At 31.4% G+C, this 71,760-nt stretch overlaps 6 protein-coding genes and 1 pseudogene across 9 annotated transcripts in view; 2 read left to right on the top strand and 5 right to left on the bottom strand.

Moving 5' to 3' along the window:
• The window catches only part of LOC114407165 (serine/threonine-protein kinase CTR1-like), a 12,947-nt gene extending 4,621 nt beyond the window's left edge, over positions 1-8,326 (bottom strand). For both annotated transcript variants that reach the window (XR_003665612.1, XM_028370167.1), the window contains exons 1-8: positions 7,506-8,326; positions 5,225-5,526; positions 5,004-5,148; positions 4,730-4,833; positions 4,335-4,543; positions 3,072-3,407; positions 1,377-1,417; positions 5-73 (exon numbers count right to left, since the gene is read on the bottom strand). Coding sequence is in view for 1 of the 2 variants with exons in the window: in XM_028370167.1 (XP_028225968.1) it covers positions 5-73; positions 1,377-1,417; positions 3,072-3,407; positions 4,335-4,543; positions 4,730-4,833; positions 5,004-5,148; positions 5,225-5,526; positions 7,506-8,042 (1,743 nt within the window). In the remaining variant the exon portion in view is untranslated. The remainder of the gene's footprint in view (positions 1-4; positions 74-1,376; positions 1,418-3,071; positions 3,408-4,334; positions 4,544-4,729; positions 4,834-5,003; positions 5,149-5,224; positions 5,527-7,505) is intronic.
• A 4,894-nt stretch (positions 8,327-13,220) lies between these two features.
• Positions 13,221-19,851, bottom strand: LOC114407163 (bystin-like). 2 transcript variants are annotated; one of them, XM_028370163.1, is made up of 11 exons: positions 19,348-19,851; positions 18,446-18,572; positions 18,257-18,308; positions 17,787-18,114; positions 16,946-17,025; positions 16,431-16,478; positions 16,127-16,273; positions 14,560-14,632; positions 14,405-14,480; positions 13,786-13,874; positions 13,221-13,588 (listed from the first exon to the last, which is right to left on the bottom strand). In XM_028370163.1, the coding sequence occupies exons 1-10, from the start codon at positions 19,663-19,665 to the stop codon at positions 13,795-13,797; spliced, it is 1,329 nt and encodes a 442-aa protein (XP_028225964.1). In that variant the 5' UTR covers positions 19,666-19,851; the 3' UTR covers positions 13,221-13,588; positions 13,786-13,794. The 2 variants fall into 2 exon arrangements, with proteins under 2 accessions (XP_028225964.1, XP_028225963.1); XM_028370162.1 differs by having other exon boundaries at positions 13,221-13,577.
• Positions 19,852-27,934: 8,083 nt separating this feature from the next.
• Positions 27,935-39,595, bottom strand: LOC114407162 (protein ROS1A-like). Of its 2 annotated transcripts, none has more exons than XM_028370160.1 (21): positions 39,193-39,595; positions 38,389-39,078; positions 36,173-37,600; positions 35,661-36,065; positions 35,021-35,111; positions 34,001-34,935; positions 33,633-33,931; positions 33,462-33,541; positions 33,188-33,272; positions 33,025-33,116; positions 32,873-32,941; positions 32,534-32,570; positions 32,357-32,439; positions 31,514-31,984; positions 31,148-31,184; positions 31,010-31,067; positions 30,668-30,807; positions 30,454-30,519; positions 30,239-30,353; positions 30,126-30,164; positions 27,935-28,469 (listed from the first exon to the last, which is right to left on the bottom strand). In XM_028370160.1, exons 2-21 carry the CDS (start codon positions 38,876-38,878, stop codon positions 28,261-28,263), a joined length of 5,229 nt encoding a protein of 1,742 aa, XP_028225961.1. In that variant the 5' UTR covers positions 38,879-39,078; positions 39,193-39,595; the 3' UTR covers positions 27,935-28,260. The 2 variants fall into 2 exon arrangements, with proteins under 2 accessions (XP_028225961.1, XP_028225962.1); XM_028370161.1 differs by having other exon boundaries at positions 36,173-37,597.
• An 11,216-nt stretch (positions 39,596-50,811) lies between these two features.
• LOC114407161 (histone deacetylase HDT1-like) lies at positions 50,812-55,750 on the top strand. The gene is made up of 10 exons (XM_028370159.1): positions 50,812-50,932; positions 51,794-51,864; positions 51,969-52,186; positions 52,318-52,340; positions 52,422-52,457; positions 52,533-52,663; positions 53,608-53,706; positions 53,782-53,872; positions 55,151-55,274; positions 55,384-55,750. The coding sequence occupies exons 1-10, from the start codon at positions 50,920-50,922 to the stop codon at positions 55,442-55,444; spliced, it is 867 nt and encodes a 288-aa protein (XP_028225960.1). The 5' UTR covers positions 50,812-50,919; the 3' UTR covers positions 55,445-55,750.
• An 819-nt stretch (positions 55,751-56,569) lies between these two features.
• On the bottom strand, positions 56,570-59,206 carry LOC114407160 (splicing factor U2af small subunit B-like). The gene is made up of 4 exons (XM_028370157.1): positions 58,806-59,206; positions 58,624-58,705; positions 57,346-57,472; positions 56,570-57,249 (listed from the first exon to the last, which is right to left on the bottom strand). The coding sequence occupies exons 1-4, from the start codon at positions 59,139-59,141 to the stop codon at positions 56,850-56,852; spliced, it is 945 nt and encodes a 314-aa protein (XP_028225958.1). The 5' UTR covers positions 59,142-59,206; the 3' UTR covers positions 56,570-56,849.
• A 2,401-nt stretch (positions 59,207-61,607) lies between these two features.
• LOC114407159 (enolase-like) lies at positions 61,608-66,130 on the bottom strand. The gene is made up of 17 exons (XM_028370156.1): positions 65,970-66,130; positions 65,681-65,744; positions 65,281-65,345; positions 65,137-65,184; positions 64,925-65,011; positions 64,764-64,844; positions 64,263-64,364; positions 64,083-64,163; positions 63,712-63,786; positions 63,556-63,618; positions 63,381-63,458; positions 62,763-62,957; positions 62,607-62,657; positions 62,418-62,506; positions 62,242-62,293; positions 62,099-62,155; positions 61,608-62,013 (listed from the first exon to the last, which is right to left on the bottom strand). Exons 1-17 carry the CDS (start codon positions 66,033-66,035, stop codon positions 61,933-61,935), a joined length of 1,335 nt encoding a protein of 444 aa, XP_028225957.1. The 5' UTR covers positions 66,036-66,130; the 3' UTR covers positions 61,608-61,932.
• A 4,880-nt stretch (positions 66,131-71,010) lies between these two features.
• LOC114407158 overlaps positions 71,011-71,760 on the top strand; it is a 938-nt pseudogene continuing 188 nt past the window's right edge.

Genomic DNA, 71,760 nt, shown 5'->3' with positions numbered 1-71,760 from the left:
ATACCTCCCTCAGGAATTCCTTGAAGCGTTCACCTTTGAAGTCTTGTTCCATCAGAATTTTAACAGCAACCTCCTGCAGTGCTTAACATTTTGAAAGATGTAAATACAACTCAAATATTAAGCACTACTTCGGCATCAAAAATAAATACACACTTCACACTTGTATACACCTCCCAAAAATTAAAAAGAAAAATTGCATTCTAAATCATAACACTAATAGTAGGGGGAAAAATAGAAACATAGAGATTCAAAAGTACAAGGACAGAAGTCTTCCAGTTGAAAGCAAAAAAGAGCATTAATAAAATATGCCACCTTGCAACAATAAGGCTTCATTTATTTACTAATAAATGAGGCCTTAGGGTTGATAAATTGACTGCACCATAAATAAAACAATGTTTGGATGCCACAAGCATTTCATTATTGCAACGTAGCAAAAGAGGGGAAATATAGCTCAATGGAAAACTCTTAGAATGTGGGTTTAGGCCTAACTCAACCCCAAAAGCTAGATCATAGGGTAAGGGTTGCCTCCCACTTATGTACTCTATCTTGGCCTTATCTCTAGCCAATGTAGGACTTGGGTTTTTCCCAATAAAAACATTTATTCTCGTGGACAATGAATTTATTTATTTTTAATAAGCTGTGCCCTAAGGTTATGTGCAACTCAATTTGAAAATCTCTGTAACAAGGTAGGGTTGTAGTGTGGCAATGAGTTATTCAAAAGAAGATTGGCAAATGGGATGCCAATCGGCTACGAAGTACAAATAACAACAGGTTATGGACTGATTTCTGCTGATAGAGCACACAACCTTTGAATGATAAGTCCTATTTTAAGAGTACAATTGTAGCTTATAACAAGATCAATCATTAGACCCAGCAAGTATTTTCAAAAACTGCCCTCAATGATTTTATCATACCTTTATGTATATATAATCTATAAGCACCGAATGCTTTTGAAACAATATCCTAGAGTGTGGGTTTTGGACCTAAATCAACCTTACAAAACTGGCTTGTAAAGTGAGGATTGCCCCCTATTTATATACTCTATTTTGGCCATTTCTAGTCGATGTGGGACTAAACCACCACGCCCGATGTGGGACTAAGGCAGGCTAGGGATTCTGCAATTAAGGTGGCTTTTCCAGCACAATCTTTCACAAATATTGAATAGAAACCACTTTTAAAATTTGTGACTATTGTACAGATATAGAGATGGAAAGTTCATTCACATATCAATATACTAATTACACATGATTCAGTTGAATTCGCAAATGACAGATGCTGAAAACACAATCAATATAGACAACCCATGGAAAAACAAACAACCATGAGTTAATCTTATTTTATACAGCACCAATGAAAGAAAAAGAAGAGGGGCTTACCGAGCCATTCCACTCTGCATGATGTACAGTTCCAAAAGAACCTGAAAACATATCAGACCAAATTTAATTAATGACTATTGATACCAATTGCATATCATGCCAAAGGAAACATGTAATGCTAGTAACTCATTAAATACGGTGTGCTTAACATAGGCTAAGTTTTTATTGGTTTACTTCAGAGCATTTTGTAGGACCATGGGAAATTCTTGTGGTGATGTGATATTTTTCCTCTTCTATAGTGTATTTTATAGGGAAACAATGCCTCACATTTTCTTTGGCATATTGTTATTTGATAGTAAGTTAGTAACTGGTATTAATGAAATGGGAAAGACTCAAGGAGGAGACATCTGTTACAGGGGAAAAAAATACTGCTCAATAAATAGCAACACAGATACTGGACAGATGCAGAAAATGCAACAATAAGGGATAAAAAAACTGATACAGGGACTCTACCTTCCCAGGCCTATGCCACCGATTCACTCCCACAATTCTTTTATACCTCTCCAGTCTTCTCTACCCCCTACCCCCTAATTCATGTTTCCTTTTTTGTCTCCCATCATTGCACAATGGATTTGGAACATCTCTTGTACTTGAGGAGAATTCATGGAGATGGAGTTGATTTCTGTGACTGTGTTAAATCGGTTTTTAAATCCCCTTAAGCAGTCAAGGGGCAGCTCACCAAAGGAAATTGGATAGGCCGCCATACGAATCGCAGTGTGCTCTAGTTTTTACAGTTTCCATTATCGCAGGAGAAAGTGGCAGCCTCTGTCTCTCCAGTAAATGCACCAAAAGGGGGTCAGAAAGAGGATAAGATCCTGTTGGAGAAAGATACAAGACAAGGTCCACCATGATTGATTATAACCCACTAATTATATTTTTCTTCTTGTGTCATTCTCTATCAAACAGGACCATATCCTGTCATTTACGAACAGGAGGGGATCCAAAATCCTTGCTTCTCCTCTCCAAATCCTTGTGTGTACATTTTATTACACTCTCCCACCAATGTTTCCTCCTTACTCATAGCAGCATGCCTACTTCTCTCATTAAAAAGTATAATTTTCCTTTGCCCAACACCCTCTACTCCATTTTCCTTTTTTCTTCTCTTACACGTGTTAGAGGCCCATGGTTATCCTACTGTTATTATGTGATAGAATAGTCAAAATGACTTTTCTTTGGTTCTGTGAACCATGACATTGTTACAGAACCTCCCTCAGATAAGAAGAGGGATTGGAGTGTTTTATTGTATTAATTAGTTTACTTTTTCTTATTTTCTTCTTTTCTTATTTCACTGCTAAAGCAAGGACGCTACCAAGTCAAAAGCCCATCATTAGTATCCTACTGCTGTTATGCAATCAGATACTTGAAACAAGTCAAATGACTTTTCTTTAATACTCTGAACCATGACTTCTTTTAACAGATGTTTTCCCAGTCAGATATGCAGAGGGATTGGAGAGCTTTATTGCATGGATAAGCTCACTGTGTTATTTTCTTCTTCTTTTCTATTTTCATTGACACTACCACTACCTTATCTTCCTTTTTATACCTTGATTATGCTCTCTCTCTCTCTCTCTCTCTCTCTCTCTCTCTCTCTCTTTCAATGTTTCTCTTCTAAATGCCTACCTCACCCCACCCAAATCAACTAAAAAAAAGGGAAAGACTTTAAATAATATGCAATTTATAGAAAAGCATAAATACCTGATCCTATTCTCCCTTTTAAATCAAGATCAGTCCACGGTATGTCCAAATCCTCCATATCAAGGGAAAACTCTCTAGTTGGTTTGCTAGGAATCAGTAGTCGGGTCTTTGTATCTCTATGACCAGGACGGTTATGCTTTAAAGGCAATGAATCCCGGCTTGTCATTGTCGGCTCTACAGCATTCTGAGCAGGGTTACCTGATTTAAATGTTTCAGAGCCTCGATCATGTGCACTTGAACAATAAGGTTGTGAATGCAGAGGAACGAGAGAACTTTTGTTGTTATCATTTGGAATTGGCCCAGGGTTCCTGCCCATGTACTGCCTTTCATACTGTTCTAGAATGGAGAATCCAAAATCTTTTCAATAACACTGTAATATAAAAAATTCAGAGTATCCTATACTTGCATCCAGTTATAAAAGTTATTAAGACATACACAGGTAACTTTTGGCATGTGGACAAAACAGAATAGAATGTTAAACTACAACTAATATAAAACTTCCTACATTAACTCATACAAGGTTCATGCTTTTTGGAATTATTCTAGACATTGACTAGCTCACATTTCACTAATTGTTTTAACATCAAATTGATCAAATGTTGTATGTATTTAAAGAAAAATACTTCAATATGTCATTATTCAAATTCATTGTGTGAACTGCAAAGAGAATAATTGACATGTTTAGCCCCTCTCTTCATAAAACTAAACAGGAATTGGTAATGGCATTCAATACGCTTGACCAAGTCACTTGAATTGTTCTTCCAATTCCACGATTGAGAAATCAAGTTAAGTATCCACAATAATGAACATGGAACATCATTCAATTTCAACATCGGCAGAACCAAACTCCTTTTTATGTTTTACTTAGGCAATCAAATGCTTGGGACATCTAAGATTGAAAAGAAGAGGAATTTGTAACATAATTACAGTCAACAAAAATAGCAATGGGTGCTATCTAATCACTTAGTAAACAAAATTTAGAAAAAAAAAAACTGATAAAAACAGCAAAGGGACACAATTCAAGAAAACTGTAGCACATTATTTAAGTCCATACTTAATTAGGAGGTTTGACAAGTTGAATACAGAGAGTTAGCATAGAAATGATTCCATTCATTAAAATAGAAATATATAAATAAAAAGGACAAGTTGATTTAAATTTTAAACAGTGCAACAATAAGCATTTAGACCAAGACACATGATAACAATAATATCACCAGATCAGATTCAGAGTATCAAACATTGAATAGGAAACATGAATATCACCTGCAGAACTACTATCAAAGACAAGCTCAGCAGACATACAATCTGAGAAATATTGTTTGGCCAGTGACCTGAAATCAATGGTAGGCTCAGCAGGTTTATGTCTAGGAAAGCGCAAGGGTGAAGAAAATGAAATGGAGGATGGACCATTGATCAAGGAATCAGGCTCGCATAAGCAACCCGGCTTCCCAATAAGATCAACCATGTATTCCCTGTAATTATATGGTTTCAGACAGATGTCAGTTTACAGAATGTTAACTGCAAGACTACAACATATTCATAATTTTACACTTCATCATTTCATGGTCACAGTTCACAGCCCATGGGAAAACAACTCTTTAAATTGCAGTCCTACTTGTAAACAGAATAGCAGATGTGCTAAGCAACAAAACAAATACCTGTCAAGTCCAAATCGAACAAGACATGAGGAGGCATCATCTCTTGAACAATATTTACAGCCCTTAGCAATTCGACAAGGCAAATCAATGGTGTCAGCTAGTACCTGAATATATCATGAATAAAGCATGTCATCACAAAAACAACACAAAGACCTTATCTTGTATTAAACCACTGAAATTCCTCCACCACCACCACTCCCATTAAAAAGATAATAATAATATAGTCAAAATGCATAATCACAGCCTTGACCATCACATAGAATTCAAGTATTACTTTGAATAATACAGCACGATGCCTGCAAAGTCCAGTAGATAGACTGCCAATTGGTACAACAACAGATCCTAAGCAATCTCTTAGATCATTAATGCGCTCCCTCCATATAGGAAAAAGATCATCTTCCCATACAGAAGCTGAACCCCTTGTTACAACAATAAAACATAGTTAGACTGGTGCAAGCTAAATAGTTCAAAGCCAATAATGCCAAGGAGACTCACCCCATACAATTGCAAACCAGCTTCGCAAGCTGGTCTACAACATCAGTTGTTTCTATGCAGCAACAAGAAATGTCTTGTACTCTGTTTTGCAGTTCTCTTAAGCTAGGATCGCTACGTCTATCCACAAAAACTACTTCAAGTGAAGAGTCAGAAGAAGGATTTATAGATTTTAGTGTCTCAAGTGGAGGAATTCGGTCATTTTCCTGCAGATTGGTGCACACAGTCCATACATATGGATCCATCCCATGAATTAGATAAAAGCCATCAGGAATTTTGTCGAAGTATAATAGGCATCCATTCACCTGGTGCATGTTATTAACAAAACAACATATTAATTGCATGCCTACCAATGAGTGACACAAGTATATCAAGATGGAGATAATTCCAGTTTACTCCCTGAATTTTACATAAAATTAGAGCAATTCTTTTGGGGGGGGACATAATTAAGAGAGGAAGGGTTTTTTCACCTCTTCAACTTTAACTCACACATCAACTTAACAACCATATTTTAACTTCTTCCCCCCAAAAATTATACCCTCTGACAGCAATTTCCTCTTACTGGACAAAGCACATTCAGTCACCCACAATATTGCCAAAATATTTAACACACATTTTCACAAGTTATCCAAATCCTTAAAATAATACATTTTCCAGTAAATAAGTATACAATTATACATCACCCACAATAACACCAAAATATAGAAAATACATTTTCAAGATTTACCCGACTCCTTAAAACAGTACATTTTCCAATTAATAAGTAGCAACAGGAACATAGTAAGTATTCAGAACAAGCAATGCAAGCTTTGAGAAACACCATTTAAGGAACATAGTAACAGGATAATCTGCTCATCTGGGTAGAATCACACAAAAGTAGTACAAATTTACAGTGAAAAGCCACAATTCAAGAAGTTAGTTTTCTGTTGTCAATGAAAAAATGAGACTAGTACTAGTTGGTAACAAGCATATTACGTCATCCTCAATATTGCAAAAATATTCATCACATATTTTCAAGATTGGCTCAACTCCTTAAGTAATACTAGTTTCAAGAAGCATCACATGTGGAACATAATAATGGGACAATCAGTACACAGTGCCAGACCCAGAATCATGATTCACGACAAACTTGGAACAGACTAAGAGTGAAATGCCAGAATTCCAGGAGGCAATGTTTCAACTGTCAGTGCCACAACAAGTGGGAGTAGTTGATATTTTTTTCCAAGCATACCAAAAGGAAAAAATCTGGCATCCTTGTTTATCCTAGCAGACTTGCACATTGTAATTCAAGATCCAACTCCACCCTTAGCAACTAATGAACACAACTTCAAATAGGAATTTTTACTAAAGCAGTTCCATTCCCATCCAGTCAAGTCAAATACCCAGAATCACTCGTTCATGAACTTCAAATTCTCCACAAAATTTACCATCGTCAAAAATATTGCATACCTGTATCGATACAACCTAGAAAATCCAGACAAACCTATATAGACCTATAAAAACTCTCTCATCTGACTTCTCCAAAAGCTAAAGTGAATAAGTTAGGGGGTGTTCGGTTTGACTGTTTTCTGTTTTCATTTTCATTGGAAACAGAAAATGGTGATGAAAATGCATTTGGTTGGATTTTTGAAAACATTTTCGATGAAAATATTTTCTCAAACGAACCAAAAACTGAAAACAATAAAATCTCGCTTTTCAGTTGAAACCAGAAACCTCATTTTGGGTAAAATGAAAATGCCATAGCAAGGAATGTAATTTTAAACAAATCTAAAAATATATTTCCTTTTTAAAACGCATTTTCAGTGTTTTTATTTCTTGAAAGCAAAAAACAAGAAGTCAAACCAAACATGTTTTCAGAATTCTAATCTTTTGAAAATGAAAACAATTTTCGAAAAATGAAAACAAGAAATGAAGTGAAAATGCAAACCAAACACACCCTTAATCTCTCAATTTATTTTACCTTCTCGTTTTCTACTCCCCTATAATTGCTTATTTGAAGAAGATTATCCAAACAGAGTTTTAAAGTAATAAATATTCTCAAGCTGCAGTCACCAGAACCAAAGTCCAGAACCATATTATTATTATGACAACGTCCATTCACAAGTCGTTGTTGTTTTTCCATTGGTTACTGACCGAGTTGATTAATAACCTAAAACGCACAGTCTCAAGCTCACAAGTTCTTAACTATCACCGAAACTTGGCAACCAACCAACCACAATTGGAATAGCAATAACAATGAACAAAAGGCTTTAAAGGCATAACTAAGTAACTAACAATAACATACCCAAAACCTATGCGACACTGCCTCTGCGGAAAACGACGAAGACGAAGGCCTCAACGCGGATTCATCGGGCACGGGATCCAGAAAATTGGGATCATCAGCACACGTGGCCTCCGATGAAAGCCGAAGAGCCAATGCCAGCTGTAACTGATAACTCTCCTCCGTCTGCTGCGCCCAGCTCTTGCCAGAGGAACCTCCGCTCCTCATTGCCGAATTTCCCGGAAACCTGCCTCTGAATCCGTCGATCTCATTCGCCGCGACGGTCGACAGAATAGGCGCGTAAAACTCGCCGGAGAGCGAGCTCTCGCCGAAACTGCTCTCGCTGGACTGCCGCTGCATCCCAAACGAGGAGTGCAAATTCCCGATCCGATTCCCCTGGCGGTGATCGACGCCGGAGTCCCAATCGGAGACTCTCTCGAACTTGCTGTTGTTGATTTTAGCGTCGCCGGAGGAGGAACCGAACAACGGCGGCGTTAATTTGTCGTCGGGAGTTTGGCTGAGGAGGGAGTAGTTGATGGATCTTCTGGCAGGCATTTCCATGGAGGCTCTGTGCTCAGTGCTCACAAAACCCTAAAACCCGCCATTGCAGAAACGGTTACTCACTTTCTGACTGGGTCTCTAGAATTTGATTGTTGTCGGGGAGGGCGAGGTGGCGCAGTTGTGACTTGTGATGGTTCCGTTTTATTTTTGAGCCGTTTGGTAACTTTTTTCGAAGCGTGGCGCAATCACACGTTGGATTATCAGCACAGCAGGTCCCGCGGCATTTCCCCGCCGGCCTAGTACCATTTTAATTCTCTCCTCTTTCTCAAAAGTACCAATGTTTGACTTTAAAAATAAATCATTAAATAAAAACTAGTGTACAGTGCACACTGCTTCTTTCATACATGCTCCAGTCTGAATTTGAATAAAAAATATATATACATCAATACATGAACATTAATTAATATGTTTGGTTGATATTTTTATTTTTTGTTTTATTTTTTAAAAATTGTTTTTATTTTTAAAATATTAGAATTTTAAAAATATGTTTGGTTTTACTTCTTATTTTTTGCTTTCAAGAAATAAAAATACTGAAAATGTATTTTTAGATTTGTTTAAAATTACATTCCTTCATACGGCGTTTTTATTTTACTCAAAATGAGATTTCTGGTTTCAACTGAAAAACGAGATTGTATTGTTTTCAGTTTTTTGTTCGTTTGAGAAAATATTTTCACCGAAAATGTTTTCAAAAATCCAACCAAATGCATTTTCATCACCATCTTCTATTTTCAATGAAAATGAAAACAAAAAACAGTCAAACCGAACATCTCCTAAACAATTCATTCAATCGTTTCGGAGAGATAAAAAAATAATTTAATTACTTAATTAAAATAAGTGTAAAAATTATATCATGTATAATTTAAGGATAAATTATTCTATAAATTTCATGACTTGATGACAAAATAGTCTCATAAAACTTAACTCAGATATAATCGTTACATTTTTTACACATTTGTTAACTAAATCAAATTTTTCGTTCTTTTATAAAATAAATTATTACCAATTTATATATTTAAAAAACAAAAAATAACATTTACTCATAAAAATATAAACTTGTTTATTAATTGTTATTTTTTGTTATACTCTTTATGTATAATTTATTTGTAGGACAATCACTTACTTACATGTGGATATTATAATAACTAAACAAGTCACATTCATTAATAAGAAAAATGATCTCTTGAATTAATGATAGGGTCATAAATATAATTAGTGCTTGAAGTATTTAGTACTATGTTTTTTTAAAAATACACTTATGATATTTATCTATCTATCTATATTGTATATATAAATTTCACTTTAAATTTTTATAGTCATCGGATCAAAACATCAACTCTACGTTGATTTGATTTTGTCACTTTAATCATTTAGAATCATTGGATAAAAAATTTGAACTTTACAATAATTGTTTATTTAATTTTATCTTTACTTAAACATTTTAAGTCATCATATCAAAAAATAAGACTTTAATCATTAATCAAATTTTACTTTTACCCCAATATTTTGAGTCGTTATATCAAAATATTTTTGGCAATTCCAAGTTTAGATAAAACAAATAAAATAAATACATTGATTGTTGTATTGAGAATAATCTTCATTACTTTCAAATATATGTAATCAATTTATTTTTGTAAATTCAGACCATAAACAATAATAAATTCCCATTAGTGCATATAAATAGGAACAAATCATACATGTGGATATTATACTAACTAAACAAGTCACATTCATTAATAAGAAAAATGATCTGTTGAATTAATAATAAGGTCATAAATATAATTAGTGCTTGAAGTGTTTAGCATTATGATTTTTTTTTAAATACACTTATGATATCTATCTATTTATATTATATATGTAAATTTCATTTGAAATTTTTATAGCCATTGGATCGAAACATCAACTTAAAAATAACTTGTTGATTTGATTTTGTCACTTTAATCACTTAAAACTGTTATCTGATTTTGTCACTTTAATCACTTAAAACTGTTATCAAGACTTGAAATTTACATTAGTTGTTAATTTGAATTTTTCTTCATTTAAACATTTTAGGTCATCAAATTGAAAAATAAGACTTTAACTTTATAAAAATCGTTCGTTAAATTTTACTTTCACTTTAACATTTTGAGTTGTTGATCAAAATATTTTTAACAATTTCAAATTTAGATAAAACAAATAAAATAAATGCCTTGATTGTTGTATTGGGAATAATTTCCATTACTTTCAAATATATGTAACCAATTTATTTTTGTAAATTCAGACCATAAAGAATAATAAATTCCCATTAATACTTATAAATAGGACCAAATCATATTTGTAGTCTATTATAAATTTATCTACTTTTAAGGAAATAACTAAAAAAATCTTTTTTTAAATTGTTATTATTCATAAAATCTATTATAAATCAAACAATATATAGAAAAAATATGAACATGATCATTAATGAGATATTTAATAATATTAATGGTTTACTTAAAATAAAACTTATTATTGAATAAAAATAATTATTCCTAAATTTAATAAATTTAACTAATTATCTAAAAAATCATTTTTAATCATTATTGTTCATTAAGCATATTACAAACTAACGAAATTAAAAATAAAATGAACCAATGTAATATATTATATTTTTAATATCCAACAATCTATCAATAATTATTATTTAGAATAAATTATTAAAATTTAAATACGTATGTATTAAATTTTTATTTTCTATTTTTATTAATAAGAAAATTTTCACGCAATCAATTCAAAAAATTAAAATAAATTTGAGCATAAATAGTAATATAATATTTATCTTTATTTATGGAAAAGAGATATTTTTTGCCTAAACTAACAATATATTAGTCAACTTTTAGTCTTGTCTAATTTAACATTGTAATTATTCAGATTTCGTTATTATTTTTTCCTTCCAATTTATTTTTAGGTTCAATTTGATCCCTTTTAATATAAAATTACACTAAATATTTTAAAAATGATAATTTTATTTATAAATATATTTTTTAAAAATATATAATTTTATAAAGAAAAATCCCTACAACACAATTTTAAAATATAGTATCTATGTAAAGTACATTTGAACTGTTGAGGGTCATCGATCAAATGTTTATTTTTATAATAATTGTTAATTTGATTCAACTTTATGTAAATTTTACTTAAACATTTTGTAACCGTGGGTCGAAACTTTAACTTTATAATAGTGATTGATTTTATTCAACCTAATCTATCTTTAATACTCTTTATTTTAAAATTTATGCTCATATTTAAAACCTCTATTTATAAATGTATTAACATATATTATTAATCTTCCATTACACGGGTTTAATGAATTTTAAATAATAATAATTATAATACACATTTAGTTTTGAAACTGAGAAAATTAGGTTCCCATCCTTCTTTATAATTTAGTGAAAGATTTCATTTTCTTTTGCTTATGATTATTTTTCTTTTGCTTATGTTTAATTGTTTAGTTTTAATTTCTTATGATTAATTTTTAAAATGACTATTATTTTTTAAAATATAGAGTAAAACTTCCTTTATTATAAAAATATACATATATCAAATCTAAGACTATTGACTACATAAATTATGCACAGATTTAAATTATTTTATAAAATAAAATTCAAACATTTTAAAATATTTATGCACACAATAATTATATTTACGCACCTTCAATAAAAAAATTTATATTTTGAGAAATTAATTATCTTTATTATATAATTTATGCACGTATTTAAAATATTTATTATTACTATCTTCTTTTATACGATTGAATGAATTTTAATATGATAATAATAATATAGTTTTGAAACTGAGAAAAAATAACATTATTATAAATATAAATGTATTAGGTCTCCCCTTTTATATATATATATAACAGGAATCCAAAAAATTAATTTAACAAAATATTTTTTAAGATGTCACTATGTTTATTAAATACAATAAGAAACAATAAGTAACATTATTGTTAACTCTTATTTTTAGGATGATTATTGTTAACTGAATTAAAAGATTATTAAAATTACTACACATATGTTAGTAACATTAAAATTTTATTTTTTTACTTTTACTTATGCTTAATTTTTAAAACGTGGTATAAAATTTTATTAATAGCTCATATTAACAGTATTTTATTTTATAACTTATGCGAAAATTTATTAATTTAAAAATACAATTGAAACCTTTTTAACACAAATTTTTAAATTTCATTTTATTTAAATCTTAAATATTGTTATAGATATAAGTATATAAATATTATAATAATAACATTTGATATTATATTAATATTTATTCTCAACTTTATTAAAACTAGTTACTTTAAATTATATTTTATGAAATATAAAAATTAAAAGTACTAACATTTGATATATATATATATATATAATTGAATTACTTTTTACAATATATTTTATAAATAATTGTAATTACAAATAAGGAGTTTATAGATATTGAATTAATTTTAAAGTAATAGATAAATTGTCATAAACTTCATTTTTTACCGCATATATTAAAAATATAATTAATTATCTTTCTCAATTTTAATATAATTTTATTTAATATACTACTAAATATTTTAAAATTTAATTTAATTAAAATACTTATATTTTTATATAAATACTAAATATCAATATAAAAATATAAAATTTAATTGAACCCGTGCATCGCAAGGATTTAAATTTAAAATCTAGCACATCAAGACTTCAAAAGTCATGCATTACCACAAGAAGTTGCAAAACAAAAATGATAGAACATCAAAGCCCAAGAACAAAAAATATTGAAATAAAAAGAGACGACCACCTATTACAGTATATCAAATTCAAAAATGATTAGTGACAATTATTTTGCTTCCAAGTTTAGATACGATAGGATGCGAAAGACGAAACACATGATTCCACTTAACTTGTCAACATCCTTTCTCCTTTGCTGAAATCAGCAGTTCAAAATTCACAGCTGATGGGAAAACATCACTCTGACCAATCATCATATGTAATGACCAAAACAATTATGCCAACATTTATGAACCAAAATGGAGGTTTTTCTAAGGTACAATCTATTTTGGTTATATTACTGATTGTAGTCCATCAATCGCGGACAGCAGTGAGCGACCAATCCCATAACCGATATAGTGGGATAGCAGATATATGCTCAAAAATAAAAATTGCCCAAATTTAAAGACATAAATAATTGAAAGTTAAGCCAAACAAGAGTCAGTAATATAAAAGATCTCTTTGACGTGAACATAATACAGACCATACAACAGTGTGCCAGAGTGACAAAGGTTATAGCCTGTGAGTTGGCCAGAAATACACCCAAGTCTGTGTCAGATGGTTTGCAACAGAGAGCCCAAAGAGAACAGGGCATTTAGCATGCCCAACAGGGTTTCATACATATCGAACAAAAAAGGGAGACATTATGAAATTATCCCTAAAAAATTGGATGGACAACTTTCGTTCAGGGACAAAGAAGTTTTATTTAGTCCCCGTGTAGCCAATTGTTACTGCTACTGCCTCTAACAGAAAACACTCCACAATGTAAAACCTGCAGTAGCACTATTGGGCATTGTTAACTATGCTACCAACCATTCAGATTCATTCAACAATCATCCACAACGGTCAATCACTATCAACTTTACAGGGTAACACAAATACTCCATAAAAATGAATTTGTAACAGTAAATGCATCAAACCTAGAAAAGGATTTCTATTTAAAAAATAAATAAAAATCTAGAGGCAGATCAGAACCATACCACAATAAATTAATCCTCCTCCATTGGTACATCTGGAATGTCAAATCTATCTTCTTCAATAGTCTTGTTTATCACATATACTGGACTGGGTATTGGGTTGTCAAGGAAAGAGTATGGAACAGAAATATTTATCACAATCATAACTCAGCTGGTTCCAAGTTAGAATTAGATTAGGGTTGCCAAGGAAAGAGTATTTAAAAAAAGATGCATGCCACTTCCAGTAACAAATTAACAATTTCTTACTATTACATTAGGGTTTCATAGAAATTTAAATGAAAAAATAAAAGGAGGTGATCATTTGTCATCAAGGTATTTTGGGCCTTTGTGTCAATTACTGCAGTATCACTATATTTCTTCCAGAATTTCTGCTGAATGAAATGTTGTCCAGAATGTGTTACCAGGGCTGAATTGTTTACACACACAAAAATCATGACATCATTAAAAATCAGCAGAGGATCCCGAGTTTCTTACTACAAAATTGCATGCTAGGCTTGCTCTCAGAAAAATTCAAAAGAATCTTCATATTATTAATTAGTTATATTATCTGACTTTTAATTTCTTGCAATCTCAATACATGAGGATAAGTAGGGTAAAGAAAGGTGGAGGATGGAAAGGATATAAATTGACATAAGATCTTCCTCCTTTTCACCTCGGTTGCAGCTATGGTCTAGCTCTCTACTAATTTCAGGTGTAACCTGCAGTATGGAAAAAAAATATCAATCACAACCAGAAATTTGAAACAGAAGAAAAGCAACTCATATTTAGTGTTCTCACCAATTTATGCTTTTGCTTTTCCAGTAGATTCCTTAATCTATCCTTATCTTCCTTCTGCAGCTCATTTTTGTACCTGAAATATCATTACAAGAACAGCTTAAAATTAAAAAAGCTGACAGGAAAATTAATCATTGCTATATATCATTATATGCTCATTTAATACTTTGTTAGATACATCCATTGATGATCATAGGAAATATACTAGGATTCACTAATGTGAGGTTTTTGATAAGAACCTTGGGAGAGCCCAAAGCCTTATAAACCCCACACCAGAATCCCATATTTCATGTGGGACTCAAGTCCCATACCTTGCAAATGGATCCAATTATCCTAACATCTCACCAGAATCCCATATTAATATTGGAAGGTACAGGCCTGAATCAGTAGGATAACAGATCATGGAATCCAAATTACAGCAATAAATTGCAGAAGGAAAGATAAGCTCTATACAATTTGAGAGTGCCTAGTCTCTCCCACTAGTCATAACTAATTTCCAGATACCCTTACTGCCTCCCTCTATCATTATGATCAGGCATGATGCTGTCCTATTGATATTATCATCTTTTATACCAGCATCACAAATATCTTGACATGCATGCCTTCGATTATGTTTGTTTGTCCACTTCCCATACCACAAATGCAACAAACTATCTCCTCAACAAAGGATGAAAAGGGAGACAAGTTAGGAGGGAGGGAGCCTAAGAAGTGGGAGAATGGGTTTTCCTAACATTATGATCACACTGACAACAATGAGGCCAAAAGAATTAATTCAAAGTTGGAAAAGGTACCATGGCCCAATTATGGTGTAACAAAGGATTAAGGATGTTGCATATAAATCAAACTTAACAGCTTAAGCACACTATTGGCAGCCAAAGACCTTGAGCGGATTTGACTGCAGGGTTTGAGGTGGATTTCAGTGACCTTACTGAACCCAAAGCAGTATTGGCAGTGAAATAAATTCAGAAAGAGTGTCTGTTTAGCAGTGGTTAATTCATTGGAGTAACAAGCTTCTAGAAGTTACAAAGGGATATATGAAGGCAATCAATGGATTAACCAGCTTCTAGAAGTGGTCCTAGTCTTTGACAACAAGGTTTTTTCTGATGGGGATGGCATTGTTAGAGACCTTGAACCAATGGTCCACATAGGGAAAAAATCAGCTTTACCTAAGGATAAAGAGCCCACAAGTTTTAAGGGTATGCAAGGGGTCCAAAAGGTACCAGGTACAGGAATGTCAGTAATGAATAAATGGGCTATGTTGGAAACTTATTATGACAAACGGCTTATGACCTGGGGCAAGGGGAGAAGGGGATCCAAATTGTTTCATCCTAGTCTGTTACTTGGACAGGACTTTTGTGCATCTGTGGGAAGGGCATTGCCTCTAGGGAAGAGGACCCTTCTAAGAAATCCTTATTCTCCATATCCATTTATTTCTTTTTTATTATTTAATTCAATAATACATTCTTTTCTAATCCAATAACACATACAACTTCATCATCCGAGTTTCCTTTTCCTGGTTCTGTCAAGACTAGGACCATTAAAAAATCAAGACAAATGGTGAATCACTGACCTCTGCACAAAAGCAAGAAGTGACTGGTGCCATATAACAGGCATTATCCTGGTTTCATTGAAAAATCTCATAAAATGAGCAACAACTGCATCAACCACACGATATGGCAAGGCATATTTTTTCTCCAGAAGAAGCTTTATGAAATAGCTGCAATTATACAGTAAGTTATCTATCAAATATTGAGGGGGGGAAATAAAGGAAGTTTCACCAAAACAATTTATTGTTCTCTATTGCTGTAATCAACTGAACTCATTAATTGTTTTCATAAACTGTATTTTCACAATAAATGCTGCAACATTAATACCTAGTGGTGCCACAATATTCCATTCCAGAAAGCTTCAATAGCGCAACACTGTATACAAATGGTTGAGTGCATCAGTATCCACCTCTAACAGTAACATTTGAACTTTGAGCAACAAAAAATGCAAACCAAAATACTTGCAATTATATTAGCAAATATTAAGAGAATTGAAAAAAAAATGAACTTTGCTTTCTTAATTCTTATAACTTATGCAAAATAATTCAAGGAAATTCTTTTTCTTTCCATTAGTAGTGCCATGGGGGATAAGCCTGAAAATCCAAGCAAGCACCTAAGGAATTTTATTAGGTAACGGTAACATGGAGATATGTTCAAATAGACTATTAAGGGAAACTCATCCCTATATCCTTTCTCCAAAATACTACAGTTAAAATAAGGTCCGAGAAACCAACTCTCAACCACTATGGCACACATCTCAGTGAATTTTGGATAGAAAGACCTAATGCTTGCCATGTATCCAATTTTCAATGTTTCAATTGTGATTTGCCAGGTTAACATACCTTGAATGAAGTGGAGGAATAGAAACTTTTTCTATAATGCTTCCAATAATGACTGCTTCCCTAAGAGTGCAAGTACGTGACTGTACATGAAGAATATTGTCAAACATTGCAACAAAACTGAACGAACAATTGAATTAGTAGGTTTTGTTGAGACTATTTAGTGTAAACTGGAAAAAAAAGATAGATTCCATTTTCATTCAGTGAATAAATTCAAATTATGAAAATCATCAAAGAGGAAGTCCTCTTGTAGTTTCTTAAATAAATAAAAGGAACTTGTTTTTCACTCTACGAAACATGAGAGGAGCCGAGGAGGTGGGTGTCATTTACTCAAATAATATCAGAGCTAATAATTTCGCTGATTTGTAAGTAATTTTGAGGTAATTTGTAAAAGCAACTAAACAAAAATGGAAATTGGAAAATCAGAAAATACACTACATATGTGCAAACTAAAATTTAAAGATTCTGTATTCCTCAGAATCAAAGAAACACTTTCTATCTGTCAAGTTTCCCATGAAAACACAAACAAATCATTCACAATGCATCATAAACAGAACTGGTCACTTTCTCATGTCCATTTACCATTCCACATGCATGTTATTCCATATTTTCCATTTTCCAAATCAGGGTTCATACTTAATTTTTCCCCTCTATATTCCAGTAATTATAATAAAAAATATTAGATGCATGTCACCCTAAAGGACACGTGAAATGTAATTAGATGAAAAGGAAAAAGTCTATACCATAATAAGAATTAATAGAATGCCACAAATAGAACCTAAGAAAATATCCACCAATGATTAATTCAGAACATCAAAAACCAACATAGAAACAAGCAAAATACCTCACATAGCGGAAACAGTATGCCCTTAAAGAATGCAGCAGGTTTGTACAAAGCCTTTTTCAGAGTTTGATATAAGGCAAAATGCAGCCGTTTATTCTTCCTTATATCTTCTCTCACTCTTGGAAGCAACACAAGCTTGTAGAAGCGTTCTGCCTTTTTTGCACCAAAATTAGAAGCAAAAATCCTAGTGGCTTGATAAAGAGCATTTGGAGACCAATTCTCAGGTTCGGTTATATACAAGACCTCCTCCCAAAGTTGCATAGAGGGGATGTGTTTGAATGCCTTGGGTATTTTGCCTATTGTATATCTGCTGAGATGAGTCCCAACCCTGCCAGATGAAAAATGGCAAAGCAATAAGGTTGAGGCAAGAGATGAAAACAACATTTAATGGGCGAAATAACTAAACAGAAAGGAATTTAATAATATAATTCATGTATTTGTAATAGAATTGAATTGGAAGTTATACATACCCCTTGTATATGTCAATTATGGATTTATCCAATTTTGGAACAGGTCGATTTTCTGCACACAAAAATATCACAAACACAAGAGTGAGAATAAAACCTCCAACCAGGCTGAACAACATGCTAAAAACACTCAAAACACCAAAATTAAAAATAACGAAACCAAGAGGAAAATAAAACGCAGTCAAATATTGCCTGAAGCAATAGAAGCATCCTTTTCTTTTATTCTTTGGACAATGAGGTCTGCGAGTGTTTTCTGCTGACCGGGCTCCTTCGAAATGAATGCTTCCATTAGTCTCTCATCCTCCTCATTAATCTCCTCCTGAATTTCAAAGAATGAACACAGAATAACAAAGATCACTATCACACTAATAACAATAATAATAATAATAATAGTAATAATAATAATAATAGATAAAAAAGGATTCAAGGATAAAAAAAATGTCCTGCTCTCATTTTCAGTTTCACACTTACAAATTGTCACCTTACTTTTTTTTCTGTCTATAAATCTTTTAAATCAAGAAGCAAAGTAAAAACAAAATTGACAGTTTTTCGTAATTATTATTCCTATAAATAAGGAACAACTTTTTCCCAAACAGACTCTAAAAGTACCAACTTCACATCTGCGAAGAACCACAATAAAAGGTTAGTCCTGAATTAACATCTAAGGCCAGTTGGATAAATTTCCAATAATTATAAGTACTTACAGGAAAAGAAAATAAGAAGATAAAAAAATAAATTGATTTTTGTTTCACAAGCTAAAATCAATTTATGTACTACTAAACTTTTTATTTCATCTAACTTCTCCAACAAAAGCTTACAAGAGAAGTTGAATTCATTATACCCTTTTATTTTCTTTTAAGATCATCCAATCAGGACCTAACTTTTTCCAAATTCTAATTCAGTACCTAATTTTGCCCCAAACTGCGGCGAAGACAAAGTGAAATCAATTTCGCAGAACCAGTGATTAAACAAGGCCTCAGAAAAAGCTCCAGACTAAAACGACGACGTTTACAGTTTTCATTACTTCAATCAAACAAAAACACATTAAAAGAATGAGAGAGCGAACTGCGAAGGTGAGAGAGTTGTTAACTCACATCATATCCGGCAAACTGGCTCTGCGTTTCGGAGAACCCGGCGAAGTCGTCGATGTCGTCACCGCCGTCTTCCTCGAAGTTCGGAACCTCTTCGAATAAATTCGCGGCGGCGTTGTTCTCGTGCGTTTCCTCCTTCTCTTCCTCCTTCTGCTGGATCAGCGCCTGCTTCATGATCTTGGAGCTGAGTTTGGGAGCAATGAACTGCTCTTCCTGCTGGTGCCGCTTCGGCGCCTTCGAACGCTTCTTCGTCTTCGCGGGGTCGGCGCCGTACGGATCGAATGGCTCCGGGTTCTGAATCCGCTCCTTCCTCTTCGCCATTCTTCGCTGCAATTACGAAAAGAAGTACGAAAATTGATAGGGTAGGGTCGCGGAGTAGCGGCGAACTCTGCTTCCTGTTGCAGTGGCTCTGCCGTATACGGTGAGGGAGGGACGAGGATTTTTGTGGGGTTTAGTTTCTCAGATGCTGCACTGCCTCCAAGGAGAATAACAATAAACCCTACGTTGTGATTACTAGATTTTATAAATTTGTTTTGTTTTATTGATCATTTTTAATATATATATATATATATATATATATATATATATATATATATATATATATATAATTACTAATTCTTAAAATATTTAATAAAATTATAAATATAATTACATTAAGAAGAAAATTAATTATATTTTAATTAAACAAATCTTATCTTAAAAATTTAAGTCTATTGAAATTTATTATGATTTTTTCTCAAATAATGATAGCAATACAATGCCCATGAAAATTATAATTGTTTAAAAATATAAATATAATAGATAGGAATGTATAATATATAATTAATCAACTATTAACTATCAATCATCAATATGAACATTTTAGTATTAATTTACAACATTTTTTATCCAATAAGTTAGATTCCTTTCTTTATTTAATCATTTGTTTCTTATTAAAGATAGTATCACCCATGTACCTTTATCTCAGTCAAACAAAATTTAGATGTTTATCTATTATTTTCATCTTTCATCAAATTAACTAAAATATCAAATAGGATAAATATTTTTATATAATGAATATTATAATAAATTAATATTTTAAAATATATAATTAGATTATAATTAAAAATATAGATATAAGATTATTTTACAATTGAAATTAATAGAAAGTTAAGAGACATATAATATATATATATATATACGTATAAAAGATAAAAGAGATTCAGGAAAGGTATTTTTTATTTTTTTTTTGCAAATGCCAATTTTTAGACTAAAAGAATAAATACTTTTATTGGAATATGTAAAATCATGTTATTTATATTTTTTATGCTCTTCTTTAATTTTTATAATAAATATTTTTTGTGCTCTTCTAGAAATTCTATAATAAATATTTTTTCTTTTAATTTCTAAAACAATGGCTTAAGAGCACTTGATTAGCAAGGTTTTTTTTTAAAAAAGATTGTAATAGTAATGTGTGAAATGTACGTCAGCCAGATATATGAGATCGTTGAAATTCTAGTTGAGTTGGTGAAGATTTCAAATTGAGAATTTTAGTTTATATAACATGTAACACTTGATCACTTTTAGGATCCTTATAAATGAATTTTTCTTTTTCATGATTATCATTAGTCTTCACTCACTTTTCTTAGAAATTATCATGAGTTCATATATCTTAAAACTATTTTAAAGGTAAGTATCATATGTATGAAATTTAAAATTTTAGTTCACGATATAAATAGAATAAATTATGATGTAAGTAAAAACATATACAAAAACATATCTTTTGTAGTTATTATTGTCAAACTCTATATCATATACTTTCTCGACAGTAAGAATATAGAATACATCAGCATTTATAAAAAGAGATCTTATAGTATTTATTTTTTTTAAAGTTGGTAATCAATGAAATATCACATACTATTTATAGGGAAAATCAAGGATCCTTCCACCTTATTAACAAACCATAACAATCCTTGATAGTTGTTCCATTACCAACAATAAAATGCTTATTATGGCTATTGTAACAACTGTTTTATTATTCTATAACAATTCTTCGTTATCAAGCAATTAACTATAATAATAGGTGATCAAATCAATTCATAATATATGAGCCACAAAATATTTTCGAGCATGATAAACTATAGAATTATTAAATATTGAACTTAAAAAAAAGTTTGTGTATTTTATTGGTTCATGTAATAATCAAAGAGTTTAATGACTATGTCCTTACAGTATTATCCAATAAAAAATCATCATTTCAATTACTTAAAAATATTTATTTTAAAAATCAACAAATTTATTATACATAATAAATTGTGATTAGATGACTATGTAAATCTTTTTACATAATATCAGTATATAATCCTTTTTCTCATAATCAAATCCCTTTAAGTTATATTCAATTGTAAATTCTCAAACATGCATATTTTTTTCATTTCAATGTATAGTCAATCCATTCATGTATCTTTTTTTGCAAAAGTATACTAAGATATACTTTTTATTTGTACTTGTGTTTTTTTTTCAATGATAATCACTCCTCACTTGGCCGGAACATTACAATACAATGGTATATTATCTACTAGCTATAGTGATATATAAGATACCAAGTTGTTAAAATTTCAATAAAACATTGAGAATCATTAAATAAATAAAACTTAAAATTAAATATAAAAAATTGCATATTTTGCTACTTGGCTTGATTTTAATTCTTGTTGTAAAACCAAATAGACCTAAAACACATATATTCATCTTACTTAATGAAGGTTTAGTATTATGTAGTATTTTTTAAACTTTTATTAGCATTAGTACGTGATCTGTCATGTAGTGTTTTTCTTTTTTTTTAAAGTTTGCAATGTGTAATTTTTGTTGTTCTAGTGGTGATAGGTGTTGAAGTATATTTTTTACCTATAATCCAATATACATATAGTTTACTTCTGTATACTTACCCATAGGGTGTAGGAATACGGTTAAATAATAATAATAATAATAATTATTATTATTATTATTGGTGCATAGTTTGCTTTATGTTAAAAAAATGTCAATGTTATTAAAAGTTAGTTTTAAATAATAGTCACAATTTTTTTTTTCATCAAATATTTGCAAACAATTTTTTACAAAAAAAGGAAAATTTATTTGTTTTTCTAAAATAATATAACGTAACCGTTATTTAATTATAAGCACAAGATTCTACATTCTATTGATAATATGACAAAAAAAGTCTAACACAACCAAACCAGATTACAATAAATCACCAAATTGAATTGGAAACACCCTTACAAGTATTTTAATTGTGCAATCTTTTGTTTATCTATCATATTTTTAATAAATATTTAATAGAAATTGTTGATATGACATTAAAGGATGACGCTTTGATATCTATCATATCAACAATATAATTTGTTTCCTATACATACATTGATGTTATTTAATTACATTTATGTCCCTTTGATATTACGATCGTGTGGAAAAAAATGTGTAACTAAATAATTTTTACAAATAAACAAATGAAATAATTTTTTAATGTCTTAGTTATAAGAAGAGTGATATTATTTGTTATGAATCTAAACATGTACATATTGCATGAAAAGTTAAATGAACGATGGTGATTTTCTCAAGTAAATGTGAAGTAAAAAGAAAAAATGGAAGACATAGTTTGATGAGAATCACTTGTGTGTGATTTTGACAAATACTACATCTGTAACAAATAGCATTTTGGTTATACAAGAAACATAGAATCACTTTAAATGTCTTAGTTCCTATTTTGTTTTTACACACCTAATTTACTGGGGAGTCAATTAATGATATATACCATCATTTTCCATGCAAGCCAAAACAATCACACATATTGATTAAAAATTATCTTTTGAATTATAAGTCGTATGATTAAATATAACTAACATTTGAATCATTTAATTTTAAATGTATTTTTAGAATAAAATTTAAATTTATGATATTTTTATTAAAATAAATTAACTTAGTTATTTTTGTTTGTCTTAATAGATTAAGTATTAATTTTTTATATATAAGACTGAAGATAAGATTTTATTTATTATTGTTAATTTTTATTTTATAAAATGTATAATTGCACTCATATTAATTTATTTTTGAAGATAAATCTTATAATTTTATATTATATCATTACTTTTTGTACAGGTATTATTCCTTTAGTTAAAATATTATATAATAATAAAAAGTATATATACTTTTACACAATACAATAAATATTTAGTTACCTATCTTGTAAAGGGTTCCGGAAGAAACTTGGAAAAAAGAAGATGAGCTTCTTACGAAGTACTAGAAAAGTAAAACGAAAATCAAATGGGGATGGAGCTGAAGAGATGGTGGAGATGAACGATGACGATGGAAAGGAGGATGAAGGGAATAAGGTTTGGTATAAGGAAAAGCTACTGGTCCATGAAGGTGCTATTCCTTTTTCACCTTTCGCCCTGATAAGGAGATACCTCCTCCTCCTATTTCTAAGAATGGGAGTGTCAAGGATCAGAAAAAAAGAGACCAATGCCAAAACGTTAGATCTCATGCTGAGTTCCAGAAGTTTGTTAGAACTCAGTGGAACCACTTAATTCCTTGGAAGGAGCTTATGGTGAAAATCCAGAACGACCTACAAAGATGGAATAAGGAGGTGTTCGGAAATATTTTTGTGAAGAATAAGAGGTTGATGTGTAAACTAGATCAACTAAATAGAAGGATGAGTTTTGATCATTCCAATTACCTAGTTGATAAGATGCAGGAGGTGTGGAGTAAATATGAGGAGGTTTTGATTCAAGAAGAGGTGTTTTGGTTCCAGAAAGCTCGTTCTAAATGGCTAGCTTTTAGGGACACAAATTCTAGTTATTTCCATGGGACAACTGTAATCAGGAGAAGAAGTAGAGTTGATATAATCCAGGATGAGGACGATGTATGGATTTCTGACCCAGAACAACTAAAAAATCTGGCGACTGGATTCTATAAAAGTTTATTTGCAGAAAGTGATGATTATGTGCCTTATGTTGTATCAGGTATGTTTCCCACTCTAAATAGTCATTCTCTGTCTGCTCTCGGTGCTCCTGTCACTTTTCAGGAAGTATATAATACTGTCAGAAGCATGGGAGCATTCAAAGCTCCCGTTCCGGATGGATTTCAGGCAGTATTCTATCAAAGCCAATGGGAGGTGGTGGGAGAAACTTTGTGGAAAATGGTCCAAATGATGTTTTTAAACCACCAACAAATTGGTGAGATAAATGAAACTCTTATCACTCTTATACCAAAAGTCGATAATGTTGTGAAGATGAAACAACTTAGACCAATAAGCCTTTGTAATGTGTCATATAAAGTCATTACAAAGCTCCTTGCGCATAGATTGAGACCTTTGATGGGGAAATTGGTGAGCCTTTGTCAGTGTAGCTTTATTCCTAATCGTCAAAGTCGGGATAATATTGTTATTGCCCAAGAAGTCTTTCATTCAATGTGTAACAAGAAAGGCTCCAAGGGGTGGATGGCTATAAAGATCGACTTAGAAAAAGCCTATGATAGGTTGAGTTGGAAATTTGTTTATTGGTTGCCCAGAAAATTTCTCTGATATTGTTTGGCAGTGTTTGTCTTCTCCCACCATGCGTTTGCTATGGATTGGTGAGGCATTGGAAGAGTTCAAACCAATGAAAGGAGTTCGGCAAGGAGATCCCATTTCTCCTTATCTCTTTATTCTTTGCATTGAGAGGTTGTTTCAACTAATCCTAATTACAGTTGATAACAAATTATGGAAGCCGATTCAGATTGCTAGAGAAGCTCTGAAACTCTCTCATCTTGCTTTTGCAGATGATTTATTAATCTTTGTGGGCGCATCAGAAGACCGGGCTGAGGTGATTTCTAATGTGCTGAATATGTTTTGTAAGAGCTCAGGGCAGAAAGTTATTAATGACAAATCCTGGATTTTCTTTTCTAAGAATGTTGGGTGGCAAAAAAGGGATGATATTAGTCAGAGATTGGGTTTTAGTCGTACTAAAAGTGGGAAAATACTTAGGTGTCCCAATCTTCCACAAGAGGGTTACTAAAAGTACTTTCCAGTTTATTATAAATAAGGTTGATCAGAGGTTGTCTGCTTGGAAAACATGTCATCTTTCATATGCTGGTCGTGTTACTCTAGCTAAATCAGTTCTGCAAGCAATGCCTTCTTATGTGATGCAGTTCACTTGTATTCCTAGAGCTGTTTGTGATGAGATAGATAAGAGATGTAGAAGCTTTATCTGGGGAGATTCTGAAAATCACAACAAAATTCACACTGTGGCTTGGAATAATCTGTCAAGCCTAAGAATGAAGGTGGTTTGGGGTTTAGATCTTCCAGGCACGTGAACACAACTTACATGATGAAAATAGATAGGCTGGTCCCTTTGTACTAAAAGGGATGACCTCTGGGTCTGGATTATGAGAGCAAAATACAGATGTGGGGATGATCTGGTACCATCATTGATGATAATAGAAAAGGTTTAAACCTTTGGAAGGGCCTATGCAGAAACTGGAAGCATGTTAATCAGAATCTTTCATGGAATATTGGGGATGGAACTAAAGTAGAATTCTGGAAGGATAGATGGACTCCTGGAGGAGGTAAATTACTGGAGGCCTCCACTCATTCTGTCCCGGATCATCTCAGTTCTGATTTAGCTTGTCAATATGTGGATGATAATGGATGTTGGAATATGAATATGTTCCAGCCGTATCTCAGTTTTAATAGTATTGATCTTATCCGTGCTATTCCACTGCCAAGTAGCACAAAAAGAAATGATCAACTGCCTTGGAATGGATCTGCGAATGGTGATTTCAGTTTAAGGAGTGCTTATGGATTTTATAACTGATCACAACCAGCTTCAACATAATAGGTTGTATAGTGTAGCATGGAATTGGCAATGACCCCAGAGAATATGTGTTTTTATTTGGAAGATATTAGCCAATGCTTTATTATCAAATGAAGCTAGAGTTCGAAGGCACCTAACTCATGATGCTTCTTGTGAGAGATGTGGTGCAGATATTGAAAACCTTGACCATATCTTTCGAACATGTGCTGAATCGAGAGTCATTTGGTATATGATTCTGCCTTATTCTTTGCATGCTACTTTCTTTACTCAAGATTTCGATTCTTGGATGAATACCAACTTGCAGAATGAAGATAATGTGAATGGGAGAAAATGGTCCCGTGTTTTTGCTGTTACTTTGGACAATATATGGCTGTATAGAAACAAAACTATCTTTGAGAGTTTCCAATTCCAGCCGCATGGTATAGTTTAAAAAATATGGTGCCAAGTAGATGCAGTGGCAGCCAACATTCAGTTTCAGAATGCCTTAAAATTGAAGTCTCACAAGACGATTGAAGATAAATCTATTTAATGGATTCACACTCCAATTGGGAGCTACAAACTAAATTATGATGGGGCAGTCAATGGTGACTTAAAGAAAGCTGCAATTGGAGGAGTTTTCAGGAATTCCTTGGGTCATGTTATTGCTTGGAGAAAATAACATGACCCAAGGAATTCCTGAAAACTCCTCCAATTGCAGCCATTAAAATTGGTGTGCAGATTGCTTGGAGTCGTGGTTTCCAACAGTTTCAAGTAGAATCAGACTCGCAAGTAGCCATTACACTGCTCACTAATGGATGCCCTACTCACCATCCATGCTTTAGTTTAAGTCAAGAAATACTGAAGTTCTAGAGCTTGGAGGTAGCATTTCGTGGCATCATGCCTTAAGAGAAGGAAATCAAGTGGCTGATTGTTTAGTTAAGTTTGGTTTGTCCTTAGATAGACAGCTACAAATTTTTGAGATTGTTCCTCAATTTTTATCAACTGTAGTTTTGGTAGATGTATCCTCTACCACGTTTCCTCGTGGTTTTTAATGGATAGTTCTTAGGGGTCTCCCCCTTCCATTCACAAAAAAAAAAAAAGTATAAACTTGATTATTACTATCAATTCAATCACTGTTGATTGCATTAGTTTTTTTTCTTTACGAAGATTGCATGAGTTGTTGTAACTCCCAACGTCTATATTTGATAACTATGGATAAAAAAACATGTTAAAGTAGAATTAAATCAATTAATTCACCCAACTGACCCCCACCCCACACACACACACCAAAGACAGAGTTACCCCTTGCCCGAGACGCAAACAAAATCAACAAATATAAATAAAAAGGGAGGGAAATGCATATGAAAGTGGCGGTAAGGCGGCAAAAAGGAGAAATATATATACTATACTGCACATTTCGTTAACTCTTTACACTCGTTCGCACTTCGCATCTACCTCGCTCTTCTCATTCTCAGCAAATCAGCTTTCCAGTTTTTGGTTCTGAGTGTCAAGACTTAACAAAAGGTACTCTTCTTGATCTGAAAAAACTATATACTTTCAGTTTTCCGTTCCTCGTTGCAAGACTTCAAATTGATATCTGTATTACGTTATGATTGATTTGAGTTATCTGTTCATCTTTTTGGTGATACTTACGAATTACTATACTACTAACTATGGTTAACAATTATCATTACAATTTGAACTTGCCGATGAGTGACCTTAGTTTGTTGCTAGTAGTTCTAGAATTTGGAGGAATTATAAATTATTTGGTAAATAGTAATGAAATCTTTCTGCAACTAAGAAACTGAATCGCGAGTTGAAAATCTGATAATTTCTACAAGCGGAACTAGTCTTTTGAAAGACATAAAAATCTAGAAGAATACTGATGAGTGTATGTGTATCTATACTGAGCTCCTGCGCAAATAGCCTCATATCTCACCTAGCTCACATTCCTCTTCAATCTTCATGGAGCTAAAAAGCTACTTTGTTACCATTTTACTGTCTTGGTCCTAGTCCTAGTCTGGGAAAACTGCTCAGTATCTGAGCATGACAATGACTTTGTCGTTATTATACACAGAGTACAGGATGAATATTAAATGACAATTATTTGCCTTCAGGATCCTCCGGTCTGCCGAATGTTGGAAAGCAATTCTGGCTGTTCTGGATTTTGTTTAAAATTCAATCCTTGTGAGTTTGCCGATGCGGACTCTTGTTGGGTCTTATCCCTATTCTTAGGCAACCTGCTAACCGGGAAGTGTAGTCTAGCCAACAGAGGACGGGGTGCTCGCTTTTCCCGGTCAAATCCACGCACGCAGACATATCCTGCAAAACATTTTTCACTACTTGTTTAGATGTGTTAGGTTATATGGTCACTTGCTTTTCTTGTAGAGGTGTTCCTCCTATTAGGAAAGAGTGCCTTTTCATCATTGTTTTAGAAATAAACTCTAACTAAAACAATAGCAAGAAATGAAAAATTGTTTGTAGAAGCACTTAAAAGTAGTATGCCATATTAGTCCAAAAAAATAGAAAGGAATCATGATTGTCAGATATACAAATTGGTATGAAAATAAGATGATCGAGATAGATATAAAACAGATATGGCAAACATTCTAATATGTACATGCGAATATTCCAATGTGAGAAGAGCATATGGAAGACCAAGTATGAAATGACTGAATTGATGAGGAGAAACGTGGTTGCTTGCCAAATTATTAAAAAAAGTCCTTGGTCAGAGTTCTTTGGCAAAAGGGAATTCCTACCAAGGAGAGTTTCAATCAAGTATCAACTATGGTTTCAGGCTTTTAGTTCGTTCTGATTAAGGAGTGTTGTTGCTGGAATTAAACTACACGGTTGGCTTTACTAGTAAGTAGAACTAGAAGTTGCCATATAAACTTGACTGGGTCAAAAGTTTTCAAATGCCTCATCACTTGCGAAGGAAGTCATGTTTCTAATTGATTGGAACTGTGATGTTTCTGTCCTTGTTTGTATACAGTTATTTAATTATTGGTTTAATTACTCATTTGGTCCCTATAGTTTTATCATTTAATCTTTTAGTCCTTATAGTTTTAAAGTGATTTTTTTAGTCCTATAATTTACATTTTAATTATCTTTTAGTCACTGTAGTTTGAAAGTGATTTTTTTAATCCTTATAATTTATATTTTAATTCCTTTTTAGTCCCTATAATTTTAAAGTGGTTTTTTTAGTCCCTATACTTTATAATTTAATTCCCTTTTAGTTCTTACCATCAAAATATGAGTAATATCATTCATTACAATTAATTACAAAAATATTAGCAAATAATTTGTAACTAATTTATCGCAGAATAATTTGCAATAAAAAAATAGTTAAAAATTTATAACTAATTTGCAGCTAATTATTTTTATATATTTTTTTTTGTAATAAGAACTAAAAGGTAATTAAAATACAAATTATATGGACTAAAAAGATTATTTTCAAATTATAGGAACTAAAAGAAAATTAAAATACAAACTATAAGGACTAAAAAGATCACTTTTAAAGTATAGGAACTAAAAGAAAATTAAAATATAAACGATAGGAACTAAAAAAATCATTTTCAAACTATATGAACTAAAAAAGTATGAATCGTGAAATTATAAGGACAAAATGGGTAATTTAACCTTAATTATTTAATGTGCTACAGATTCAAACTTAAGTAGCATTTATAAAAGTGGAAGTGTAGCACATATTGTGAAATGACTACACACTCCACTGTCCTTCTATAGATGAATTAGATGTTTTAACCCAAGAGCGACAGATAGCTGGTGACACATGGTGGTGCCATTCATCATGTGACGAGTGAATCAAATTGTACAAGTGTGTTAGGTTTTATTCCTTTGACCTCTTAGTGTGTCTAAAAAGTCTGCAAACAAATGAATGCTATTGCACCGATAAAAATAAGCTGAACTAGGATATCCAATTACAATAAACAGGATTACATTCTAGGAACTAAATCTTACCTCTCCAAAAGCATTGTTGAATTTCTCGTGTTGATAAACCTGGTTGGCAAAAAGCTTACAGTCAATTTATTTGTTTGATATCTGTTATAATAGGTTAACTTTTAAGAGTTTACCTTTGAATATAGATGGTATGGAGGTTCCAAAATACACTGTTCGCCTATCAAGGTTCCAGATCCAACTTCGGGGAACACTAATTGGGTTAAGACTTGAGTCATTGTCTGCAAAGACCTGCTTCAAATGACATGTTTTTAGTACTTCTTAAATTACAAAAACATATATATTTATTTAAGGGAAAAAGATTTGATAATGAGATTCCACGCTATTTTACCTCGTTGACTTGAAAATAGGTGCCATTTAGCGGAAAGCTCCCTCTCATAGCTGTTCGACATGGTATCTATTCATGAATATATCTGGTCAGCTTATTATAATACTTGCATTCATAAGAAAATTACTCCTACCCAGCTTAGTTTTTCCACTATAATGTTATAATGCATAAAAATTAATAAACAATGTATGTTGAAATTTGAATTAAGCATTCAGACCAGGAGTGTCCCTCGAACTATCTGTGAACTTGCTTCACGGAAACTGTTGCATGAAAAACATTCATTCTCATTACAGAGCCGGCCACATTCCTGAGAGCTGCATTTGCTTTCTGGTGGCTGTATAGAATCTGCTGTCTCCCCTGTTAAACACATTGTATTTGGTAAAATGAATTGTAAAACACCAGAAAACCAAAAGCAATCATATACTGTAAAATGTCCCAACTTTTTTTTTTTGAGAATAAAAATGTCCCTACATAGAATGCTGTAGAATGCCAACAAAAACTTTACAATCAATCCAATTTAATTTAGAAAGGGCATGGTGGTAAAGTTATTTTTGTCCACCTGGAGTCCATATAGCTAGAAGGTATTTGCCTGGATCATCAGGTTCTCGCTTGTTCCACTGTAGTTCACAACAAATTAATAAAATTAGGCATATAGCATAAAATACAACTATGGTTAATGGATGTAGTAATAACTAACCCCATTCAGAAGGGGATGTGAATCAGGGAGTTCATAACTGCATGAAGGGAACAGAATATCAGTATAAATTGTAAGAACTTTTCATTAATATAGAATGATGGATATGATGCCCATTAGAACTAAGTACTAGAGTGTATTGAAGTGAGATTCTGATCATTTTTTTTTCTTGAGGTCAACTCTTCATCTTTGCATGTCTCAAGGTTAATGAAATTCTGGACAAAAGCAAATCATATATCATGTATTGCTGTTCTTGCTTTTGCAGGGCTTATTAATTTAGTCTCTCATTCCATTAGTTAGCGTGTTTTTTGGTATTAAAATTGTGCATTCCAATTTATTAGTCCGACATGATTTAGTTTTAGCACTTACACATAATGCTCTGTTCGCAACCGGCTCACATTCTTCAGCTTGGGTGTAGGAATGCATGCAGCACCTGGATGTAGAGCAACCAAGGCCTTTGACATTTCACCTTCTTGAAGTTCCATGTTTTCTTGCATATAGTTTTGTAAGTTCAAAGTGAACTCTTCTATGTCTAGTTTGATGGTGGGAATTTCACATGATTCCTCATTGAAGGTATCCTCTATATCATTTTCGGATACTTGGGAGCATTCTGGCTCTGGAGTTGCTGGCTCTTCAATAATAGGTTGGCTGATGTTGATTTCAGATTTTGCTTCTAGTTGCCTGATCACTTCTGTTTGTTGAAGTTCTGCTTGGTTTATATTTTCAGGGAGAAGCAAGGGCAGCTGATTGATGACTAGTGATGGGTTCTGCTCAGTTGCATTGTTTCCAGTTGTGATAACTATACTCTTCTGCTCTGATCCTGGCAGGGCGAGCCTTGCACTGCAATATTTATTATTTAACATTTTGCAAATTGGTCTATCATAATTCATAATTGCAATACATGCATATTAGTTAATCTCTAAAGTGGTACTGACATCATTTTCGTAAGTTTGTTTTCTAAGTTTACTGTTGATTATAAAATACAATTAGAGTGCTGTCAATATAATGAGCTATTGAGCATATTGATACTGGTTATGAACTTCATATAATTTTGTCTTCCAACTCTCCTCTATTTTTCTGACAATAATATTTGCAGTATTTTCTAGTGTGTGTGAAAAGATTCCGGGTGATGGTGCATTGCATAACAATGTTTTTTTCCCCTTTATTGCATGCATAATAGGTTCAAAGAATCTCAATTTATCAAAGACATACCTTGCAAAAGCACTTGCAAAGTGTCTGCATTCCCCTCTCATTGGGCAAGCATTGCAATTTGGCTTGCTTTTAGTACAGAAGACCTGCATGAATTGATTTTAGTTTGCGTTCCAATCACAACAGGGTTTCACTTAAGTAGGCTCAGTCTCTCTATTGTATGAGAAAAATGTAGTTTACCTTTCCAAATGTAATCAGCTGGTAATGCAGCTCATACCTTTAATAAATAGCAACAAAACAAGAAAAATAATCAATAAATATAGAGTTTAATTTTTTATTCACTGTTAATAGAGAACTTTTGAACACTATCATAAGTATTTCCAGATAATTAAAAGAGTACATCATTTCAGATAGTTGTTATCTTACTCAAACTCTTTGAATGATGTGGCTTTGCATGATCTCATGATATTGTATAAATGTTTTAAATTGGCCATAGATAAAAGTTATATTTATAGATAAATTATAAGAAGAAAATTGTATCATTTAATCTATAACTTTAAATTGAAAATAAATCATTACAATGTTCTTTGGTCTAGCTTGCAGAGCCGGGGCCAGAGATATTTTTGTATGGACTCCAACACTGGGTACCTACACAGTCCAATGATGTTAGGTTAGCTCTTATTTTCTAATTGAATAACTTGCCTTATACCATTTATTTTTGAAGTACTCACAATTCTAGAAGATGCAACTGTAGTGACTCTGGCAGTGGCTGGAGAGGCACCCATCCCAATCTTACTGCTATACGTCCAACATTTGTGTCCACCTAATGTGTAGCAATAAACTATTCAAATATGTTCATATTCATCCAATTTCATACTTCAGTTTTCAACTTACCGGAAAGGCAAGATGGTGTAGTGTTAAGAGTCGTACACACTCCACACTTTTCAATCCCAATCCCCTTATGCTGAGCAAGAATTCTCTGGATGTATAAGTTGAATTAACATTATGCATTTTTTCTGATAGCATGAATAAGCTCTAACTGCTTGTGTGAGTGTGCATATCTATTTGTGTTACTAGTGAATTGAGAGCTCAAGATGTTGGGTTTGAAAACTATACCAACATGGAAATATGATTTCAATGAAGTAGTTTAACTAATCTCTTGACTTACTTTGCTTGATCAGGTGGAACATCTCTCAGCCACTCAAGATCGATGCCCCCATGCTTGTCAACCAATAGATTCAGGAAACTCTGCATAGTAAATCATTGACATATTCTATGTTGAAAGCTTTTATTTCTAATTAATGCAGATAAATAATATTTCTTGGATTTTAGATTCTACCTGAATACGTTCAGCAAGCATGTTGTTCATGCCCCTTTCTTTGATTGCATTGGCAATTTCACTGACATCTGCGCGTCTAACAGCATCCCAGTCCAAGGAGTCCATGGTGTTCTCTGTCTTTTCTCTTTTCCCTGCCTTAGCTTCTGCTTGTATTCTTAAACTATCCCAATCAAAGTTATTCTTTTTCTCTTTTCCATGCTCCCTGCTCCTTAATTTTACAGGGGAAGAATCTATCTTACTGCTTTCATTCCTACCAAAATCTAGTCCCCTTGCTTTCTGCATTGGATCTTCAGTTTGTCCTGAAATGTGGAAAACGTTATGCTGCTCATGATTACTTTGTTGCTGAGGATGGGATTGAGATAGCATACCTTGAGAATGGACAATTGCAGCCTGGCAGTCAGACTCTGTTGGGAAACTAGATCTATTGTCATTCTCATCTTTACCCTTTGAGGAGCCACTTGATGGGACTTCTATTTTGAGAGGATCATAACAGTTAACCTCAAGTACTCCTGAGTTTGGGGTTATTTTAAAAGTATATCCATTGGTGATGGGTGCTTCTGCGGAGCCTTGAGTAACATCCGATTTTTCCAAGTTTTCTGCCAGGTTGTCATGCTTCATGTCTATAGACTGATCACATGTATCTCCTAAGTTCTCAGTTGATTTGCTTCTTTGACTGTTAACTTCATGCAACATGGTTGAACTTGCCATTTCTAAAAGCTCACTGAAAGAAATTCTATTATAATAACTATTGTACTTGGCAGCGCTAGACAGGTCTTCTATTTCTGAGTTGCTATCTGAGAATGATCCTATCTTTTCAGGATTTTGATCAATTGAAAAACCTCCTGATATTTGAGATGTAATGGCAGAGCATTGGGATGAAAATACGCCATTTAACTCTTTCCCAAGACTCCCATGACATAAATTTTTTGGCCCTTCCCCAGTCACAGCACTAATTGCTCCACTCTCCACTGGACTATGTTCACTGTTATGTCTTTGAGCTGATTCCAGCAATTTGCTGTTTGATTCATCTGCTACACCAATTAAGCCGCCATTAGTTCTGCAGGAATTGTTCCTGTCAACAACTTCTCTTTCTTCAGAATGCTCAATGATGTCTATTGTCATAGAATTCAATTCACAAACAGATTGATCCGATATTTTCTCATCCAGTTTTTCATTTTCTTCTGGCTCCACAATGATCACTTGTGGCTCATTGATTACCAAACTTGTGCTTTCCTCGGGGCATGTTTTGTAGTTACTACTTGACCTTAGAGGAAATCGAGCAGCCAGGGACATGAATGCAGAACTGCCAACAAAAAAGGGAAAAAAGTCAAATGTATTGTTTCTTTTAAATGTACGTTTCTGAGTAACAATGCTTGCATAATTTCTACCTGGAAAGATGGTCCGAGACATTTTGAGTGAGGAAAACTCCAATAACAGAATCCACAACTGATCCTTTCCATGGAGAAAAGCGTCTGTCTCCTGTTGAATGTATGTTACATCATTAGTACGTGAACTGTGAAACTGAGTGATGCAGAATGGATAAGCATATTTAGGTTAATTTGTGATTATTCCTTTTGATAATTTAGTTTACTTTATCTTCAGATAATATTTTTAGTTTCTGTATTTAGTCTAATGTATTTTATGTTAGATTTCAACTTAAAACCAATTGACACTAAGTGAAGTTGCCTAACAAATATATAAGTTGCACCTCAAGAATTGAGGCAGGCAATGTGGGACTTCCTAATATTTTAGTTTTAGAATTTGATTAGGATTTTCCTACTGGTCTATTGTAAAGATTATTTTATATTTCATGTGAATTTCTTCAGTGTTCCTCGTCTCTTGGTTTTCCGTAAGTGGGATTTACAGCTGATTTTTGTAAGGCAGGAAAACAGATATTGTTAAATTTATTGGTATGTTCCTAATGGATAGTGTTCTCACTTCTTCCTCCTTAAGCACAACTAGGTGAGTATTTATTTGTCAGGTGTATGTGAATAGTGCATAGACATTCTTGAAAGATATCATAGATACCTTGTACAAGATGCATCCGTGCAATAAATGATTCTGCTCGTCCACGGAACACATTTCGTTCATCTTCCCACCATTTGGCCTTGTCTTCATCTGTTCCATTGATCCCATGACTGTTTATATCCAACATTAGAAGCTTCCACACTCTATTAGTCTCCTCATCAAGGTCAACTTTAGGTCGTGGGCGCTGTTTTCTTATGGGATCAAATGGGCCCTCGAACGGAATGATGGTGCCGTATTCATGGACAAGACGCTTGTTCTTCTGATTTTGCTGGTTATAAGGGACAAGCATATTTTGCCCATGCAACACAATCTCTCTGGCTTCTCTGTATATGTTTAGACGTTCAAATTGCTCGGTTAAAGTGTCCACAGTATGTATGTTTTTCCATATGTCTTCACAAGCAACACCTGCATCAATCACCTAAAGTATTAAGACAAACAGTTTGGTAGAATTGTTTGTTCTATAGCAACAATAATGTTATTGACCCAAAAAAAAAAAAATTCAGTTGAGTTACCTAATGCGTTGTGTGAGTGTGATATGCTATGATTTTCCAACACAACTTTATGGTGCTGTTGCATTTCATTTGTGCAGGAATATTTTGAATTGACAGGAATACTTCTCTTCCTAGTTCGTTTCTTTTTTGTGAGTGATCCTCGCATCTCTGCAACTAAAGCATCAATGCATGTCTGTGGTCTTTTTGCATCCCCAGATGTTTGTCTGTCAGAACTGCATGTTTCTTTTGCAGTAAGTGCTAGTTTGGTATCAGAGTTTCTGGTTATGGTCAGTAAAGAACAATCATGAATTCTAGTAGGGACTCTTGATCTTCTTTTGGTTGGCCTCCTCTGCCCTAAAGATAAGTTGTACTCTAATGATTGAGGTTTATCATGAATAGCTCTTTCTGTATCTGTAATTACAGAGACCCCAGCTGCATTATATTCAGAAGAAGCCCAGCAGTTGAGACTTGATGCATAAGAATGTGATCTAGCATCTTCTTGTGGGCATGTTGCCAGTCGTACATCTTTTGTGGCAGTCATGGAAGATTTATGGGATGCCTTTGAAATTCTCCCCTTTTCACTTCTCCTTTTCTTCTGAACATTTGGAAATTGAACCGAATACTTTTGGCAGTATGCCTGCACAGCATTGTATTGTGCTCCAATCTGGTTAATGCTGCTATTATCTACCTGTTCAATACCAGATTGTTTTCTTTTGGAACCAACTATATGTAATCCTGACCCTGTGCTGTTCAAGTCATTTGGACTTGATTGTGCTACTGATTTTGATAGTGTTTTTGCACTCTTTTCATGTCCATTGTGGGCAATCATCCAAGCCCGTGTTTCTTCAATCACCACACTGGTGTCTCTGCCAAAGTGCATAGTTTCTCCATATGCAGAATTGTCATCTCTTGGTTCTCCAATGTCAAAATTCAAAGACCTTCTACATGTCTTTTTGGCAGATTCAGGCATCAATGGTTTTGTCCATTCTCCTGTCATTTCTGTTTGAGGAGTAGAAGTTGTGTTCAATCCTTTCCTCCTTGCCTTTCTCTTGTCAGTTAGCTTTTCTTTTGACAGAACCTCTGCATTGACTTGCTTGCTAGTTCTTTTGGATTTGCCTTCTTTTATGACCTTGGGGCGGTGCTTTCTTCTTCTTGGTTTTGGTTGAGGTGTTTTATTCAGATCAAAATCATGGCTTATTTCCTTGTGGTTGTGATTCTCCTTGTGTGGTGTAGATACAGCAGCAATTTCTGTAACAGGGTCATAGAGTTTGCTGTGTGGATTATTGCACTTTGCTGCTGGGACATTTTTCTCTTCTCCCTCTCGGTTCCTTTCTTCTATAGTCATCTGTGTCATTGCATCTTGTCTGGTTTCTGCTGCAATGGCATTATCTAAATGTGGGGCAATTTGGGGAAATGCCTTGCTACAGTAAGAAAAGTATGACGTGCCTGCTACAAGACATTACATAAATGTGAATTAGAGTCTGATTATTATAAGGAACAGAAAAAAAATGTGTGTCTGCTACAGGACATTACATAAATGTGAATTAGAGTCTGATTATTATAAGGAACATAAAAAAATGTTGAAAGTGTGGAAAATGTTCAAAATTGGCCTACTGATTCAAAATTCATTAATGATGGATAATAAGATAGGAGAAAAATATTACCCTTGTGATATGGAGAGGGAAAAAATTATCAACAGGTGTAGTCAAGCATAAAAATACATTATTGATGTTCACAAAAGTCGGACAAATAACAGAACTCAATAAGATAGAATTTGCAAGCCAGTAGAAGCTGCCTATGCTATTCAATGACTAGTTAAAATTTATCTTGTTTTTCCCACTGCAGTTGCTTCTCACGATCTTGGATTCTCTTCTGAGGTGTTTTTGTCCAGCTAATATGTAGGAAGGATCTTAGTCATTGTACAATTAGAGAGGGAAGAGAATGTTATGCAAGATGAAGATTTTGGCGGTAAAGGCAGGAGAGGATCCAAGTTCGTTTCTCACAGCGGTTATATGCCAAACACTACTTCTATCGCACCACCCTTAAACATCATATTCAATGTTACATTTCAATTTTGTAAGTATGGGTTTTACTTTCTTCAGCTGGTGCACATCGCTGGTAATTGACACCCGCAAAGTGCCAGTGCTGGCTGTGTGCCAGATGGTTCTCAAATGAAGAAGTTTTAATACAATGCTACAAAACAATGCAAAGCATAAACAAAAATTTATTGACCTTACCCTGAAGATCTTGGAACTGATCATGGACAGTGTTGACAAAAGGTTCCTCACGAGAGAGATGATATTGATGGCTAAGTAATGCATAGGTCGGGTGGGGGTTGAACTGTGCATTAAACGCATGAGCAAATTGGTTAAAAAACCCAGCATGTGTTGCATTTGAATATGCGGATGGAGCATCTCCCTGAGTTAAAAGTTCAGCAATGCCGTTACTTGAACTGGGAATTTCATCAAAGGATATTGGTACTCGAGTTTTGGCATTGCCATAGGCTAAAACCACAGGTTCTGACCGGGGGTGAGACCAGTTGTTTATCTCTGCGCAACAGGAGGGTTCAAAACATGCTGTTAACCCATTGGAATGAGAGTATAGGTGGTTTCCCTCCATAGGAGTCCAGATCGGCCCTGGTTTTGGAAGAATGGGCATCAAAGGGGTGGTGGGGACCCAAGGAACCTGCCCTTGAAGCTTGTTTCTCTCTGTTTCTCCAACCTCCATTTAGTTGCTTTAGACCTCTCAGTTAGAACTGAGAAAAATCCTTGTTGAGCAAAAGGGTTCAACAAAAGTATTTGGCAAACAAAATAGCAGCGTGAAACTGTTTCAGGAGTGATCAATTTTCCGTTGAAGAGCACACTTTATCCAGTCATCTTCTGTTTTCAGAGAGATGGCAATTTTAAGGTCTATTTTCGGGGACAAACCTGCCAAAGAAAAATAAATGTGTTTTGGGGAAACAAACATCAATAAATAAGATAAATTAAATACAGAACAAGATGCGGTTTCTCAACATTAATCGAGGTAGGTTTCTGAATTACCTCTGAAAGCAACCGGTGACTGACAAAGCTGATGCTAGTCAAGATAGTAATTACAGATAATTAAAAGGATTTAATTAAAGTAAAAATTGCAAAAGTTTGTCGACCATGTGTGTGGAAAAGAAGGCAACACAGCATAAACAATATTGGCTGATTCTAGTTGAAACCTCCGTTTTTTGCTCGCGGTGAATAGGAACTTCCATGCGACCAAAACCGAAGCTGAAGCAGAAAATCGGAGAAATTCATGCGAATATTGTTACTGTAGATTTATCGAGTCAATGCCGGAGATCTGATTTCATATATCTATATGCGGCAAATTATGCGAAAAATAAATCATTTTCCCTGAATGTGAGAGAAGAAGAAAATAGAACTTTCACAAAATTCTATGAGCTTGCATATGCATCCTCAGCTAGTTTAATTTACTTTATAACTTCTATTCCCTTTCAAGAAATGTATTTAGTATCGATTAAAAGTCTTAGGTTAGGTTACATTTAATTATTTAGTATGGGAAAACCTAGTGCATCCGAAGAGTAATGATACATGCACACGATAAACACGTGAATGTTTTGCATGTGCATGTATATCTTTTTCACGTAAAGGTTCGATCACGTCAAATCGACGTCATCGAAACTTTACGTGAAACGCGTTAATTAGTGTTTAGATCTTTTGTTGCCGTCCTCTCCTGTAACAAAATATGTACGGTCAGATTTGTATTTAAGGTTAAAGAATGTTTTTACAAATAGTTATAAAAGATAGATTATCTGTTGCAGAGTAGGAGAGTTGCAAACAATCTAAATTAGATCAAAGAGAGATTTATTAAATATAATATAAAATTAACAAAATTTTGTATCAATAAGTATTTTAAAAGTGTCACCTAAAAAAAAGTGTTTTATAAAGTATGTTTTGTTAGTAAAAAGAATGATATGTTTATAACATTTCGCTTATTGTGTCTCATTTATAATTTGTAACTTTAGTTAATAATAAAAATGTGTTAAGTTTTAGTATGTTGATAATATTTCTCAAATTAAAATACGAATAAAAATAATTATTAAGATGAAAAATAAATGATTTAAATTTTTTAAGATAGTATTTTTCATATGACTTCATGTATTCTATTTAAATTCTTTACAATTGACTGATCCTAATGGTTCAAATGAGAAATTTATTACTAAGCATTTTATACAAAGTACAGAATTACAAAAGATAAAAATATCTAATATGCTACAATAAAAAAAATAATTTTTAATTAATGAAAAGTATTTATGACATTATTAAATGTTCTTGAAACAGTATTCTTGAAAAGTTAATCTAGCTCAATTTTAAAATTAAAAAACATTAAAACTAATGAACAATAGTACTTTGATTTAAAAATATTTCTTTAAAATAATTAATAGGAATTAATTATCAACAGTAATTTTTTATTAATATTTTAAATAAATTATTGGCATGACTTAATATTTAATTTTAAAAAAATAAACACAAGTATCTTTTTTTTAAGTCATTTTCTATCTTTTCTTTTAAAAAAAGAGTAAAAACAACCAACAAAAACATGATATAATCTATGGATAACTTTATTCGTTAAATATGTGGTCATGAATTTAATTTCTAATCCATATGTATGAAAATATATTTAATGAGAAATGTTAATTTCTTAAATAAATCTAAGTACTTCAAAAAATTAATCCTTGACTTTTGCTCAAGGATTACCCGGTTTTAAAAAAAAAAGTAAAAAAATGTTATATTAAATAATATATTATTAATTAGTGATATTTAATATTTTTTTAATCATTTGCCAATATCAGTTTACAAATGTTAATGGCTAATTGATCCTCTTAATTACTTATTTTATTCTATATTAATGATTAATTTCAAATAAATGCAATAAAAATAATTGATTTAATTTGTAAAAACATCGAGTAGAAATGAAAATGTGAGAATTTTACATAAAACAAAAACATTGGAAGATCAAATTTACAAAACTTTTTTTAAAAAAGGAATTCAATTGACTTAAAAATTTAGAACAAAATTTTACACAATTCAAATAAGAAGGATAAAAAATATAACAAAACCCATGAATAATAATAAAAAATGAATAAAGATAATTTAAATAATTAAGTATAAGTAATAAAAAATTAGGATTCAATATGCCAATGTAGGGTTTTAGTATTTTTAAGATTTTTATTTTTTTAATGAAAAGTAGTACTCTTAAGACCTATCTATCTATTCGTGTATCTATCTTCATGGAGTTATTTAAGAAAAATTACTTGGTTGAACAACGAACATAGCTAATTGGATTTTTTAAACAATAAAAAATAAATACAAATATATGTAATTTTTTAAATGGTTATAATACTTTTAAATAATTATTAATATTAATTATTGATACATAATTACTGTCTATATTTATATTTTTATATTCTTTATATTTTTTATGCGTGTGTTCAGTTCAACCAAGAACTTTAAACAAAAAAGTCAATCACTAAACTAAATTTAATAATTTTAATATATACATATGTTCATATTCTCATAGTCTAACATTTTGGGGTTCTGGAACTAGCTGTGTTGCCTTTATTCCTTTTATTATTATTTTAAAACATTTAGTTAACTGACTTGATTGTTAGAATAATTTCAAATTTCTACTCTGTACGCACGTCAGGTGAATGTCATTTTTAATTTTGTAAGATTGAAATTTGATCTATATTTTATTTTAGTTAGGAGTAAAAATATATCAAACCGTCAGATAAAAGGGTTTTGTCTACACTAAGCTTTGGCCAAACCATGTTTTATGAAATATAATAAATCAAAGTTTTTATTAAAATCTATTTGGTTAAAAAATTAAACTTTATGACAATTAAAAAACCTTCTAAAGATAATAAGTTGAATTTAAACATAAATTATATGTTATAATCTATTAAAATTATATATTGTTTTACTTTTAAAATGTTCAGCATATTGACCCACGTAAGTAAGTCAAGCCTATATGCTTATTGAAGGGAAAGTTTAAGCTTTATTTGGAGGCTTTGTAAAATAGAATTTTAAACATGTTACCATGAAGGTCATATTAAACCTTCAAAATAGGTTTATACATATAAACAAGTTAGACTTAATTTGTATAAAATTTATTGGGTTTATTTTCCTTTTATTTCTCGTGCTTTGATAATAATGGTTTTAATTTTAATAGTTTATAGTATGTTTACGTAAGAGTTTTATTTTTTTTTCCCTTTGGCCTATTCAAATCAGATAAGTTAAATTTATATAAAAAAAAACTTTATAACGTAGCGGACATTAAAATAGGTTAATTACTCAAACTTTATAGTTTTTTAATAGGCTTTAGGTTTAATTTTTAAAAAATAAGTAAAATCACATCTATTTAATTAAAGTCTTATTTGGTCTAACTTATTTATACCTTAAGTTTCATTGTTCAAATGAACAATTTCGTATTATTTGAATTATAATTTTTTTTATCTTAATACTCCGATTTATTAAAAAAAGTTCATCCTAACTAATTTAAAATTCAATCTTAAAGTAAATAAATTATTATCAATAATTATTTTGAAATATCAACACGTACACGTGAGAGAGAGTTTAATAAAAAAAGTATTTTTTTACATAAAAGTTAGAAAAGTAAATTTGAATATACATATTTATACATAAATAATTAAAACCAAAGATTAATAAAAGTCACATGATTAATTAAAAAGTAACGTGATTTTTAAAAATATTATTTTATGTTTTAATTTTGAGTAAAATATGTTTGAGGTCCCTAAAAATTAAAAAAATGTTAATTTTATTCTCATAAAATTTTACATATTAATTTAGTTATTATAAATTAAACGATTTTTTGACATAGTTAATAAACTTAATTATTTTTTCAAAACAATGGAAAGATACAAAAACTCAAAAACTCACTGTTGTTTTACCTTTTTTATAATCTCATCAAAAAGTGTGATGAAATAAAAAATTATAATTTTTCAAAAAAAATTAGCCATTAGAAATTATTTAATTTATTTTAGAAGATTTCAGCTTGTACAATTTGTTTAATTCATTTATAATTAGATTATACGTGTAATTTGTTAATCATGCCAAATTACTATTTAATAGAATTATTAAAGATCAGTAAAAATATGTTTTATTTTTGAATATATCAAATTAATATAAAAAATTATGAAAACAAAATTAATAATTTTTAAATTTTATAGGGACTTCAAACATATTTTATCCTTTCATTTTAATAATTTATGATAAAAAAATATATTTAAAAAAAGTAATGAAGGATTAATAACTATTTTTTATTAAAAAAATAAATTAGTTTTCGAGGATAAAAAAATTACATTAGTTATATACTAGAAAATCAAGATAAAAAATATTAGTAATACTTTTCACAATTTTTTAAATTTTTATCTTAAAATCCCTATTTTGTGTTATTACAAATCTGTTTTTTATTATTTAATAATGTATTTTTTCAATTCTTATTTTATATTTATACAAGTTTACAATACTTATTTAAAGAAAAGTAAACTCTTTCATACGTAAATAAGTAATAAATGATTTTTTTATACACGTAAATAAGCAATAAATGATTTTTTTATACATGTAAATAAGCAATAAATGATTTTTTTATTTGTTTTATAAATAGTTACAAAAGTATAAAAAAATAATTTAGTTTTTTTAAAATTTTTTTAAGAAGAGTTAATGAGCTAGCAACGAGAATCAACCTTTATTTAAAATCATGGAAAAAATAAGTATTTGGTTTTGATTTTTATTAGTTTAACATTTTAAAATCAAAAGGTGGTTAGAACTCAAAGGATAAGCTAACTAGCTAAGTCTAATAAAAGTATTAAAGTGTTCTTGAGACAATAAAGTAGACCTTACTAACAGCGGAAAAAGTTTTTTCAGTATGTAATGTGTGTGGCTGGTCAAACAAGAATACCAGACTGGTGAGACAATAGTGTTATAAATTTCTCTCTTTTTATTTGATTTTCTTTCGCGATAGGATCATATTCAATATTGGTTATGAATTTCTTTTTTGTTATTTAGTTTTCTTTCACTATACTATGTCAAACTCAATATTTATTATGAATTTCTCTCTTGTTATTTAGTTTTCTTTCACTATACTATGTTATACTCAATATTTATTATAAATTTTTCTTTTGTTATTTAGTTTTCTCTTTCACTAGATTATGTCAGGCCCAGTATTCATTATGAATTTCTCTCTTGTTAATTGGTTCTTTTTTACTACACTTTGTCAGATTCTACTACACTTTGTCAGATTCAGTATTCATTATGAATCTCTCATTATTTGATTCTCTTTGATTTATATTAGTTCATATTTTACAATCTAAAAGATGATTAGAACTCAAAAGACAAGTTAACTAGCTAAGGCTAATAAAACTATTAAAGTGTTCTTACACAATAAAGTAGACCTTACTAACCTGAAAAAGTTTTTTCCGCATGTAAGGTGTGTGAAAATTCAATATTCGTTATGAATTTCTCTCTTATTATTTAGTTTTCTTTCACTACACTATGTCGGACTCAATATTTATTATTAATTTCTGTCTTATTATTTAGTTTTCTCTTCTACTAGATTGTGTTTTGTTAATTGGTTTTCTTTTATTACACTTTGTCAGATTCAATATTCATTATGAATTTCTCACTATTTGATTCTCTTTCACTACATCTGTTATTCATGTAGTGGAGGGTTTTTCTAAGCGTGAAAAAAATATGTTATTGTTTGTTTGCTTGTTGATTTTTCACTTCTGGCCGGTACATTAATTTTGTGTCATAAAACTATTGTTTTTTTTTTTATGAAATCAAGGTCTAAGAGACTAAAAATAAATATGATAGAAAAATGATATTTTCATATTCTTAATTATAAATTTTTTTAAAAATTATTTGTTTTTTTATAATATTTTAAAAAAAAATTAAATGCATTGATAATTTTTCTACATACATTTATTTAATTATTATTTCTCCATACATTAATCAGAAATAAATAACAAATAAGTTGATAGAGAGAATAGAAGAATAATTTTAGAAGGATAGTACAAATAAGAGACGAAAAGAGTAATTCTGAGGCTAATATTGTTTTAGGTAAATATTAAATACATTTTCTGGTTAGAAATTATGTATTGTTGATATTTATATTAAATTTCTAAGAAGTCTCCGATGGTTTAGAAATAACAAATTTAATTCTTTTTAAATATAATTTTTATCTTATTTTTGTAAATATAAAAGGTAAATAATATTATATATATATATATATATATGAGAATAACATTTAATTTTAAATACAATAGTATATAAATATAATGTAATTTGATCAAATTAAACTTGAATTTGACCCTTCCTAATTTAAACTTAAATCTAAAGATAATAATATATTTGTAATTTATTATAACAATAAAATAAAATGTGAGAGATAGAATATAAATTGTGAAAAGTTCTCACTCTTGTATCCAGGGTTGTGGTTAGCACAACACTAAGTAACTGCCTTAGTCTTTTTTAAGTTATTGATTATTTAAAATATTTTTAAATTATTAGATAATAAATTTTATTATTGTATTTATATTTAATTTTTTATAATAATTTAGTAAAATTATTTCTTTATTAGATATAAAATAGAATAACTATATTAAATAAATAATATTTTTAGGAATTACTGTTTAATAAGATTATTTTTAAAAAATTCTTTAGCAAAAATATTTTTGAATTATTTTTTGTTAATTTTTTCTCTTTCAATATATCATTGCACAATGAAAAAGATAGTTTCAAAGAGAAAATATTAACAAAAAGTAATAATTAATAATATTTATTACACAATCTATCTTTTTAATCTTTGTTTTTAAGTTTAATTCAAATATTTTTTAAAGAAACTATTAATATTTAAAATTAATTTTATGCAACATAAATAACTTATCATAATATTAAAATAAAATTATATGTTCAAAATATTTTTGTTTGATAAGAATTTTAATTATAATATAATAATTTTTTTATTATATAAAATAAATATTTATGTTCTGCATGACACATGTTACTATATCATAAAAATTAATAATTTTAAATTATATGTGTGTGTACACACGTGCGTGTGCGTACATTTAAATTTTAGTGAATATTAATTTGATATATTTTTTAAAATTAAAGTTAGGAAAAAAAATTACTAACAAAGGGAATTAATGTCCTAATAAAAGTATTGAACTATGTTAAAAAAATATTTTTTAATGTATTTTTCTTTGATCATAATATTGGTACAAGTAGCCTCCATTCAAAGTGATCACTAAATTTCACTATGCTATTTCTTTTATTAATAAATCACCATGTTATGAGAGGAGACAGAATATAAAATAATAAATTTGAACAACTCACTCTTGTAGGTTAATTGTGACAATCACTATTGTTATGAGAGGAGCAAGAATATAAAATACTAAAATACTGAGTTAATTGAGAAAATGAAACTCTGAGCGTATGATTCTCTATCTTTGACCTCATAATTATAATAGTAGTATTTTGATTCATATTTTACATGTAACACTTATGTTTTATTAATGATTTTATGGACATTAAAAAATCAAGTAGAAGAACATCTACTTAAAAAAATTTAAATAATAATTTTTTACATCATGGAAATTTATTATCAAACAAATCATTATCAAACAAATCATACTCATAAGTATATGCTAGGAGTTCATTGATATCTAACTATGACTTCTAATAATGTTATTTTGATAACATTGGTAAGTTGAAGAGTACTATTTATGAATGATGTGAACGGATAAAAATTTAGTGTTTGAAGTGCATAATGGAGGCCACGGAAGAATTTTGTTATTTCCCCCAAATGATGAGGTTAAGAAGAGAGAGAAAATGACATTCAGCGTGCCACAAAGAAATGGCATTCTGCCACAAAGAAGACACAAGTTCCAAATCATTAAAGAAAAAAAAAAGTGTGCCAGCTCCATGACATTACATAAATGTGAATTAGAATATGATTATTATAAGGAACAGAAAAAAATGTTGGAAGTGTAGGAAAATGTTCAAAATTGGCCTGCTGATTTAGACGTTCAAAATTCATTAATGATGGATAATAAGATACATTATATGAACATTACATAAATGTGAATTAGAGTCTGATTATTATAAGGAACATGTGGGGCAATTTGGGGAAATGCCTTGCTACGGTAAGAAAAGTATGACGTGACTGTTACAACACATTACATAAATGTGAATTAGAGTCTGATTATTACAAGGAACAGAAAAAAAATGTGTGCCTCTTACAGGACATACATAGATGTGAATGACATTTATATATACCCAAGGTACATCAAATATTGAAAAACTTACATAGGACAAGAATATCAATATATAACATTTTGAGTTTTATCAATGTAGTAATTTCAATTTATATATTTAATTTCTTGTATAATATTATTATAAATACTGGAAGTTGATATATATTATTCGTCAATTTTCATTATTTATAATACTAATTGAATAAATTATAATTAATCTAACCAATATTTTTTCATTAATAAAAATCAAAGACAAATATAATGTTTTTTTAACAATAACTGGAGGTTTATCGACCCAAACTTTATTTTGTCTATTTGAAATTAAGGGGTGCAAGGAACCTTTTCCCCCATACAGGCTCAACCTTAATGGTAACATTGAAAAGTAAATATCACAGGCCGAGGGACATTCAGCATGTTGGAAATTGTTGTTGTCGAAAATCTGCTCTCTCAAACTTACTTGAAAATTGCAGTTCAGAATTAATGTTTGAGACCATAATGCCAAAGTTAATCGAAAGTTATGAAAGGTAAGATGAATTCAAACTTCTTTTATAATAGAATGAATAGACACAGAATACTTGAGTGCCATTGTGCCACATCATCCATATAATAATGACAAGTGGGAACACGATCAGAAATTGTGGGTTATCATAACAACCTCAATAATAATACTGTTTTCTTATTCAGAAAATAAGAAAATAACATACACAAAACAATCCTCTCTCTGCCCAGTCAGAACAAACACGTGATGGTGGTGGGCCATCATGTTCTCCATGATACTCCATGCATTTGAGGGCAACAAAAGTAACAGAAACCTAACATATTAAAGACAAAAGTGTGCATTGGCTTTTGAGAGACTAGTGTCAGGAGACCTGCATTCTCTCTGTTGTTTCAAAATCATAAAATTTTAAATTGAATCATAAAATTAAATATGAACATAAATTAAATACACAGTTAAGATAAAAATTAAGAAAAAAACAACAGAAAAATCAATTTCACAAATGTTAAGTTATGCAGTTTTTGACATACATGGAAATAAAAGAATAAGTACGTTTGGAATAGCATATATATATATATATATATATATATATCTATCTGGGAGAGTAAGTGCCTCTTATGTACCTTCAGGAGCATCTTTAACTTTATTGTATTAGGGTCCTGTGTTTTCCTTTTCATCAAGGTTTTTCAATGTTAAAAATTTGGTATTTATTGAATTTTTTTTCTAATTATTAGTTGCGTTAAATGATTGATCATTGCCTGAAAAATTGGCAAAGCCTGCTGTTTAATTGCACGAGAAGAAAATGAGATTTAGTTTGTATCAAATTACTCAATTTGAAAATTCCAAACGAAAGACTTTGCTATTTTACAAAGACTGTATGATTACATTGAGAATAAAATACTAAATGAAAGAGTCAAAACTCAATTGATGGAATAAAATGTGTAAATTATTATAAATTTTTAATATTGTTTTTGATTCTTACTCATAAAAAAAGAAGTAATGATACTAAACCAGCAAATACGGCAGGCAATGGATTAACTACATTTTTTCATCATGTATCTGGTCAAGACTAATGCCCACAACTTATGGAAGAAATTGAGGGACCTGTTTGAGTTTAAAAAATGCATAGAACATGGCATTGCATAGAACATGGCATTTTTGATGAGTAACTCGATGAGTAAACATATGAGTAGTTTTCATAATGTTTCAAATGATCAACTGAATACTATAGAGATTGTATAAGATGACAAGCTGCTCATTACCAAATAACTATAGGAAACATTGGTAGTATCTTTGAGTTACTCTGCTCCTAATGGGAAGTTAACTTTCAGTCTGGTGCTTTTGGACGAAGGAAGCAGGAGGGAGGGACATTCATGGTTTGGCTAACTCATTGGTTGGCTTATAATAAAGCTTTGGTTGTGGAGTCACGAGAGAAAAAGCAACATAGAAATTTCTAGAGTTTTGAAGATCTTAACAAATAAAAAAGAAGGATTAAGGAAAGACATTAAGTGCTTTTGTTGCATTAACATGAGACACACTATGAAAAAAAAAAATGTAAGTTGTAAGAGTGTGTTTGGACGAAGAAATTAAAAATTTTAAAATTTTTAAATATTTTAATTAAAATTCTTTTATTTTTAAAATTTTGTATTTAAATAAAAAAATTAAAATTATGAAGATAAAAATAAAAAATAAAAAATTTAAGACAATAATGAGAGAGAACAAAGAGACAAAGACACCCCTCGATTAATTGTCACTATTTATGATAATAGTTTTAATAATCTCACATGTTAAAATTAAGACTGATCGAGTTGTTGATTTTACCTACTCATTTCATAAAAATACAATACATCATCCTGAGAATTTTACATCCTACAATGTTGTAAGTTTTGGGCAAGTGAATATTCAGAATCGAAGGATAAGAAAGGTTGCCAGGATAGAAGAAATATGGCTAGAGATCAATGTCGAATGCAAGCTGAAACTGAAAAACGCCAGGCACATTCTTGACATGCTGTTTTGTCTAATTAAAATATAATTTTTTTGAAAGAAAATTTTAATATAAGTTAGGAATGACAATTCTACTTTAACTCTATGAGTACTTTCAAAAAATTACGACAATGGGTAGGATAAGTTTTTTTTTTTTTTAAATAGCTTTGAAGTAGAACATATATGAAATAGGCCAAGCATTAAAAAAAATATAAGTAACAAAATATTTTTGCAAGTTAAAAAATGATAAAATGTAAAAATATATAAAAATAATCATTTATTCAAAATGTAAACTAATAGTAATAATAAAAAAGAAATTTTAATCGCACTTTAATTTTAAAGTAGCTTTGAAGTGTATATATATACATATATATTTATATATTAAGAGAGATTAAATTATATCGATATAATTTTGACAATTATTATATTATTTTATAATTTTTAATTGAATAATATTTTTAAAATTCATCGTTAGATTAAAAATTTATTTCATGGAAACTATATATATAAAATTTCATATTAATTTATAATTATTTATTACTTTTTTCATATAAATTAAAATAAAAATAATATAAATATTTTAAAATATCTTAAAATATAAATAATTTAATTATTTTTACCTTATTATTTAATTTTGACCAAATTTGATTGATAACAAATATATATAAGTCAACTATCAAAATAACTCTAGAAGAGTTAATTTTTTAAGTAGGTAGATGCCTATGTATATATATTAGGCCAAACACAAACAAAATATAAGTAACAAAATATTTTTGAAGTTTTGAAATTATAAAATGTGTAAAAAAACATAAAAAATAAATAATTTGTTCAAATTCAAAAAATAATAATACCAGTATATACGGAGCGGATCCCTATACAAATTCATTCGATCAAATACTCAGAACTGTTCGGTTTTTCTGGAAATTTTTCTTCTCTCAGCCATCTCTCTCTCTCTCTGCGTCCATGGAGTTTTGGGGTAACGCCATTTCTTTTCAGCCCTCACTTCATTTCGTTAGCTTCATCCTGTCTCCTATGTTTCGTATTTTCTTATTCTGAATTTTCCGTCTTCCATTTCTTAACTGTAAAAATTGTGCTAATCTAGCACAGTACTCATCGTTCATTTTTTTTTTCATTTTCCGGAGAGGGAGCATTTCTTTAATTTTGTTAGAATGTGCTGAACTCGTGCTTTTGCTATGTTTATTAGATAATTAATCATGCATCTTCGTGCATAGATTTTTTTTAATTAACATGTGTATTTTATTATGTATGGTAATCGTCCTTAGGTTTTGTAAATTTTGCTTTCTGGATAGTATTGGTGCAAATGCGATCATTGGTTCTATAGTTTTAGTCACTCATTACTCAACTCTTACCAATTACCATCATCAACCATCATGCTTGTTATATGCCACCGGTGCCACTATGTAGTAATTGTTTGTTTGTTCACTTCGTAAGTTATGTGTCGAGAGTTTGTGAAGAACTTCATCGTTCTACCAATTTTTTTAGCGAGTCTTTGAAGTATTTGACCCCAATTTTTCTATTTAAAGAAAATTTAGTATGTTACTTTGTATTAAAATTTAATGTTCAGATTTTAAAGATGGTCGTGTCACACTATTAACAGTTGCAAAAGTAATTAGATTTGTTTCCCTATTTGGGTTTATTCATCCTGGTTAAAGATATCTTGGGTAAGTAATCATCAGTTTGTGATAGAAACGCATTTTATGATACCAAATTTGCAGAAGAAATTGTATTTGTTGTTATATTCACGAGGACAGAAAAGTTGATAATCTAACTAGCATTATTAAATTAACATTGTATGTCTATTTATAATCCTTTTTAGGTGTTGAGGTGAAAAGTGGAGAATCTCTCAAGGTTGATCCGGGAGATGACAAGATTATCCACCTTTCAAATGTATATCTTTATATCTTTATATGATGACAATTAAAAACCGAGGCACTCTGCTTACTTGGAATTGATAATGGTTTTGTTTAAATGATTAAATCATCTTGTGACAGGCATGCCTGGGGGATGTCACTAAGGATAAAGAAGGTCTACCAGTAGCCCTGTATGTCAAGTTTGGTAACCAAAAGCTTGTACTTGGAACGCTTTCTTCTGAAGCTTTTCCTCAGATATCTTATGATTTGGTATTTGAGAAGGAATTTGAGCTATCCCATAACTGGAAACATGGAAGTGTCTTCTTTACCGGATTTAAAGCTCAATCTCAGTCAGAGTCATATCCTTTTTAATACTGTTTTACATTGATATAAGAACACATTTTCTCTTGACAGTCACTAACACATTCTATAATATTCTCTCACATATGCATATTAAGTGTCCTTAACTTCATTCTTCTTTTATCATTACTGATAATGATGAAGATTCTGATGGTGAGATTCTCTTCTTGATTTGATTACTATTGTTACTATTATTATACAACTTATTTGCACCTGTTATCATCTTTGTTTCAGATTTTGATGAAGATATTCCAGTTAGTGCTGCCAATGGTAAACATGTCCATCTTTTGTAGCTATAATGCCATAATACAGTTTATCTAGTGTATATTGTTAACATTTAAATAGGTAAACCTGAGATTGAGGTGAAGAATGGCATCAAACCTGATGCAAATGAAGCTAAACAGAAGAAGATAGCAAATGGTGAAGATGAAGATTCATCCGAATCTGAATCTGATGATGATTCAAGTGAAGATCAGGTATTTATATAATCTCGAAAGCGGCTTTTATGATGGACTGTTGATGATCTTGACTCTTGCATGATTTGTTTGATGGCATATAATTTTTTAAAGCTGCTGTTAGTGAAATGAAATGCTTTGAAGAATTTGAGTCCAAAATACTATTGATTGGCCAGAAAAAGGCAGAATAATAAGTGTAGTTTGTAACTAAATGCATGGCACTGACATTGGTAGATATATGAGAGATAGTAGATTGTTGGGCACTAAAGCATTCCTTTGATGATTTCTACGGTGATAAACATAATTTTTAACATAGATGAAGTGTTTTTACGTGTGCATTCTGACTTAGAAAAGAGAATTTGTTTTCACATGTATGTTTACTCATCTATTTTGATTTTCTTGTGTTAATTGTGAATATCTTTATGTTATTCAATATCAGTTTGTGAATATAGGATTTATTAATGATTATTATAGTTTAGTTTTGATATTGGTTGTCCAATCTGTCCTCATAATCATTTACTCATTCTGCTGGCCAATCATGATAAGAGTTGTCAACTGTGTGGTCCAAGTAACATTTTGGAATATACTTTCTGCTCTACATGTTTATTAACTAAGTAATCATATCAGGGGCATTGTGTTTCTTATTGATATTACTTAATCTGGTGTGAGCTTGTTATTCTTATTAGTGAACTTTTGATTGAAGGAGATTTTAAATAATTGATATTTAAACTAACGTACCTTAGTGCCTGGAGGCTCCTCTCTATGTGAAGGCATGGGTGAGGGGTCATTGTACGCAACCCTACCTTTGCATATGCAAAGAGGTTGTTTCCGGATTTGAACCCATGGTCAACTGATCACCAAGGCATAACTTTACTGCTGTGTCATGGCTCGCCCTCAAATGATTGATATTTAAGTTTGTTTAATTTATTATTGATTATTATTTTCTGTAATAATGTATTGTTTAGCTCACAGCGAATGGTGACATAGAAAGTAGTGAAGGTGATGATGATAGCGATGATGAGGAGGAGGGGGACGATGAATCTGATGAGGAGACACCCAAGAAGGTAAGGAGGGACTATAAGGTGTTTCATTTTTGTGGTTCAATTTGAATTTAACCTTCCCCTTTTTTTCTCATATAGATTGAAGCAAGCAATAAGAGGGGTATTGACTCTTCTAAGAAAACGCCTGTTCCTGTGAAGAAGACAAAATTTGTTACTCCTCAGAAGACTGGTTAGTTGGTCATATTTTTTTTTTTCTTCCAAACTCTTTCTTGTGTGACATTTATTTTTGTAAATTATCTATTATATTCTTCACCCCAAGCTTTATTTGTCTTATACTCATTTTGGGTGTGCTAAATTGGATACTTTAAGATGTGAATATTGTAATTTAGATGTGAGGTTTTTCGTGCTGTTATCAAGTTGTCATGGCTTGTTGCTTGGTGCTCCCATGATGATTTACTCATCACTTCTCATTTTCTTGGAACAGTCACTATTCTATTCACAGGGGAAGCCCCCGTCACTTTACCCTTTTTTTATGTTGTGTCGCACTTATTTGTTCAAGGAGTTTTTTGTGATTTCATATAGCTTATGGTCAAATGTGTTTTAGTCATATTTGGTAAGTGTGACTGGTGATTTCTGTGGATAAGTTACTGTTAATGGCATTACCTGGCCAAAATAGACACCAAATTGTAATGGGGGGAGATGCAAATTATTGTAGTAGAGTCCCCCCTAAATAAGTTGTTTAAGGAAGCTTTTGAGAAGAACAAGGCTGAAAAAGGATGCATACGTCCTTGAGTTGCAGGAAGATGATGAAAAGGAAAAAGTGCAAAATATTATTAATATTTAAATTAGAATAAGAGTTGTGCCATCTAATGATGCTCCTTCTGCTCATGCCAGGAAATTGAAGTCACAGATTTATTTCTTATATGTCAGAAGTAACTATTTAATTAGAAATATTTGCAATATAAATTTTCAAGGTGATGGTTGAAGTTACTGGAAACTATTGTCCACACCTAAAGTTCCGAGCTATCATGAAATAAGAGTTCCACTTGGTAAAGAGGAATTGGAGCAAAGGAAATATTGAAGGGTCACAATCAGAATGAACCTTTTGATGTTCATGTGGGAGATGTATATAAATTATGGCAAATGCTAATCAGTGTCCTTATAACACTAGTTAAGGAGCTTAAAGTAAAAATGTTTTTATTGGGAAGCGAAAAATTGTGTTGCCCATGATTTTTTTTGTGTTCTCCTATGATTTTCACACTAAATGTTTTTTTCCTTTTAGTTTCTGAACTAGTGTCCTTAGGGCACTTGTTAGTAAGACCCATAAATAGTGTAAGCTTTTAGAATAGTTAGTTAAAGCTGTGGTATAAGAGCCTCTGAAGAAGTGGTCCAGAATTTGATCCTTATTGCTAGTTTAACCGTGTTTGATTGTTTTACTTGTCTGTGCATGCATGTTGTGACCACAATAAACTGAAACTATATTGATGAGAATTAATGATCTGTACAGATAGCAAGAATGTTGTCCATGTTGCAACTCCTCACCCTTCTAAGCAGACTGGTAAAGCAACTGCTAATAACAAGCAGCAGACTCCGAAGTCAGGTGGAGATTACAGCTGCAAGCCTTGCAACAGGTGATTGGAGATGTCTTTTTATATTGATTTGTCTCCTCCTTTTCCTTATTTTCCTTTTTCTTAGTAATCAGGCACATCAATTCACAATAATTTTTATATTGGCTTGCAGGTCATTTAAGACAGAAGATGCCTTAAGTTCTCATAACAAGGCCAAGCACAGCACTAAGTGAAGGCTTGCTTTTTGCCCGAGCAGTGACAGTGAGTGTTGATGTTTCTGGTGTTGGATGATTGTGTGAAAAAACAGTTTAGTTGATGTAGGAAAGCTGGGCTTAGTGATTTTCAACTTTGATTGGATCAACTTGAGTTTGTGGTAACTGCGCTTTGACCTTGATCCCATGTCGGCCTTCTTTCAACCGAATCTCTTTGTGATGAAATGCGTAAATACTCCCTGCAACTCATGAAATAAGTATTCCTGACTAAGTCAACTGGGATTTAACGTTGCTAAACCATCAACTAATTGGGAGCTTTTTTTATCACTTTTGTTTGTATATTTCCAATCTTCAACCAATTTTTGTTTAATGACTTTTATTAACAATTGGAAAATATTAAAGCTTTAAATAGTGCCATGTTTTATGTTTTTGAGAAATTTGACTAATTAAGTAAAAAGGTATAATGAAAAATACATGTGTAAAATAAGAGTAATTTATATCTTACATTTTTTTCTATAAATATTCCTAATATTCTATTAAAAAAATATCGAGATAAGGTAAACACAATGTTTTTAGAAACAGAATTATTCAACAAAGAAAATTATTATTTGGGAGGAGCATCTAGATTTACTTATTTATAATATAATAAGAGAAGAATTTATTTTTTACTTTTGTATATAAGGTAGTTCATCAATAGTATTATAAAAATTAACCGTGTGCTATTTTCTTTTTTTCCACTTCACTAAATTGTTTTGGAGACGGGAAAGCAGTTGATGATGTAAATAGTACATGATGGAGCTCGAGTTGATGATTTTACACAGCTCCTGAGATTTTTCTCTGGGTCGATAAGAAGCAAAATTAATTAAAAGTTACAAAATCATAAATAAAAAACATTGGATAAAAGTGAAATTAAAAAGATTATTTTAATTTGATTAAATTTCGACTTATAAGTAGCTCGTCACAATGAATCCAGGCCCCAGATAGTTAGATCTGACCAGGCACAAGGAGAATTTGTTTTTTATAAAATAAAAAAGAAATTGGTATATTTAAAACCTTAAGCTATTCACATACTCGAAATTCAAACATCATTTCACCTGTTTTCCATCTAAATCTAAATACCCATCAGCATTGGAAACATCCAATAAATGCTCGATAACAAAATATGAAACATTCATAGCTGAACTTTATCAAATGTATCGCTTCATTTTCCATTTTCCTTCCTACCTTGCAGGACATTACAATTGAAGCAGAAAATTAAAATGTTGTTGCTGTGGATATTACAAAGTTCTATCACTAAATTGACAATTCCAAATAGAATAATAACAATGGCAACTGAATCCATCTAAATGCAGGTGCAAACAACACAAATCAGATTACTTGCCACACTTACTAGCAGATTTTGGGCCAAATCATTACGTTGTTGTTGCTATATCTGATGGTTACCAGATTCACTACCATTTTGTGCAACACTCTGTTCTTGATAATCATCACTGCTTTTCGAATTGTTCATGTTACCAGTGTCCCCTTGTTCCTTCTCCCTGTTCCATTGCTCTATTTTAGCTCTCCTTTCTGCACTACTTTCTCTGATCGGAGGACTCCTATCTCTGCCCACTGGACTTCTACTTCGTTTTCCTCTATACCGAGGACTACGGCTTCTAGGCCTCCTACCATGGGGGCCATGGGACCTGTCAAAATCTCTTCTACCAGAACCACGACCAGAATGTGAATTCTCCCCATGGTTACGATTCCTTGGAGGGCTCCTGCTTCTGCTTCCACTGCGGCCATTCCATCGCCTATTTCTTCCAAATAATTTCCTTCTCAAATCCCTGAAATTAAAAGAGCAGGTTTTAAGCCAAGAACGGCCAAATTAAAATGCAAGTGCAAGATCTTAAAAAGCATGAGAACTATACAGAGAAATCAACCTGCTGATCTTCTTTAGGTGCATGAAGTTGCAATAGCCACCTCTATTGCATACATTTTCCTCATACTGCCTACAAGTAGCTTCTCGAAAATCCGTAACGGGAGAGAAGTCAACAATGATGGGACGACCTAGATGGATCATGAAGTTATACATTTCATCAAAATAAAGCTCCTATTTGGGAATGGGGTCGACAGAAATTTCAAAAGAAACATGTTATATAAAGAATTAATTTTCTACATATGATTATGTCCTGCTGCAGTCATCACAAAATCCACAACAGCTTTGTGAAATCACATAGTATGACAAAGCATCACAAAAATAATTCATTGAACAACTCATTTTTTTCTTATGGTAGAGATTCCCTCAAAAAATACTTTTATCAACCATAGACAATGTGCTTGTGTGTATGCACATGGCCATGGGTACCTAAATATAAAGGACCACGAAACCCTAATCTTTATCCTCATTAAACAAAACAAGTAAAGACAGGACTAGAATATTGGAAAGGTAGACTGAATAACAGAAGAGCTACCATCTGACAAAGCACAACACGATTTGGTTCCACTTAAAGTGAGGGGAGTGTACTTTAGAGGAAAAAGTGTAATAATACCGATTAATTAGAAAGTTAAAGGCTGATATTGTGAGTACACTTAATTTCCTAAAGTGAACTTTTTCACTTTATAGGAGCTAAATCCAGCACATGGAATCTGGTCAAAATGCATTTTTCATCATATCATATAAAGCTCAAGGCTCCAACACAACTAAAAGAAGGTCCAAGAAACATGGTTATGATAAGGTAATGATAAAGACCTAATGCTAAACCATTAGGGTTATCTCCAATCTATTGACCTGAAAACCCATATGAACTTTAACATTGCTTACACAAGAAAACTAAAACTAAAAAAACATCAAAAAACGGCTTCATATTGTTAAGCTTTAAAACGACTGAAGGTCAACAACAGCCAGACTAAGACTAGCCCAATATGCCCAACAACAACAATCACTAGTATAAGCTTTAAAACCATCTTAAAATTTGAGTTTGGGCCTAACAAAACCCCAAATTTTGGCCATATCACTAGTCAATGTGGAATCTTGATCAGTAATTACACATAGCTCCCTCCCGTAAATAATGTTACAGTTGTAAAAAAAACTCACACGACACAAACAAACATAAAAAGAACCAAAAGCATAAATAATGAGAACACAGTCAAGTCAAGGAATCAAAAACGAAATAGTTAAAAAAACCTAAACGAAGGAGTGAAAGGGCAAATCGAAGGACCTGAATAAAACCTCCCAGTGAGATTCATGAGGGCGTTGGCAGCATGATCTTCCTCCCTAAACTGAACATACACATTCCCAACCTGCGCAGAAACAACGAACGAAACAAAATATACAATTAAAACAATTCAATTTAAAAAAAATTAAAAATTGCGTGAAGGAAGGGTGGAGAGAGAGAGAGACCATGTGATCGGCGAGGTTGTCACAAATATTCAAGCTCTGAATGGGGCCGTACTTGCTGAGCTCCTCGAAGAGATCTTCGTAGAAGTCGTCGAAGTGATCCTGCACCTTGTCGGGGTCAAGGGATTGGGGTTGTGGCTGATCGGGGTTGGTGATGATGTTCATGTTCATGTCGGGCCTCTGGTACATGTTCGACAGAACCAATGTTGGGCTAATTGTCGGCTTGGTGTGAAGCCGGGAGCACCGGTCGCCGTGCCTGCACGCGCCGATCTTGAAGTAGAACGGACAGTTCACCCTGTCCTTCTCCGTCCCGAATATCGATGCCAAGTGCTCCGCCATCTCTCCGTTAGGGTTAGGGTTTCGGTTTGGGTTCCCCTTTCCTTTCCTCTTGCATTCCGCTATGTTTATCCTTTTATACACTCACCACTAGTAAACTCCTCGTCCTAGATCTTTTTTTATTTATTTAATCGAATAATTAATTAATAATTAACTAATTTGTTTTTGAGTTTTTGATGTGATTTATCTTTAAAAGTTAAAATTCAAAGTTTGTAGTTAAGTTAAAATGATTTTTATCAGATGATTTACGTGCTACGTGATCTCGAAGGGGATTTGATTCGTTTTTTATTTAAAAAAACAATTGATTCAATTTTGATATTATTTGGTTAATTTGATTTTATATATAATTTTTTCTTAATTATGAAACATATTTTTGATGGAAAATGTTTGAAATTTTGAAAAATATTTATGTATTTTTTTTTTCCTTTAGTTTGATCTGATGATATGAATAGCTTTTGTTATAACTAATGTAATAATTTGTGCATATGCATATGTTAGGTTTACACTTTATAAATTTTTATATTATTATAATTTTTAATATATTTGTATGGTCTTTTATTTTTAATATATATTTGTACTAAGCACTGTACAAGCTTCCACAGAATAGAGAATCGACATTATTTAGACAAAAGGTTCAATTGTGCTAATGTGTCGGTGCTTTGTTGCAACATTTTTTGGGTGAGTAGTTTGAATTCTAGATAAACGGATATGTTTTCAAATAAAATTATTTTTAATATAGAATATATGTAACATAAACAAAAAAAATTAAAAGAAAAGAATGATGTCTCAATTCTAAGAGGAAAATCATTCGAATTCAAAAAAGTGAAATACTTACATTTATTTAATTTTAAGAAAATTAGTGAGAGTTTAAAAATGTGCAAGAAAGAATAACTCAATAGATCAGGTATGATGTTTAAATATTATAAATTTTATAATATTGTCTTTCATCATAATCAATAAAAAGATGTGTTTAATGTTATAGTATTTTTTATATAAAAAAAATGATTTCTTGTGTCTTTAACATTTTGTCGTTATTTTTTATCTTATATTTGGAAATTACATTATTTTTTATCTCTTTACCACTTAAACCAATACAATATCATTAATTATTAGAGATTAATTTTTTTATCATGATTTTTCATTTGATCAAATCAAAAGATATTATTGTTTGTGGTGAACTGAAACAAACAAGTCTGATAGACTGTTGTGTCATTGTGTGCTACACTATAACTACCGTGTGAATAGTCTAGCAGAAAGAGGAGATTTATTATCTTTATGGCAATGAGAAGTGAGAGGCTGATGGGACATTCACTTGCCCCTTGTAACTCCCATGCCTGCTCCTTCAGGGTGCCCATTGATGGTTAGAGAGTAGTTCCTAGAAGGATTGTTATTGCTCTCTGCACTTTCACTACTGATATTGGAAGTGCAGGAAGTTTTAACCTTCCTAGAAATGCACTGCGAATAGGCCTAAGTTTCTTGAAGCCCAACTACGCAACATAATGGGTTTCAACTGGGCTGGAGCGAGCAATTTTATTAGGCCTGGTAATGGTCAACGTGAATGGAATATTCAGTGAAAACTTTCCAGTGTTAATTGTTAAAGTTGTCAACTATCCAATGTTCAAGACCGCATCATTATACGGGCATCACTTTCCAAGTAACCCCCAGAGCACACTTCAATGGACCACAAAGATTTGGAAGCAGAATCTGAGAAACCATTGAAAAGTGATGCACTACTAATTTACTATGCTATACCATCCAAGGGTTTTATTTCAGACCTATAAGAATTTGACACTGCAAGTGTGTCAACAACCTTCGGTTTGGCACGGATTTAGAATAATTAACTCATTACAAAGCCAACCAAAAATGGGATGATAACCAATTCGGTCCACGCATCATGTGCTCAATTCCAGCACGATAGTTTTCTCATCAATGTAAACAAAAATTTGTGTTTTTCCCCAACGGAGTTTATCGATCCTGCGACCTGGTGATTAGAGAAAAAGGATATTGAAGAAGCTTGAGGAAAGTAATGGTGAATCCATGCAGATCTTTATGTCAAAATTCTTCTTAACAACGTGGAAGTCTAGCAACATGTTCCAATGAGAATAGCTAACGACAAGTTGTTATCATTCAATACTCATGAAATAAATTATGGAAATTATATCAATTAGTGGAAGATAATTGTGGCATTCCAGAAGAAGCAAGGAGTTGAAAATAAAAATTGAAAATTTAACCGAGGAAAAGATTGTTCAAAAACAATTTAAATTTTTAATTTCAAATTATTATTTAGATTTAGAAGATATTTTCATCTTTAAAATTTATTTAGATTTTTAAAAGATATTATTTAAATGAAACAGACAATTGGCTTAAAATATAAACATTGTCATCCAAAGAAATTGCTGCTACTTTATCCGGGCAGTGTTCATCTTTCATTTAGAAAGACAATATAAATAACTTTTGAGACAAATAAAATTGGTCGCAAGTCTTAAAATCGTAGTATTGGGAATATCACGGATCAAGGGGAAAAAAGTTAACATAGCAAAGAGTATGAAATGTTTTGGGGATACCCCATAAAATTGGAAGTAAACTTCAAGTATTAAAGCTAAATATCAAAACTTTTAAAGTCTAAGACGGAACTGTCTTAGCTCTGTGAATCAGAACTAAAAAATTATTGGCAAGGTCCTTATACCAAGACTATTGTTCTAACTATCGACTTATTGATCACAACTAAAACCGCGCATCCAAATCTCATTGCTCAAACTCGTGGGGATCTCCAGGTTTTTTCCACTTGAAAACTTTAGTAGGGCTCAACAGGGGTACGGAAGTTAGCTCCAGCATACACTGCTTCCGCACCAAGCTCCTCCTCAATTCTCAAGAGCTGCCAAGAGCACTCAAAAGTCAAAACATTAAGAAAAGAGGCTTAATGAAAACTGAAACTAGTGTAATGAATGAACAACACTAACCTGGTTATATTTAGCAAGACGCTCTGACCTGCATGGAGCTCCAGTCTTAATTTGACCCTGTTCAAGAAGAAGGAAACATTAATATGTTGGACTTGATCGTTGGAGTGGTAATAACACAAAAGTTGAATGAAACAAGGCAATACCGTTGCCAAACCAACAGAAAGGTCAGCAATGAAGGTATCCTCAGTCTCTCCACTGCAACAGAAATATATGAATGTAAGTATATAGAATATAGTTGGCTTGTTAAAGATCTTACAGTTGTAGGATTTGTATTTGTATATTTCACTATTGCCATCTGCATTTAGAGACAGTTCCAAACCTTCTGTGACTCGCCATGACACCCCATCCAGCTTTTTTGGACATCCTGACAGCTTCAATACTCTCAGTCACAGAACCAATTTGGTTGACCTGTTCAATTAAAATTAGTGTCAAGTTATGGTGTATATACACATCTACATAGCTCCAACAACTTTTTGCTAAAAGATTTTTATGAGTCGAATAAGAGTACCTTAAGGAGAAGAGCATTGCATGCTTTTGAATCAATTGCCTTCTGAACCCTCTGTGGACACAATGCAAAAAGTCAAAGGACAATCCTTCTGGGCTTTCCAACAGAATAAAACATTTTTTGAGGGAGGGGGAAGTTTTGTTTGATCAATATGCAAACCTTGGGGTTGGTAACCAAGAGATCATCACCAACAATTTGTACATTGGTTCCAACCTCAGCAGTAAGCTTAGCATAGTGCTCCCAGTCATCCTGGTCAAAAGGATCCTCAATTGAAACAATTGGATACTCTGTCACAAATGACTTGTATAGATCTTTCAAAGCATCTCCAGAGATCTTCTGTGAGCCATCATTGTTCTGCGGGTCAAACAGAAAAGGTCAAGACATAAATAATCTAATCTATATGTAAAAATTGTATCAGTATTACTTAATACAAGATCTCTTCATACAGTAATCCATTTATGTATAATGAATATTCAAAATAATGATCAGCTGCAAATGAGTGAGAAGATAAATTCCATTGGGGTAAGTGAGGATAAATATGAAGAGAAGGAAGAGTAGAGATTGGAAGCCCTGTGCAGTCTGCTTCTATTTCTACTTCTTCCCTTCACAATTATTTAGAGTTTAGACTGTTTTCCTTTAATGTTGTTTCTCATGAGTGTGAGAGCCTCTTAGCTACGCATGTTTCTTTAATTGGGGATTATTCTCATTTGCCTGGTTATTATCACTTTCCAATTAGACTAACAGTAGCAGTAATAGGCCAAATAATAAAGAGCTCACATCTTCCTTGAAGTTCAAATCGTATGTTTTATCTTCCTTGTAGAATTCAGAAGCTGCAACATCCATTCCAATGACAACCTAAGAACATAATAACAATTGTCAAAGTCATATAAATGAAGACACCTGAAAATGCCAAAACACCATAAACGGAATTTTGACGAGGGAAAATACTAACTTTGCCTGTGTAACCAGCTTTGGCAATGGCAGTTTTCAGCAATTCCAAACCTTCCTTGTTTTCCTGAACACTCAATAGAGATTATCAGTTACAGGCCAAAAAGATGAGCAGGTACCGGAGTTCCATGCATAAAAAGAAATGAATTAAAATATTGACCTGGATGTTAGGGGCAAAGCCACCTTCGTCACCAACATTTACTGCATCTTGACCATATTTCTTCTTAATCACAGACTGAAATAAAATTAGCAAAACCCATCATTAATGACTGTATCACAGTCATACAGCTCTACAATCAAGTTGACAACCATCAATGAATGGCAGCATTCACAGATAAACACCAGGCCTAACAGGCTGTGATAACTTTATAAGCTAACTTTGAAGTAAAAGCACCCAATAATGGGGGGGAAACCAAAGCTTAGCAACCAAAATGGTGTCCGTGTCCAACCATCCATTGGTGTTATCCTAGTTTGGCAAGATTTAAAAAATACATTTGGGAAGATGTAAATGAATGTAACATAGAAACTGACCTTCAAATTGTGATATACTTCTACACCCATCTTCATGGCTTCCTTGAAAGAGGAAGCTCCCACGGGAAGAACCATAAACTCCTGCATATACATAGCATTTCATAAATATCTGAAACTCATCTTGCTCTTTCTCTCTCTCTCTCACACCCACACACAGAAGAAAGGTCTTTGAATGCATGCCTGCATAGCAAGTTTGTTTCCAGCATGTGATCCACCATTAATGACATTGAAAGCAGGAACAGGCAAAACCAACTTTTTGTTACCCGCAATATTTGCAATATGCTGCACCAAAAGAATGAAATGGCCATAGTGAAGTCAGATATAGAAAACAACAGAAAACCTCAATAAAAAATGCAAAATTATGGTGTGTTTGTTTGTTTGGGGGGGGGGCATCTGTAAGAACTAGCAAAACTTGCACCATCAGATCTAATAACCCGTGGTAAGAGAATAATTGTAAGCGATATGACAGTATGATAACACCTATATCATGTTGATCTTGAATACGGAATTTCATAGAATTTAGATTATAAGCAAGCCATCGAAGCAGCAGCAGATATTTTCATTTTTTTGTAGACATCACATATTTATATCAAGTTTCAGGACAGCTTCAATTACACAGAATGGATTCAATGAACAAGTTTCATTTGAGATAATCAAGTACCACAGCTCATGGATAAATACCTTGTAAAGAGGAACTTTCAGGACAGCAGCACCAGCTTTGCAGACTGCAAGAGACACTGCCAATATGGCATTTGCTCCAAGCTAAAACAACAAAAAGTTTGCATTAGAATAATATGAATCACATTCAAAATGCAAATTTCCAAACATAATCTGCTAAGCACCTTTTGCTTGCACCAACCCCATTCGTTAACAGTTCCATCAAGTTGTTGAACCATTAAGTTGTCAATAGCAGTCTGCTGAGTTGGGTCCTGCTCATCGTCACAAAAAGCAACATAAAAGTTAGATCGAGCCAAATAACCTTTAGCGAGTCCTAACTTGAGCCAGTAAAAAATTCTTTAGTTAACAACATTACTGTAGAATAAATTGAACCAACCTTGCCAACCAAAGCAGGGGCAATAATGGTGTTCACATTGTCAACAGCCTGCTTGTGCAACAAAAGACCATGTAAAAATAAACGATTAGATCAATCTAACATGACGACCTTCCATATTATTTAGTATAATAAGACGAGACTTACCTTTGATACACCCTTTCCAAGGTAGTCAGATCCTCCATCTCTCAATTCAAGGGCCTCATAAATCCCTTTAAATTAAATAAAATATAAATACAATTAAAGTCGAGCAAGGGGGCACTATACGTGAAAACTATCTAAATTTCATGGAAAATTTTAAGAATATATAAGCTATCTGAGAAACCTTATCCAAATTATTTAAGAAAACATATACATCCAACGTCCAAACTAATCCTACGTGCGTTGTGCCAAACGAACAATGGATTGGATCATAAAAAATAAAAACACTACTAAAAAGAACGCTTGTATTTTCAGAAATGACAATTTACACGCACGAAAGCAATTTCGAAATCTACAAAACGCAGTGGCAAAATCGGAGTTGAGAGAAATGAGTGAGTGAGTATACCAGTGGATGCACCACTTGGAACAGCAGCTCTAGCAAAAGTACCATCGGAGCATGTCAAATCCACCTATTATAGCAATCATCCATCACATCAGATAAGTTTCTAATTGTAAACAAACACTCTACCTCATCAGATTCAAATTCAGACATGAAAATAAAATCTGTGTGGAATAAAAGCTATAAAAAAAAGAGTAAATAAAAATACCGAGTAATAATAACAGAAAAGTGATGTGGAAAGTGAAAAATAAAGTGCAGAAGTATGGAAATGGGAGAGGAAGTGGAAGAAACGAACCTCGACGGTTGGATTGCCACGACTGTCAAAGATCTGGCGGGCCTTGATGCTAACGATGGTAGCCATGGATTGAGATCTGCAGTGAGTGTGAGTAGTAGTTGGGATTTGGAAAGAAGATGTAGCGAGTCTTAGGAGGCCGGACAAGTGTGTGGGGTTATTTATAGGCTCAACTAAGCCTCGATCACTCTTAGGTTTAGGAAAGTGAGGAGTGTTTGATTTATCTGTTTTTTTGTTGTAATTTTTACTCAAAATTGAAAATGGTGATGAAAATGTGTTTGATTGGATTTTTGAAAATATTTACAGTGAAAATATATTTTTTCAAAGGAATCAAACATAAAAACAATAAACTATCATTTTCAATTAAAACCAAAAACCTTATTTTTGATAAAATGAAAAAAGCAGTGTGATAAGAATACAATTTTAAATAAATCTAAAAATATATTTTCTTTTAAAAACATATTTTTAGTGTTTTTATTTTTTAAAACCAGAAAACAAAAAATTAAATCAAATATTTTTTCAAAATTCTAATCTTTTAAATATAAAAATAATTTTAAAAAATAAAAATAAAAACCAAACATACCATTAAATATCATAATTCGGAATCTTAGCTCAACTTGAGACTAATCCAGTGAGCATATATATTATAAGATTTTTTCTTTTTCAATCATAGATCTGAAATCAATCTCATAATAATATACTTATGGAATTCAATCAATTATGTTGGTCCTTGTTAATTATCGAGTTGATGTATAAATCAATTGATTAAAATTATATATAGCTTAATTTCAGTTTATCTATTTATTAAACTTAATTTCATAAAATATTTTTTTAACTAAAAGATCATTTTGAACATTGAATTAATTGTTAAATTGAGTCTTAAACTATTATCGAGATAGTTTGGTTTATTATCAAACTATGATTATTTTTAAAAGAAAATACTTGTGGAAAAAAATAGGAATCGTGTTTAATATAATTTTAAAAATAACATAATCAAAAAATTTATTTTTGTTGCTAATTAATAAAAAATATTTATATTTTCGATACATAATAACGCTGTTATTTTATTACTTAGTTTCTTGAAATGTGCCAATTCTATTCAAAGTTCAAACACGTACGCAGGAGTTCGAACATCTCGTACAGAAGCGGCAACTTGGGTTAATTTGACTGGTTTTAATTTTAGGAACTATTCAAGCTTAATGCCGAATTTTACATTAAATAATTTTTTTAAAGAAAATAGTTCGGTTCTATAACGATAAATTATAATATTTTACATATATTAAAAAATAATTTAGGGAAACCAGTTTTTCGAACAAATACAAAAAAAATGCTAATATGCACTAAATAAAAACCTCAGTTTAAGTGTTTTTCGAACAAATAAGGGCTCTCGAAAAAACATTAAATTAATTTTGATGATTAAATTAAATAGAATCCAAACACACTATAAGCGTGTTTGAGTAGTGAGGGATAAATAAATTTTAAGTTTTGGGGTAAAACTTATATATATATATATATATATATATATATATATATATATAATTTAGTATTTTAATTCGTATATTATGCATGATACTTTTTTTATTAATGAATTGTTTTACTATATTTCAAATTTTAATGACAGATTCTAATTATACGTGCGTATCATATTTACATATATTTTGAATAAAAATTAAGGATAAATTAAGGACAAAAGTTAAGGATGAATTATTTTGAATACAAATTAATTTAAATGTTTTTTTTTTTGTGTGTTTGATTTGATGGCTTAATTATTTGTAGGCGAAAAGAGTTCAATTAAACCTACTAAGGTCTATAGCCTAAATTATTAAAAAAAAGGAAAATAAAATTAACTCCTCATGACATATGTTCGTTCATACATAGGATATTTTAAAAAAGTCTTATCTTCAAAGCATTTTATTTGAGATCATCTCCAATGAATACAATTTATATAATCCATTTTAAACTTTTTATCCCTTATTAATTGGTCTTGATAATGTCACATTATAATTAAGTAATTGGTTGCTTCAATAGTATAGTTTTAAACAACAACTTGAATGATTCATTGTTAAATGATATTTAAATGTAAAAAAAAACACATTGTTTTAATCATTAGCAAATTATTGGCTATAGAAGTTGATTTTAAGCAACTTAACATCATATGTAGATTTTCTTAATGATAAAAGAAAAACACTAAATAGCAATATCTTAAAATATGTAAGTCATTAAATAATGAGCGTGAGTATTTTTCCATTTGGACGATTTCACGTCTGATTATAATGACATTAATCCAACGAGTGTTGTAAAATATATGTGATTTTTCTGTTCTGGTCATGAATATTTTACATTTTTGTTTGCTCTTTAATTTGCTTAATGTGCAAGTAGTCAAGTATGAACCACCAAAGCGGGTGTAAGAACTAAGAACATCTCGGAAAGAAGGGAATCGATCTAATTTGACTGGTTTTAATTTTAGCAGCTATTCAAGCTTGATATATTAATATCAAATCTTACATTAAATAATCATTTTAAAAAAATAATGTCAGTTTTACAACAATAAAATTTTAATATTTTGCATTGTAGGGAAACTAAATTCATTAACAGATAAAAATAAAATCAAATGCTAATATGCACTAAATAAAAAATCTTTAGTATTTAAAATGTGTTTCATATGTTGACGGCTTAGATTTTGCTGGTTTGGTCACGAGATGTTTTACGTTTTGTCTTGCTCTTCAGTTTGCTTGGTGAGCGGGCCTTTGCACATTAATGTGCTTGAGTTATGAGGGATAAAGAAATTTTAAGTTGCGGGGGAATATATATATATATAACATTTTTTATACAATTAAAATTCAAATAGTAAATAAATTTAGTATTTAAATTATATTGTACTTAAAATTCACAATAAATTAATATATAAATTATATTTTAGATTTATAACAAATAACTTAAATTTTGGTATTTATTTTCAACTATTGATCATTTCTTAAAAAATTAATTAAATTCAAGTTAAAATATAATACATTGAAAAATTCAGATGGTTAAAAAATTCCAGTATATAAATAAAGATAATACAAAGATAGTTTGAAATAGTTGATAATTTTTTTATTAGTTTTAGGAATAGGGTGTAAAATGTACGTGCATCTAACGAAAAGAAGAGAAATTAATAGATTAAGAGAATAATAGTAGATTTGTGAGAACAATGCTTATATTATGATTATTTTTTTTCTATTTTAAATTAGGTTAAACATGTAAGTTAGTCCATATATATGTTGTGATTAATTACTTTTGTCCTTGTATGTAAAAACTTATAAAATTGGTCCTTATACATGCAAATATTATTGATTTTTATTGTTTATTTCTCTTTTTACTCTTATAAAAAAAAGTCTCTTATATTTTGCATTATAAAAAACAAAAAATAACAAAGTAGCTTTCAGCCTAAAGATATACAATCGAATACGAATTTTGCATGGAATATTGGCAATCTTGTCGCATAAGATACAGAGCATAGACTAGTTGAGTAGTTGTCAACTGATAATGATGTTTTATATCAGAATTTGTTAGCAATAGCATAGAAAATAGGTTTGCATTGTTAATTTTCAAGAAAACACATTAGCATCGATTAGTGGTGGGAAACTAGAGTAACATATAGGGATTAAAACTAAATTTGACAAAAAATTAGGAAACAAAAACATATTTTTCCTTATTTTTTTTTCTTTTAAGTTCTGACAACAAGAATTTTAAAATACAGAACAGAACTGCTGCATACAAATATCAAAATTCAAAAGAGTGGGGGGAAAAGAAACAAAAGGAGACGGATGCCCCAATTCATTGCCCCTTGGGCCTTGGATCCTCCACGATACACGAGTAAAACGATGTTGAAAAGTGTCAACAGCTACTTTCTAGCTCATATATTTCCACCCAATCCATTTGTCACCTAACTAAAATCAATAATTCTTTTTTTAATAAAAATTCTGGTCCAGTCATTTTTTTTAAAAAAATTGATATTATATAAATTATAACTTAAGATATTATAGTTAGTATATTTAAGACAAAATTTAAAATATTAAATTATTTTATTAAATAATTATTTAAATACTTAAGTATATTAAGTATTATATAAATAAGTTTTTTATTAAATACATCGATGGTGTTTCCATTGACACACAATATATATTTTAAAAGTTAAAATTACGATAATTTATAATTAATTGATAGTATAAACTTCTCTATAGTAAAAATACATGAGATTAAAATTTTATCTATTTTTAATATACAATAGTAGACACTTTTATAATATTTATTAATATGTTTTATCAATTTAATTAAAATACATGTAAAATATTATCTATTTTATAATATTATGTTTTTCTTAGTAGAGATCACAAGATATTTTCAAGAAATAGATTCTTATTTGAGTCAAAAATTAATATAAATCATATTTTTTTTTTATTTTGAATTGAGTTGTGTGTTTAAGATTTAAATTTGAGATTACATTTTATCATATATATTAAGATTATTGTTTTTAATAATTGTTTAAAATGTATATGTATAGTATTTTTTAATTAAGTGCCATTGTACTCACATTTTATGAAAATGAATGATTATGATAAAATCAGTGAAAGTAATTTATTAAAGAATTTGAATGTATGGAATCTATAATTTATTTTGAATATTTTTTTTTAAGAATTCAAATTTTTATAATTTTAAAACAATTTTAAATAACTAAAAATTTGAAATTTCAATTTTCTTCTAAAAGATGGAAAATTAAAATTTTCTTTTTACAGTCTTCTTCATACAACATTGATCGAATGTGAGCGCAGAGAAATACGTATAACTAGCACACCAACAATATTTTTTTTTTCATCTTCATAATTTTAATTTTTTTATCCAAACACAAAATTTAAAAAATAAAAAAATTTCAAATATAAAATTTAAAGTTTTTCAAAATTTTAAATTTCTCCGTTCACATCCAATATAACGAGTCACGACAAAATGTGTTACTAAGTAAGGCACAAAATGAAGCAGCCTTGTAACGAAACTAGTTTTGGGCTAACACGTGAGGCCTCCCCACACTCTCGACCATTCTTCAGTCTTCAGTAACTACGTCACCACCGCCTCTCTCTTCCCACCCAAAGCCCTCCCTTCCAAACTCTCTTCTCTTCGGCGACAAGCTCCCGGAGGCAACCTTTTCCTACCTCGACTCAGACGGCGAGGTGAAGACGACGACATTGTCGGACCTCGCCAATGGGAAGAAGGCGGTGCTGTTCGCGGTCCCCGGCGCGTTCACCCCCACGTGCTCGCAGAAGCACGTGCCTGGCTTCGTGGAGAAATCCGGAGAGCTGAGGGCGAAGGGGGTGGATACAATCGCATGCATTTCGGTCAAAGACCCCTTCGTCATGAAGGCATGTAACGCAACCTTCACCAAAGCCATTGGAGTCGAACTCGATCTCAGCGACAAGCCCGTTGGGTTGGGGGTTAGGTCAAGGCGTTACGCGCTTTTGGCCGAGGATGGGGTTGTGAAGCTCTTCAATTTGGAGGAAGGTGGTGCCTTCACTTTCAGGACATCCTCGACGTTCTTTGAAATTATCGTAATTCTTCTTCTTCCCCTTTTTAATCGGGTTGGGGTTTTGTTAATAACGTGGATGGGTTATTATAATAATATCCTGGGCTGGTGTTGAGCAAGTTTAGTAGTGTATCATTTTTTAAAGAGTGGGTAAATCGGAATTTTGTTGAAGCATTCTTGTAACATTTTAAGCTTACATACAGAGTACTACCTGTTTCTTGAAAATAATTGCACTTCCTA

The sequence above is a fragment of the Glycine soja genome, chromosome 3, assembly GCF_004193775.1.
Source record: "Glycine soja cultivar W05 chromosome 3, ASM419377v2, whole genome shotgun sequence".
NCBI classification, from domain to species: domain Eukaryota; kingdom Viridiplantae; phylum Streptophyta; class Magnoliopsida; order Fabales; family Fabaceae; genus Glycine; species Glycine soja.
The sequence above is the reverse complement of the archived record's forward strand: the minus strand, read 5'-3'. Positions and strand labels throughout refer to the sequence as shown.

Coding starts and splice junctions, on each gene's coding strand:
- LOC114407163 (XM_028370163.1), bottom strand. CDS start 19,665: ATGGCGAAGAGGAAGGAGCGGATTCAGAACCCGGAGCCATTCGATCCG. Junction 16,479..16,945: donor ATTCCTCCACTTCATTCAAG/GTATGTTAACCT, acceptor ATTTGTATACAG/TGTTGCGCTATTGAAGCTTT. Junction 13,875..14,404: donor GGAAGATCTTATGTCAATTT/ATATCCTTTCCA, acceptor ACAACCCAATAC/CCAGTCCAGTATATGTGATA.
- LOC114407162 (XM_028370160.1), bottom strand. CDS start 38,878: ATGGAGGTTGGAGAAACAGAGAGAAACAAGCTTCAAGGGCAGGTTCCT. Junction 30,354..30,453: donor CCTATTTTCAAGTCAACGAG/GTAAAATAGCGT, acceptor CATTTGAAGCAG/GTCTTTGCAGACAATGACTC. Junction 28,470..30,125: donor TCAACAATGCTTTTGGAGAG/GTAAGATTTAGT, acceptor AATGTTTTGCAG/GATATGTCTGCGTGCGTGGA.
- LOC114407159 (XM_028370156.1), bottom strand. CDS start 66,035: ATGGCTACCATCGTTAGCATCAAGGCCCGCCAGATCTTTGACAGTCGT. Junction 62,507..62,606: donor GCAATGCTCTTCTCCTTAAG/GTACTCTTATTC, acceptor TTAATTGAACAG/GTCAACCAAATTGGTTCTGT. Junction 62,014..62,098: donor GTCTTGCTAAATATAACCAG/GTTAGTGTTGTT, acceptor TGCTCTTGGCAG/CTCTTGAGAATTGAGGAGGA.
- LOC114407160 (XM_028370157.1), bottom strand. CDS start 59,141: ATGGCGGAGCACTTGGCATCGATATTCGGGACGGAGAAGGACAGGGTG. Junction 58,706..58,805: donor ACAACCTCGCCGATCACATG/GTCTCTCTCTCT, acceptor GTTTCTGCGCAG/GTTGGGAATGTGTATGTTCA. Junction 57,250..57,345: donor CACCTAAAGAAGATCAGCAG/GTTGATTTCTCT, acceptor TTTTAATTTCAG/GGATTTGAGAAGGAAATTAT.
- LOC114407161 (XM_028370159.1), top strand. Junction 51,865..51,968: donor AGATTATCCACCTTTCAAAT/GTATATCTTTAT, acceptor ATCTTGTGACAG/GCATGCCTGGGGGATGTCAC. Junction 52,341..52,421: donor TAATGATGAAGATTCTGATG/GTGAGATTCTCT, acceptor TCTTTGTTTCAG/ATTTTGATGAAGATATTCCA.